The sequence below is a fragment of the Zingiber officinale genome, chromosome 8A (genome assembly GCF_018446385.1).
Source record: "Zingiber officinale cultivar Zhangliang chromosome 8A, Zo_v1.1, whole genome shotgun sequence".
NCBI lineage: Eukaryota > Viridiplantae > Streptophyta > Magnoliopsida > Zingiberales > Zingiberaceae > Zingiber > Zingiber officinale.
The window spans coordinates 66,182,859-66,254,947 of record NC_056000.1 but is presented as its reverse complement, the minus strand read 5'-3'; the positions used below and the strand labels follow the sequence as shown (position 1 = coordinate 66,254,947).

General features: G+C 39.2%; 1 pseudogene; it reads right to left on the bottom strand.

Annotated features, from left to right (window-relative positions):
• Positions 1-39,929: 39,929 nt before the first annotated feature.
• On the bottom strand, positions 39,930-66,075 carry LOC122010931 (annotated as a pseudogene).
• Between the last annotated feature and the right edge of the window lie 6,014 nt (positions 66,076-72,089).

The window sequence follows — 72,089 nt, the reverse complement described above, 5'->3', positions numbered from 1 at the left end:
TCCCTCTTTTTCAGTTTCTTTTTATCACTTCAAGTTTATCGTAGCTTTGCTTTTATTCAATTGCATATAATGTTTTGGAATTTTGTTTGTTTGTTGCAGGGCACTCTCTATTGAAACAAACTACAGAAACACAAGTTTGTTTATCAGTATTGTAGATCGTTCATATTATATTTGATTCCATCACTATTTAGTACCAGAATATATCAATGTCTTGGTTACTTCAGGATGGCTAATTCCAATTTTCATCAAGTATTTCTCAATGAGTCAGCATTGCAATCTCAGCTAATAATGGTATGCAAATTCTGTCGTCATTGGTTCTTTATTCATGTCTGTCGTCATTGCAATCTCATCAAGTATTGAACAAATGGAAAATTTATTCCAAAGTAAGGAGGATGAAAGAAATAAATTAACTTAATTGGCTAAAGTGAAATCAAAGTCAGTTGCTTGTTTTACCTGAACCTATTTTTCTTTGGCACTATCACACTAGTGAAGACAACTGATTTACGAAATTGATTTTTTTGGAATCTTTACTTGAGTTCACTAAGGAAACAAATTTTAAAATCCATTAATGTTATAGAGAACGTAAATAAATATATGCTAATTTATGTTTCCAAAATTGAACCTAATTATTTTTTTGTTACTTTTTTAGCTCATATCAGATTCCTTATGATCATAGGCGCAAAAGAGGAGTGTGAAAGTTCACTCATGAGCAAACTCTCTTTATTGACTCTTACTTCCCTATTTATTATCATCATCTTCATTGTGCCCTTGATGATGCTGAAGATAGAAGAAAGCATTGACCACTTGATGCAGAAGATTTGAAGATTTTATTATTATTTTTGATAAATTTTATTTTTTTAGTATTTAAGATATTTTTTTATATTTTAGGTATTTTTGATAATTTTTACTTTTTATATTTTTAGATATTGAGTATGTTAAAAATTTTAGGATTCTAAGTTTTTTTTTTCTCATTTTTAAAGATTCCTTTCCTTTTTTTACAAGTTAAGAATTTGAGTTTATATGTTGGGTTATTTACTTTCTTTGTGTCTTAGAGTTGAAGTCTATATAAAGTGTTTAGTTGTTTGAAGAATAATCCTCGATTATTAAATATTTTTTTTTTCAAAAATTAAAGGGCAACGATTATCCCTTCTTGTCTTCTCCTCCAATCTTCCTTCTCATCAGCTTGTAGGAAGTTAAGTGTTAGATCCAATGGTAGATCATTATGCTTGTACCGGGCAGGTTTTGACTTAGAAAACCTCGCACTATGATCGTAACGCCTAAGATGAGATTAAGAATTTACAGAAGCAAGTCATAGATTTTAACTATAAACCACACATCTATAAAACAATTATATCAACATTCACAAACAATATCAACAAACAAACTACACATCCACATTCCATAATATCATAAAATAATGTCCCCTTGTCCCCAGGGCGTAGCACAGATGGGGAGTGCATGGTTCTGTGGCTGAAAGGTCCAGGGGTCGATCCCCGGGGTGTCATTGCCTGGGGTTAACGTCTCCGCCATGCACTTTCCACCTGTGTACCTGCATTTACCTCCCTCCATATCCATGGGACCGGCTCTAGGGGGGCCGCTGATGTGGCGGTTCCACATTTTTATAAAACAATGTCCCCTTGTCCACGGGGTGTGGTGCAGATGGCTAGCATAGTGGTATTTTGTCTATAATCGGGGTAAGAGTTCACCGCTTGCCTAAGTCCCCGTCGAACGTTTGACTATTGTTTTCTGGATTTACCTCCTTTATGATGGCTATGGGATCGGCTAATAGGGGGCCGCTAACGTGGCGGTTCTATATTTTTTTTATAAAACAATGTCCCCTCGAGACAGACAGTTGGTTAGTGCATGATGTATTACCACCATGAGGTCTGAGGGTCAATTTTTGGCTAGTAGTTAGGTTCCTATCCTCCCTCATGCACTAGTCATTGCTCGGGCTAGTAGCCACTTATAATTTACCTCTCTTCAGAAAACCTAGGGACGAGTTGTAAGGGACACCTGCGATGAGTGTTATCATCTTTTTGCCACCATAAAACAAACAATATTTAACATAATAGGATAAATGTTTTTTATATAAAATATGAAATCGTACATGGTTCATATATAACTAAAATCCATTACATCAATACTTACCAAATATCAAAAAACATACAACATCAACACATCTCATCAGTAGTTATACTATAGTAAGGATAATACATGGTTCAAACAACACTACATATGTAAGTTAAAACTATTTATCAAAAAATGCAAAAACAATTGGACACTATTTCAATAACATTCTTTAAAAGAATACATACTTAAATATATAATACAGTATTAAATCCAGTCCTGAGGTGCTGATTTGTTATGTACATTGTTCTTAAAAAAAGATTTAAATTAATTAGAGATGCATATATATATATATATCCAGTCCTGAGGTGCTGATTTGTTATGTACATTGTTCATGAAAAAAGATTTAAATTAATTATATATATATATATATATATATATATATATATATATATATATATAAAAGGATTTGTTATCTTGCGCGACGCCACAGTACGCGACTGTGCGCGCCGCGCAGGATAACAACTGATTTTTATTTTTTTAAATTTTTTTTAATTTATAAATTAAAATAAAAATAAAAAAAAATATTTTTTTAAAAGTTTATTTCTAGGGTTCAGGCTTTGGTTATAGTGTTAAAGCTATTTTTTTTTTTAGATTTTACCTCTGGGGTTTAGGCTTTCCAATTAGATTATAGTGTTTGGATTTAAAAAAAATTAAAATAAAATTAATTTAAGCATTTATTGAGTATTGTAATATGTTAAGGGGATATATTAAGGTATTAAAAATTTATATAAGGAAATGTTAAATTTTTTAATTGATTTTTTTTAATTTAAAATATTAAAAAAATTAAAAAAAAAAAGAAAACTGACCGATCTCCTGGGCGCGCACAGTCGCGCACTGTGCGAGCGCGCAGGAGATCAAAACTATATATATATATATATATATATATATATATATATATATATATATATATATATATATATATATATATATAAAAGGATAAATTTAACAAAACAAATTTTTAGCATGAGTGATAAAAAAATTAAGTTGAAGGTCAAATCACCTCTAAAAAGTTGTTGTTATTGTGAGCTACTTATCAGAAGCGTTCAAGTCTTGAATCTCTTGAGAGTCAAAATGATGAGGCGTTTGAAATCTAGAAGGAATCATTATTAGAAAGCAATCTATGGATTCCTACATTTGCTGCTCTAGTATGCCCTTGAATCGCTCTTCCATTGCCTGCTGACTACTCACCCGAGACTCCTCTAATATCTTGACCCGATTCTAAACCATTTGGTTTTCTCACTCTAACACTTCTACTCGAGAAGATGAAGAATCGGGATGACCATTGACCTTAGGAGTCATAGCATGATCATATGTAACTTTTGTTTGGGAGACAAGACCATAGAGATAGTTATTTTTCCTTTGACCAACAATGTCATAGTATATTTCATCTAGTACCTCATCTGATGGAGTCTGTAACTCCTCTACCTCTATAGCAAGCTAAGACACTTAAGCAACTCGATCAATCATTTCATCCTATGTAATTTTTTTTTATTAATTTCTACTATATAACTAATAAAGATAGTAATTGTTAAAACTGAGTGGTAATTAAATTTATAAACTTACGTCTATGGCCTTAGATCGAGTATCGATAAAAGTGTCATCTTTTTTATGAGTATTGTGAAATACCTCCCAATTAGTTGGACGTCTCCATAAATATCAGCCTACATATGTAATTTTTTAATAAAATTAAATAAGTTCATTAATAATAATGTGTATTATAATATAACTTTATAATAAACTTACCAAGTCAATTGCATGCTCTACAATAAACATTGATCTAGCTGTATGTTTCATGGATGCGATGGTTGGTCCAACCATCTCACTATTTTTGTTGTTTCGAGCGATCAAGAATTATGCCACCAATTTTCTACAGCTCAAATGGTCGTCCATGCACCCTAAATCTCCACTGGTACATGGGAGGGCCTTGTTCCATTTCTTCTTCACTTGTATAACAAGTCTTTGTATAGTTTGACACACTAAATATTTCAAGTTTTTTAAATTGTGCCTCCAGTCCTAGCTCCCATATATAATGTTTCTGCAACAATATCAAGAAAATTAGTATAAAAAGATATTATATTATACAGTATCAATAATATTCAAATTAGTTACCAAAATTTTTTCATAATAGAAGTCTTTAGTATTTTGGTCCTCATGCCTTTATGTAGTACCAAAAATGTACTAACACTCCCTAGATTTCTTCCTGATATAAGAAGCTACACTATGACCATCGGGAAGAAAACTGCATGAAAAATAATTCTATTATTCAACACAATTATCATATAAATTTGAATTACTAATAACAATAATACTTATCAATTCCTAACAATCCTCAAAACAATCTAGCCATGAGATACTATTGTAGTATATGACATGACTATATCCGAAAAATAATATTATAACATATACACATGCCAATAATATTCAAATCAGAACAATAATATATTAAATAATAGAATTAAAGGATTTACATGTAAAAAATAATCGCCTCAGAATAATTGAATTATCAATAATAATCCTTAAGTTTTAGCTGAATTATATAACGTCATAATATATATATTCATACCAATTGAATCATTAACATTAATCTTTTGTAAGTTTTTATTGCTGGACTCTAGTATATCAAACTCCTCATTATTGGACATCTCTTCATTATCTATTTTCTCTCAAGTGATATTGACATCTACAAGTAATTGAGATATGAATTGAATTTATGTATCAACTGACTGTATCTTCACTTCCTCATTTTGAAATGCATCTTGGTTTTGGGCCAAGATGGAATTCAGTATTTCTATGGTCGAATGAGGATTCATTCAACAAACTATTAACCATTCGTTAGATCTTCTTCTCTTCATCGGATAATCAAGATAGAAAACTTGACCAGCTTGTACTGCAAAAATGAAGGGTTCAAACTTATTAAATCTTTTATTTTCATTAACCTCCATCAAATTATAGTTGGAATGTATTTTAGTCTCTGTTTTTAGAGTCGGATCATACCAAGAACATCTGAATAACATACATTTTTTTAATGGATAATGCATGATATTTAATCTCAATGATTTTATCAAGTTACTATCATAATCAAATATACTATTATCTGCAGACCCTTTTATGCAAACACTTGAATTATAAGTAAGGTTGTGTGAATCACGTTGTATCATGTGAAATTTGAAGTCATTAACATAGAAATCCAAGTAAACTCGTCTGTTATGAAGAGATCTTGATGCGAGATCTATTATCCTTTGATCTTGCATATTTGAGAGTCTACAATCATCCACCTAGACAAGTAGTTATAATATAATAGATTTGAGACCAGAATGCAAATTTTGTCTCAAACTTTTGCTCTATCACACTTGCCCTATTGATGGATTCAGTTTTTGTAGTTGTTGTTCCTACAAGATGTCAAGGAAGACATACTTTAGACATATGATATAACAATCAAACATAATGAGGTATATGTTGGATCGATCACACGTGAGAAGGGGGGGGGGGGGGGGGGGGGGGTGAATCACGTAGTTTTCAAAATTTTTCTTTTCGATTTTAAAAATAGAGTAGACTACACAGTGGAAAATTAAAATGAAAACCACACCAGAATACGCGAGCGGTTTACTTGGTTCGGAGCCTTCGACAACTCCTACCTGATCATGTAGTTCTAATCCATAAAATAATTCATCTAATTTTAACTTTGACAAATTTCTTGAAATCTTATAGGCATTCACAATGGATGACCACAGTGCATTTCGAGGAAACACATTTAGAGCATACCTTATTAGATCGCAGTGTTCCATCTGGTGGCCGATGGTGTAAAGTCCATTGAGGATATCCTTTATCCTCGCATGCAGCTGACTAGCGGTCTCACCTTCCTACATTTTGATATTAAATAATTTATTTAAAAATAAATCTCTTTTTGATACCTTTGCATCGTTGGTACCCTCGTGCAATTCTATGAGCTTATCCCACAGTCTCACATTCCTGCATTTTGACATTAAATAATTTATTTAAAAATAAATCTCTTTTTGTTACCTTTGTATAATTGGTACCCTCGTGCAGTTCTATGAGCTTATCCCACAGTCTCACTTTCCTGCATTTTGACATTAAATAATTTATTTAAAAATAAATCTCTTTTTGTTACCTTTGCATCGTTGGTACCCTCGTGCAGTTCTATGAGCCTATCCCACAGTTCCTTTGTGTTTTCGTGTGGGCCGACATGGTTCAACTATTCTTTTGTCAGTCCGCATTGAATTGTGTTGAGAGCCTTGAAGTCGATCCAAGCTTTTTTCTTCATTTCCAGATTCCTATGTTTCGAGTCCATTGGAATTCTAGCATTGTTGATGGGAGCTTTGTAGCCTCTGGTGATGCTAAACCACTAGTTAAAGTCGGTCTTCAGGTACACCTCCATCTGCTTCTTCCAGTATGGGAAGTCATCATCGTTGAATAGGGGAGGAATCGTTGAATAGGGGAGGACGAACGGTGTTGTACCCTTTAAGTTGTGCCATTTCACAACTGTATAAAAAAAAAATCTAAAATGAGATACCAAAACTTGGTCTTGGATTAGTAGTGTTTGAGATATATTTAAAAATGTAGAAAATTTTTTAGAGGTGTTGCACCAATCTCAAATTAAAACCGAGCGAAAAAGAATTATCTGAACAGGTAAAGTTTTACCAATTCAAATAGAATGCGAAAATCAAAGAAATCTAGAAATTGTTGGTGCAATATCCCTCAGGTCAAGGTTGACCTGGGTAACCAAGCTGAGTCTTGGTTTGGGTTTAGATGTTTGACAATAAGATATTGATTGAAGAAGAGTCAAGTAGGTCAAGGTTGACTGGATACTTGACTGGGAAGTCCTAACTGGGATGTTAGGCAAAATGAAAGTCCTAGTGAGTGAAGCTAGGCAGATGGAAATCCTGGTGAGTGAAGCCAGGTGAAAGTCCTAGTGAGTGAAGCTAGGTGAAAGCCCTGGTGAGTGAAGCCAGGCAAGGGAAAATCCAGATGGATCAAGGATGATCGGACATCTGGTGCTGGGAAGTCCAAGTAGGTCAAAGGATTGACTGGATACTTGGCATGAAAGAAAAGTCCAAGTAGGTCAAAGGGATTGACCGGATACTTGGCACAGAGAAAAGTCCAAGTGGGTCAAAGGGATTGACCGGACACTTGGTAAGGGAGTCCTAGCAGGTCAAGGGAGTGACTAGATGCTAGGCATGACATACCAACAGGTCAAGGTTGACCGGATGTTGGTTTGGGAGGGTTAGGCCTTGGTTTTTGCCATAAACCAAGGGCTGGATCGATCTGTGGATCGATCCAGCCTGGATCGATCGGTGGATCGATCCGACTGCGCGAGCAGAGAGCTTCCGGATCGATCCGTGGATCGATTCAGAGGTCCCAATCGATCGCTGGATCGATTGGGACGCAGTCCGCGATAAGCGCCGGATCGATCCGTGGATCGATCCAGCGCTTCGCGTAGCAGAGCCCCGATCGATCCATGGATCGATCCAAAGCCTCCCGATCGATTGGGAATATTCGAATCGATCGGGATCCGACCGTTGGCGTCGCTTCAGCTGATCTTCACCGATTCATTCCAGATTCAACACAGCTCCTCCCCAGCACTCTCTAAGCTCCTCACCGCCAGTTCTTGAAGGTTCTTGGAGGTTCATCCAAGTCAAGAGGCGAGTTGTAACGAGAAGAAGAAGAAGCTAGGGTTTTACCGCATTTCTTGTAAGCTTTTGCTTATTCTTTACTACCCTTTCTTCTTCTTGTACGAGAGTCTTGTAGGGCTTCTCCGCCCTAGTTACCGAAAAGGAGTGTTTTCATAGTGGAGGGTGCGTCGTGTGTGGATCCTGGATTAGTCATCTCCGCTGGAGGTGGATACCAAGTAAACTCCTAGTGTTAGCGTGTTTGTGTTTGTTTATGTATTTTCCGCGCATTCTTGAAGAAACAAGCAACACCGAGCAACGAGCACGCGACGAGCTATTCACCCCTCTAGCTACTTTTGGTCCTAACAAGTGGTATCAGAGCGGCCGCTCTTCACCGGAATCATCGCCAAGGGTCAAGCATATCAAGAAAAGCTAGAGGTGAAGAAGTTGGAGCAAATTCTTCAAGTTCAAGACTCTATCAAGCTCAACTTCAAGATGCAATTCCAAGATGGGCTTGGATTTGACACAAGGGTGGCTCCACCATACACTTCTACGAGTTTCGATTCTTGGAAATCAAGAATCGAAAATTTTCTTATGATGGAGATAGAGCAATGGTTTGCTCTAATGGAAGGCTTCAAGGCTCCAAGCAATTCAAAGGGCAAAGTTCTAAAGAAAAGCAAATGGAGCCCGGAGCAAGTCCAAAGGTGCGAGGCAAATGACAAAGTGACCAAGCTTTTGGTCAATTTATTGCCAAGCACCATCCTTTGCAAAATTGGAGAGTTTGAAGATGCAAAGGAGCTATGGAGCAAATTGGCCAAGCTTCATGAAGAGATCCCCTCCACTGTACAAGATCATGAAGAATCCAGAGAGGGTGACTCTTTAGAGCAAGACCAAGAGGAGGACTCCGAGGTTGAGAGATGCTCAACCTCCGAAGAAGAGGAAATCCAAGAAGCTTCATCCTCAAGGGAATGCAACGAAGGGAACAAGGAGGGAGCATACTCCTTGTTTCATGTTCAAGATGATGAAGCCTCCACCTCTAGGATTGAGGGGGAGCAATCCTTGGTGACGCCGGATCAAGAAGAAGGAGAAGCTTCTACATCCGGGTCAAGTGAAGAAGAAGAAGATGGTGTCACCTCCGAAATTCAAGAAATAGCAAATGGAGGAGCAAGTGCCATCCCTACATAAGAAGGTATAAATGTTTCAATTAAAAATAAAAATCATATAATATGTTTTGAGTGTAGGGAAAGTGGGCACTACAAGAGCAAGTGTCCCAACTTGGCCAAGAAGAAGGGCCAAGTGGCACAAAAGGGCAAGGAGAAGCCCAAGGAGACCACCCCCGGGACAAAGAAGAGCAAGGAGCACATTGTGTGCTTCTTGTGTCAACAAAAGGGGCATTACCGAAGTCAATGCCCCAAGGGGAAGAAGATGGTCAAGGCTCAAGGAGGCACTAGTCAAGGGGGAGCCTCCAAGGTAAAAAGGAAGGTAACTTTCATTGAGCCTATTCCCTTGCAAAATGGTAAAAAGCATGCTAGGTCAAATTTTTATCATTTTAATGCGATTTACCATAAGAATAGGAAGCATGAGGGCTTTAAGGAAAAGCATGTGACCCTACATGCCAAAACTACTATCCCTAAGGCTAGGAATGTAGGTAAAAACCTACGCGATAACTCTAAGGATGTAAGATACAAGCCCAAGAATAAAAATGCTCATGGATCAAATGAAAAACCAAAAACTAAGGACCTAGTGATAGAAAATCAAGTCTTGAGATCAAGGCTTGATAAAATGGAAAAGACCCTAAAAAGGATGGAAAATATCCTATTAGGGCAAAATGAGCATAACCTAGGTTTAGGGGTACAAAAGCCATCCAATGGCCATAGAGGTTTGGGATACAAACCAAAGGCTAAGAAGGATGTGCCCTCTTACCATAGAGTTCCATATAGTTATGGAACAAACCCTAGGTCTAGTGGTCAAGCCAAAAATGCTAGGGAAGTCATCCCTAAGAGTATTTTTGCAATAAATGTGACTAAGACTTCTAAGAAGTCTAAGAAAGTCACAAACAAGGTCACAAGGGAGGTTATCCCTAGAGTTGACCTAGAAAATGTGACCAAGGCTTCTAAGAAGCCCAACAAGGTCACTAGGAAGGTATCTAGGGAAGTTATCCCTAGTGAGTACCTAGAGCATCCAAGGAGCACCAATAGGTGTTGGGTTCCTAGGAGCATCTTCTCTATCCCATAGATGGGTTAGAGAGTGTCAACTCCGATTAGAAGGGTAGTTAACCCAACTTTGAGGAAATTGACACTCAAGGAGCATTTTCAGGGTTTTTGTTAACCTTTGAAAATGAAATGGAATTATTATTTACTCCTTGAAAGAGTAAAATGTGCCAAATTGGAGAAGTATTGATTTTATTTTAAAGTGGCACAAATTTGAGAAAACACAAGAACTACCAAGTTGGGATTTTGGTATGTTCTTAGGAAATTAAAGGCAAACTAAGCCTTAATTTAAAAGTGCTACTCTTGTGGAAAAATGGAATATGCCAACATTTGAGGACATATTTATTTTCAATTGGCATACATTAAATCAAGGAAATTAGAAATGCCAAATTTAGGCTTTGGCATTCTCTTGTAGCATTTTAGGGCAATCTAGGTTTAAGGTGTAAGTTTAGCTAAGATTTTAAGGATACTTAGATAGCTAATCTAGGTATATTTTATTTATGCTAAACCTTGCCATGATTGTTTGCTCATAATATGCCATGACATCATATTTTATCTTATTTGTATTTTGCATTCATGACTTATCATGAAAAATACAAAAATACCATGTCATGCCATACATACATCATGTAGTTATAGGAATCTTTCTTTTGAAAGCTATTTTCTTTTGATGTATGCCATAACATAATCATGCATTAAGTTTAATTCCTTGTAATTAAGGACAAATGGCATTTAACGACACTTATTAACAAGTGACATCCTGGGTGGATGTCTAATATCTCTAAAATGCCTAGATAAATATGCATGATCCCTAGATTAGGGCAAAACCAAAATCTACATCTCACAAAGACTATAAGGTGACTTGTATGTGTTTTAGTGCATATTATATACAAGTGAGATGTTAGGATGATGAACAAAACTCAAGATGTTGATTCAGTGCATTCTTTTGAGTTTTAGGTTCATCAAAACACATAGTTATGTGTTTTCCCATCATTGGGAAAGCTAATGTACAAGTCATGTGCATTAAGCCCAAGGAATGTGATGGGATATTGGTTTTGAAAATGGTTTTAAAATGTTTTTGGAAAACCTTGGTGAAGGCTATCTTTTGATAGTAATCACCATTGAATAGTTAGACACAAACTTGAAGAAAAACACTAAAGTTTTTGCAAGTTTTCAAGTTTGTGTCAATCTTTGAAAATATGATGTATTTTCATAGAAAGCTATTTTTCCATGATTGAGTATGCCCTAAATAATGTCTACACGAAATTTCATGATTTTTGGATTTTTGTAGAATTTTCTAGGGGTTTCTGAAGTTGACTGAAATGGAATTTCAGCAACTATCAGAGCTCCGATCGATCCATGGATCGATTGGAGTTCCATGAATCGATCCATGGATCGATTCAAACGGCAATTCCCGCGAGCAGAAGCTCGCTGGATCGATCAGCCGATCGATCCAGGGAGTCTGAATCGATCCGTGGATCGATTCAGAAAGGTTCAATCGATTGGAACCCAACTCCAATCGATCCAAGTTGCTGATTTTGGCTGGGAAGGCCTGATTTCAGCATCTTTGAACCTCTTTGAGTCTAGGTAACCATTCCAAACCCCTTAAATACATTTGTATACATACAAAGGGTGTTTTCATGTTGAAAACAAGGATGGATTGGTTAACGAAGACTAAGTAGAAGTTTAGGTTGAGGTTGTTTCAAATTTTGAATATTTGAACCTCAAAACTTCTAAATTTGGGTTTCCTAATGTTTTAGGGATTCCAAGTCATTGTTGGTGCAATGACAGAAGTTACCACCATGTCTTTAGGGGGAGGGACTCTTTAAAGACATGAAAATTATTTTTCATGAACCTTGGAAGGTGGTTAACCTTCTGTTGTGAACTTGCTCAAGGTTGAGCATTTAAACTTGAAATGGGGAGAAATGGGGAGTGGATATCCTCATTATTTCAAGTGGACACTCAAGTGGTAGATAATGCTCAGGGTTGGGTAGTTGTCTACATTGAGGGAGAAGTTAAGGATAAATGAAGGGTGTGAGACCTTCATTATCGTGTTGATCACAACGAGTGATGTTGTGAACAACGATGAGCAACTTTTCAGGGGGAGAGTCTTCAACAAATGGACTTGTTGAAGTGTGCCCAGAATTGGAGCATGGGTTGATGTGTGTCCAACGATGGGTTGATGTGTGCCAATAGGGGGAGAATGTATGGTTAAGCTCAGTCCTTCATTACCTATGGGAAGGTCATAGGGGGAGAATGAAAGGACTCATGAAAGGGAGTAAGTTAGGCTTTCATTACCTAGAGGGAGTTTGCCCTCTTAGGGGGAGAATGAAGAGCTTAATTTATGCTTTCATTACCTAGTGGCATGAAGAAGGAGGCTATGGGATTAGCCTAACTTACATATGGGATTGTAAGTGTTATTGTGGTATTGTCAAACATCAAAAAGGGGGAGATTGTTGGTGCAATATCCCTCAGGTCAAGGTTGACCTGGGTAACCAAGCTGAGTCTTGGTTTGAGTTTAGATGTTTGACAATAAGATATTGATTGAAGAAGAGTCAAGTAGGTCAAGGTTGACTGGATACTTGACTGGGAAGTCCTAACTGGGATGTTAGGTAAAATGAAAGTCCTAGTGAGTGAAGCTAGGCAGATGGAAATCCTGGTGAGTGAAGCCAGGTGAAAGTCCTAGTGAGTGAAGCTAGGTGAAAGCCCTGGTGAGTGAAGCCAGGCAAGGGAAAATCCAGATGGATCAAGGATGATTGGACATCTGGTGCTGGGAAGTCCAAGTAGGTCAAAGGATTGACTGGATACTTGGCATGAAAGAAAAGTCCAAGTAGGTCAAAGGGATTGACCGGATACTTGGCACAGAGAAAAGTCCAAGTGGGTCAAAGGGATTGACCGGACACTTGGTAAGGGAGTCCTAGCAGGTCAAGGGAGTGACTAGATGCTAGGCATGACATACCAACAGGTCAAGGTTGACCGGATGTTGATTTGGGAGGTTTAGGACTTGGTTTTGGACAAAAACCAAGTCGGATCGATCGCTGATCGATTCATCCGCTTCGGATCGCGAGAGATCCTCATGTCAAATAGAGAGCTTCTAGATCGATCCGTGGATCAATTCAGAGGTCCCAATCGATCGCTGGATCGATTGGGGACGCTGCCGCCGCGCGATAAGCGCCGGATCGATCCGTGGATCGATCCAGCGCTTTCGGAAACGCGCTCTGGATCGATCCATGGATCGATCCAAAGCCTCCCCGATCGATTGGGAATATTCGAATCGATCGGGATCCGACCGTTGGCGTCGTTTATAGCTGCAGGCGTTCGATGGCTGCAGTAGATCTTCACCGATTCATTCCAGATTCAACACAGCTCCTCCCCAGCACTCTCTAAGCTCCTCACCGCCAGTTCTTGAAGGTTCTTGGAGGTTCATCCAAGTCAAGAGGCGAGTTGCAACGAGAAGAAGAAGAAGCTAGGGTTTTTACTGCATTTCTTGTAAGCTTTTGCTTATTCTTTACTACCCTTTCTTCTTTTTGTACTGAGAGTCTTGTAGGGCTTCTCCGCCCTCGGTAGTTACCGAAAAGGAGTGTTTTCATAGTGGAGGGTGCGTGCGTGGTGTGGATCCTTGGATTAGTCATCTCCGTTGGAGGTGGATACCAAGTAAACTCCTAGTGTTAGCGTGTTTGTGTTTGTTTATGTATTTTCCGCTGCGCATTCTTGAAGAAACAAGCAACACCGAGCAACGAGCACGCGACGAGCTATTCACCCCCCCTTCTAGCTACTTTTGGTCCTAACAGAAATGATTCCCCTGACTTGATTGGTGGTTGCACCAATTCAGAGCAGAACCTGCTTTGATACCACTTGTTGGATCGATCGCACGTGAGAGGGGGGGGGGTGAATCATGTGGTTTTGAAAATTTTTCTTTTTGATTTTAAAAACAGAGTAGAGTACGCAGTGGAAAATTAAAATGAAAACCACACCAGAAGACACAAGTGGTTTACTTGGTTCGGAGCCTTCGGTGACTCCTACTCCAAGATCCAGGTCCTGTGGATCTATCGACAGATAATCCACTAAAGGCCTCTTCCAGTACCTCCAGAAGAGGAAATCAAGTACAAAGAAAGTTAGAACAAGTGCAACACACCACACTTGTCCTTTTGTAGTAATCAAGTACACAAGTAAAAAGTTACCGACACTTTAGAAATAGAAGTAGGACCACTCGTGTGTAGGTGTCAGATTGCCAACCACGATCGAAAGTTCTCGGAACAGTTGTCGGGCACAACAGCTTCACAGTAGAGTCGTAGTAGAATCTTGGAGCAGTCGGAGGTCCAATCGGATGCGTAGTAGCTCGTATAGATCTTGTTTTTAATGCCTTTTCGAGACATCCTTATAAAAGGCATAGAAAGTGCCTTCCATAGCCATGGAAGGTGCCTCCAATGAGGCAAGTTCGATCCCAAATATCCCGACACTTATCCATGACTTCGACCAAAATTTATCCTATAGAAGACACCTTCCATAGCCATAGAAGGCGTCTTCTATGAACAGTATGAAGACGCCTTCCATCAAACTTGAAGGTGCCATCGGACACTGTTCATCCGAAAGTAATTTTGCTCCTTTGTCCTGCACAACTACGTTAGTTCAATAAATAAAATAATAACATGCAAGACAAATGTTAGCACAATAATAATGAACAGTATGAATTAGTTTCTGTCCTCCCAGGACCAGGAACTAGTCAAAGTCTCAGCTCAGGGATCCCAAATGGACTTAAACTGAACTAACGACTACTGCCCTTCTAATCGGGACGTGTGCTCACTTGGTCACTCTCCTCTAGTGACTTACCTTAACTTACCAGTTTGCCAGACATCTAATTAGTCCGTCGACCTATCTAGACTTCATGCTAGCTATCCAGTCGACCCGTTGACCTAGCTGGAATTTCTGCTAGATATTCGGTTAGCCCGTCGACCTATCTAGTCTTCGTATTCGCTGTCTGGTCGGCCCGTCGACTTAGCTAAATTTCTTGCCAGATATCTGGTCGACCCGTCGACCTATCTGGACTTTATACTACACAATTAATCATGTGGTTAGATCACAACCAAACCTAACTTAAGTTAATTGTCATTCATCAAAACCTGAGTTAGAACCATCAGTGCAAACTACACCAATAATCTCTCCCTTTTTGATGCAATGATAACCTATGTAAAGTTAGTAAAAAAAATGCAAGCATAAATATACAAATGATATGATTTAAGATATTCGGATTTTGATTTGTTTCAACTTAACCCCTTAACCCTCTCCCTTTGGCATTCATAAAAAAAACATGACTAGATATTCAAGCAAAAAATGTGCTCAATAAAGTAAACAAAGAAAAAATTTTTTACAATAAAATAATTCTTAGGATTATTTGAGGGAGGAAAATTGTTAAAATATATTCAATGATAGTTTTGAAATCACTTAGCATTTCAAAATGATAAAGAAAACAACTCATTAAAAATCTCAAAGGACAAGAATAAGTTTTGAAAAAAATCTTTTCAAAGACTTTTTAAAAGTGTTTTCAAGATATCTTGGAAATCAGATTAAATTTTTTTTAAAGACATCTTTCAAAATAAATTTTAAAAATGCTGTATATTACCATTTTCACAAGGCTAATAGAATTGAAAATACTTTAAGATCTACTAACTTTAGAAACTTTAAACTTTTCTTAAAAAAATTTTAAATGCTAAGTGCTCCAACAAAAATTTTAAAAGATTTAAAGCTAAAGTTCTCCAAACAAAAGTTAAAATACTACGTGCTGACTTGAAACAGTTTTTAAAATAATTTTTCAAAACATGTGATACTCTTTTTCAAAAATGGGTTTTTTAAAAAATAAAAGGAATGTTTTCAAAATTTATTGACTTATTAATCCTCCCCCTGAACCTGAACTTATTTCAAAATAATCTAGTCAACTATAAATTGTCCTTAACTGTCTAACTACCTAACTATCGGAAGATAGTAATGTTCACTTGGTTAGTTAGGTTAGGTCTTTGTATCCAGTTAGTGTTTGACTAATCTAGATTCTTAACCTGATTGCTATAAATGTTGGTTGGTCCTAGGAATATCGTACCGGTTCCCCTGTACAAAAATTTTGTACAATTCTTGAACCTTTCCTAACAACCTATTGTGTTCTTTAGAAATTAAATTCGGAATCGCAAATGGAACTTAACATTATTGATTCAAAATTTAACTTATCTGTTCTTAGAGGTTTAGACTTGGATCGCAAACGATACTTAACATTATAAATCCAAATCCACCTATGTTACAAATTCAATTAAATATTTATTTTGGAAATCAGCTCCCAGGTCAAACATGGTGAGGCACTTGGCCTTCTTGGGCATGGGAACATCCACCACTGCCTCGACAAAGCCTCTTAACGAAATTCAATATTTAATTTCCTTATATAACTCTAAGTTTAACCAAAAAGAACAATCGAATCACAAAATCGAAAAATAAAAGAAACACAACTTTGACAAAATCCTAATATCTAGAATCTCTAGCCTCTTGCGTTTGGTATTTCAAATCTATACAAAGAAAACTAGTATGATGTGGAAAAGAATTATTAGTTATACCTTTCTTTGTATGTAACAACCTCTTGATCTTCTACCGTATTCCTCTTCTTATCTCGAACGTTGTGTGGGCGACGATCTACCGAGACAAGAATCCACCAACCCTCCTTCCTTCTTCCAAGTTTCGGCCAAGCTAATTTCTCCAATAGATAGCAAGTCTCGACCGCCACCACCAAACTCCAAGGGATGCTAGAAACAAAGCCTCCTTTTTCTTCTTCTTTTCCAAGCAAAATCCAGCCACCTTCCAAGCTCCACGAGATGATGAGGTTCGGCCAAGGAGAAGAAAGAAAAAGGAAAAGAGAGAATAAGAGGGTCGACCACACCTAGGAAGAGAGGAGAGAAATAGAATAGAGTTCTCTCTCATAAAGGCACCCCCTCCCTTTCTTTTATAATCTTTGGTCTTGGCAAATAAGGAAAGTTTAATAAAAATTTCCTTATTTTCTTTGCCATGGAAAGGAAAAATTAAAAAAATAATTTCCTTTTCTCTTATTAAAGTGGTCGGCCACCTCTAATTCTCCAAGCAAGGAAAGTTTTAATCACAAGAATTAAAACTTCCTAATTTGTTTCCGGAAATTCTTAAAATAAAAATTTCTCTATTAATTTTCCCTTCATGGTTGGTTATAAAAGGAATCTTTTATAAATTAAAATCTCTCTTATTAAAACATGTGGATGATTTCCAAAAAGGAAAGTTATCTTTAAAATTAAAATCTTTCTCTCAATCTACAAATAAGGAAAGATATCAAATCTTTTCTTAATCTTTTGTAGAAACTATAAAAGGAAAGATTTAAATGTTAAAACTCTCTTTTAAAATCATGAACATGATTTCATAAAAGGAAAGTTTTATCAAAAATTAAAATCTTCCTTTCAATCTACAAATAAGGAAAGATATCAAATCTTTTCTTAATCTTTTGTAGAAACTATAAAAGGAAAGATTTAATTTTATAACTCTCTTTCAAAATCATGAGGATGGTTTCATAAAAGGAAAGTTTTATTAAAAATTAAAATCTTCCTTTTAATTGTAAATAAGGAAAAATATCAAACCCTTCACTTAATCTTTTGTAGAAAACTCTAAAAGGAAAGATTTAAATTTTAAACTCTCTTTTAAAATCATGGCTTCCACATAAGAAAGATTAAAAAAATAAAATCCTTTTTAATTTAATGTGGCCGGCCACACCAAGCTTGGATTCAAGCTAGGGCCGACCACACAACTTGACTCATCCTATTTGCTTGGCCGGCCCAAGCTTGGGCTCAAAGCTTGCTTGGCCGACCACCTTAGGATGGGTATAAAGGTGGGTATAGGTGGATATAATATTTTATAAATAAGAGGCTACGATAGGGACCGAGAGGAGGAATTAGATTTGGTCTCCCGATGAAATTAAGCTTCCCGTGTTCGCCCCGAACACCCAACTTAATTTCATCAATAATAATTCATTCCACTAAAGAATTATTATGGAACTACCGCACCAATCCCAAATTATATTTTGGACTCCTTCTTATTATGAGTGTGTTAATCTCCCTGTGTTTAAGATGTCGGATGTCCATTAATTAATTGAGTTACTGACGATTCACTTTAATTAATATCTTAGTCCAAGAGTAGTACCACTCAACCTTATTGTCGTGTCGGACTAAGTCCACCTACAGGGTTTAACATGACAATCCTTATGAGCTCCTCTTGGGGACATTATCAACCTATATTACTAGGACACAGTTTTCTTCTATAATCAACAATACACACTATAAGTAATATCATTTCTCAACTTATCGGGCCTAATGATTTATCGAGCTAAATCTCACCCTTTGATAAGTCAAAGAAATAAATACTAAATATATGTGCTTGTTATTATATTAGGATTAAGAGCACACACTTCCATAATAACTAAGGTCTTGTTCTTTTATTAGGTCAGTATAAAAAGAACTTACCTTTAATGGTCCTGCTCAATACACTTAGAGTGTACTAGTGTAATTTATCAGTCAAGATAAACTAATACCTAATTACATTACGACTATTTCAATGGTTTGTTCATTTCCATCTCAGTCTTGAGCTACTGTTTATGATTTATAAGGAATTGATAACATTATCGTTTGTGTGTGACACCACACATCATGTTATCTATAATATAAATTAATTGAACAACTATACTTAGCATAAATGTAGATAATTGACCAATGTGATTATTTATTTCTAAATGAATGTTTTATACAAAAAGCTAGGCTTTTAGTATACACTCTAACAATATATTTGATATTTAACACCTAGACTTATGTTGATACACTGATATAAGTATATTAAGTCCAGACAATATGCCTATGCATCTCACCCATTTCTAAGTTTGACAATACACAAACAAGGTAACCCTAATATGTTGGTGTGATGCTCAAGTCCTAGATCTATAAGAACATGCTTCTATAGATTTGATTTTGACTACGACTAAAATTAATTTTATGAATTCTAAAAATAAGAGAATTTTGAGAAAAATGTAAGTAAGGAATTTTACCCTAGAATTTGGAAATTTAAAAAATAATTTTTGAAAATGATGGTCCTAGTCTATGAAACACATTTTTAGTTGTCGACGTAAATTATTAAATTCACTTTCAGGGAGAGGCTTGGTAAATATGTTAGCTAAGTTTAACTTGGACTCAATGTAAGTGAGTTTAATGTTGCCCTTAGCTACATGATCCCTGATAAAGTGGTGCCTAATTTCGATATATTTGGTTCTTGAATGATGCACTGATTTTTTGTTAGATTAATTGAACTAATATTGTCAATTATTACTTTTGTATTTGTTAAATTTAAGTTAAAATCTTGTAGAGTGTGCATCATCCATAATAGTTGTGTAACACATTCTCCTATTGCTATATATTCCGCCTCAGTAGTAGATAAGGCAACACAGTGTTGCTTTCTACTAAACCAGCCGACAAGTGATGGACCAAGTAATTGACATCCACCACTTGTACTTTTACGGTCTAGTTTATAGCCAGCATAGTCTGACTCAGAGTAACCTATGAGTTTAAAATTGGGTACTCTACGATACCAAATTCCTACATTTGAAGTTCCTTTTAAATATCTAAAAATTCTTTTTATGTTAGTTAAGTGAGATTCTTTAGCACAGGTTTGATATCTAGCACATATACTAACTGTAAATAAAATGTCAGGTCGAGTTGCAGTTAAGTATAGAAGACTACCTATGGTGCTTCTATAGTATTTTAGGTCAACGGTCAACTGGTTTTCCATTTGGGTCATTATCTAAGGTTGTGTTAGTTGTCATTGGAGTTTTTATTTCTTTAGTGTTTTCATTCCAAATTTTTTAAGTAATTCCTTAATATATTTTTGTTGGTGGACATATTTTCCTTCATTAGTTTGTTTAATTTGTAAACCTAAAAAGTAAGTTAGTTTACCTACTAAGCTCATTTCAAATTCTTGTTCCATTAAGATTATAAATTCTTGTAAAAATTCTGAATTAGCTAAACTAAAGATTATGTCATCTATATATACTTGGGCTATAAAGATATCTTGGTTGATTGATTTTACAAATAAAGTTGGATCAATTTATCCTTGGTTAAATCCTTTGAAAATTAAGTAAGAGGTCAACCTTTCATACCAGACCCTAGGTGTTTGTTTAAGACCATACAATGCTTTCTTAAGTTTAAAGACATGGTCAAGATGGTCTAGACTCTCAAACTCAAGTGGTTGACCTACATAAACTTCTTCTTTTATTAGCCCATTTAAAAAGATGGATTTTACATCCATTTGATAAAGCTTAAATCCTTTATGGGTTGCATAGCTAAGTAGCATTCTGATAGATTCAAATCTAGCTACTGGGGCATATGTTTCATCATAGTCTAGTCCTTCTACTTGATTAAACCCCTTAGCCACTAGTCTAGCCTTGCTTCTAATAATTTCTCCACTTTCATTTAGTTTATTTCTAAATACCCATTTTGTTTCTATTACCTTTTTATTGTTAGGTGGTGGTACTAAGTTCCATACTTCGTTTCTTTTAAATTGGGCTAGTTCTTCTTGCATAGCTATGACCCAATTTGGGTCAAGTAAGGATTCTTCTATCATTTTGGGTTCAATTTTTGAGATCAAAGATATTCGACTTAAATTTCTAAAGGATGATCTAGTCTGAACTCTTAGGTTTGGATCATCAATTATTTGGTCAATTGGATGGTTTGTGTTAACACTTATAGTTCTAGTGGGTTCATTTACTTGAGGTCGATCTTCTTCTTTGTGACTTAGGTTTTCACTAGCTCTCCCTTGACTATTGCTACCTTGAACAAAATCAATTATTTGAATCTGGGTTTGTTCTGAGTTTTGGTTAGTCTCTTCAAATTTTACATTTGAAGTTTCTTTAATTCTTAGTGTGACTTTGTTATATACTTTGTAACCTCTACTGTTTAATGAGTAACCTATAAATATTTCATTTTCTACTTTTGAGGTAAATTTTCCTAAGTGTTCTCTTTTGTTTAGTATGTAGGATGGACATCCAAATACTTTAAAGTATTTAATATTAGGTTGTTTATTATAATAGAGTTCAAATGAGGTTTTATTATAAATTTTATTTATTGTGGTTCTATTTTGTACAAAGCATGTTGTGCTAATAGCTTCTGTCCAAAAATATTTTGATAATTTATATTCATTTAACATTGTTCTAAAGGCTTCAAGTAGAGTTCTATTTTTTTCTACTATTCTATTTTGTTGGGGTGTCCTAGGGCAAGAACATTCGTGATGATATCCATTTTCAAGGCAGAATTAATTAAAGTTGTGTTTTTTAAATTCATTTCCATTATCACTTCTGATTCTTTTAATTTTTCTGTCCTTTTCATTTTCAATTTGTTTGCAAAAATTACTAAATACTTCAAATGTTTCATCCTTACTTTTTAAGAATTTTACTCAGGTGAATCTAGAATAATAATCTATTATTACTAGGCAGTAAAGACTCCCATTTATTGATTTGATTCCATGGGAGTTAAATAGGTCCAAGTGCAATAGTTTTAGTATAAAATTTGTTTGAAGTTGATTAGTTGATTTATGAGTTAACTTTGTTTGTTTTCCGTGTTGATAGATATTACAAATTGTTAAGTCTAAGTTGGATAATTTTAGTAAGCCTCTAACTAATCCATTTAATTTACCTAGATTTCTAAAGTTAGTGTGTGATGTTCTTCTATGCTATAGCTGGTTTCTTTTTTTTGTATCAAGTGACACTTAAGTAAATTACATAGATATTGTCCTTTCTAAACTCTTTTAGTTTTATGGTAGGGTTATCTATGTACTTAATTAAACATTCAGAAGATAAAAACCTAACCTTATATCCATAATCACACAATTGACTAATGCTAAGAAGATTGTATTTGAGATTTTCAACAAGTGATACTTTCTTAATAATAAAATCAATTTGAGTTCAATATTACCTACCCCAATTACCTTGAGTTTGCCGTTGTTTCTAAAGGTAACTGTTTCTAAACTTTTGTATGTTAATTGAGTGAATTTAGTGTGATCCCCAGACATATGGTTGGAATAACAATTGTCCAATATCCACTTGGTTTCCTACAGCATTGATCCAGTGGTAAGGTGGGGCTCGCTCAGCAAAAGGGTCAATGACATAGTGGAGGTCAAAGTCAAGCTGGTCAACACCCCTAGTATTATCGTCCGGTCGGGCAACCCCCTTTCCCGACCGGGAGGAAGAATCGCTGAGCCTACATGAAGCAGATGTTAGTACAGCTCGGTCATGCATCGAGCTTCCGGTGCTCAAACAGACAAGGTATGCGCCGAGCGGCCAGCCCGCTCGGACTCATATCAGCAAAACGGTAATGATAGAGCAGACTACATTCAGACACATCCCCTCCATCTAGCATAACAGTAGAGCTCAGACAGTGGGATGTTGGCTGATCGTCCACTCCGCTCGGCCGAAGGGCGAGACCACCTGAATGGCCAAGGGCTGGCCGAGTGGCCATCCTGCTCGACCCACTAACAGATAAAAGGAAGATCAACCAATATTCTCGTGGGAACTAGCGCCACCGACAGACGACATGGTTGGTGGCATGGACAGGCAGAGGATCGTACGGTGGAAACTTCCACTGTCTTGTCAGAGATATGCTCGGGTCGTTAAGGTATGACGTCAGAGATACTTTCCTGACATGTATTTTCAAGGTATGCTTTGAAGAGCGTGTGCACCTCGAGATGCGTGCACACACTCCCTGGGAGTCCTATATAAGGACCCCAAGGTTTGATAGAGGTATCCATTGTAACGACTCAATTTTCCCTATTTCAAGTTCTAAAAGTCCATAAAAATATTTGAAAATACTTTTAAAATATTCTAGAGATTTTTAGAAATTTTTAGAGTATTTTTACGTAATTTTTGGAGGTCGTTTAGTATGTTTACAAAAAGAAAGAAGTTTTGACAAAAAACCGTTGAAGGTGAGACTCGAACCCATGACCTCGGGTCGAACCCGACCTAACCGGGCGCAGCCAACCAGCTGAGCTACGCGAGTTTTGTTAACCAAATAAGTAGAGATAGATATTTAAGGTATAGTTAGTAATAGGAAACCCTAGTTTTAAAATGACCTAATTCCTTTTCTCCCGAGCCGAAACTCCCTTCTCCTCACATGCACGCGCGGCGCGGCGGGTTCTGCTCTCGGGCGAAGAAGCGACAAAGCTACGGTTCTCTCCCTCCGGCGGCCGGCGAGGGCTTTTTTCCGGACGGTCCTCACCCGTACGGGGTCATCTCGACGAAGGGAGCTCGGGAACTCAAAGGAGCCGCCGAGATCGTCAAGCTTCACCTGAAACCTTGGAATCCCCTTCCTTCTCGATTTGAATCCAAGAACACGCTGTAAGTACTACTCACCTGTGGTAGGAGTTGCTCTGAGCTTCGATTTTCTTCCTTGCTTCCGGATTTCACAGTGCCGAGTAGAAATACATGTTAGGGTTTTCTTCCTTGCTTCCGGATTTGGTTGTGCCGAATTTATTGTGCTAGGGATATAGTTTCTCTTGTTTGGATCATGTGTGCAGAAATTTTGGGATTAAGGGGAATTTCCGAGATTTGTTTTCTTCATGTTATTTCTGCCGTAGCATTCTATAGCATGCTTAGAGAATTCTATATGAGATTCGCTTACTTCTTTTTAATGTGGCAGTAGCTTACTTTAAGAATTGATTGCTAGAGGTTTAGGGATAACTCCCAAGAGTTCGGTTGAAGTTTTGGAGCTGTTCTTGCTTAATTCATGTAGAACGAATTTTTGACCGAATTTGGAAGTTGGTAACCCATTTTCTTTGAGGCGTTTTGTTGGTTGCAACAGAATTCGGATTGGATGCTTCATCTTGATTGCTAATCCTCTCCAGATTGTGCTAGCTTAAATTAGATAATTTGTAGCAGAATCAATAGCCTATATGTAGCATTCTAATTTTAGTTTAGAGAATTCTTAGGCACATGAGCAGATTTTTCTTTATAAAGTCTATTGTACAGATTTCATGTGTGGATGTCATTTACCCTTTTGGCTGTATGTAAGCATTCCAGTATGTAGTTCCTTAACAGTAGCTTTTATTTGCTATTATTGTGCGTGTACAACCTTTCAATGCCATTATTTGAACACCTGTAGCTTCTGTTAGTTATCATGTGCACGAGTACAGTCTTCATTTCTATTAGTTGAACATAGGTAGCTTTCATTGCTATTAGTTGGACATGTACAACTCTCATTGTTATTAGTGATCACCAGTAGCATTCATTGTTATTAAATGAGCATGTACAACTTTTATTTATTAGTTGAGCATGACTAGTCCTCTTTGCTATTAGATTATCATGAGCAGAATTTTAGTACAGAATTTTATGTGTTCTATTAAATCCTTTTAGGAATTTAGTAGAAGTTAGAAGTAAAGGAAAAGACCAAGGTCTAGTTAAAAAAGATAACAAGTAATTTAAAGTAAGAGGCTAGTACCCGACTTCCGAGGTTGTCGTTAAACAAATCCAGGTGACAAATTCCGAGGTCTTGGCCCTGGTAAGACCGAGATCTTTATCCTCATAGGGCTGGAGGCTCGCTACCCCAGTCACTATTAGAGAGCGCGCAAAAGATGGTACTAAGCCTGGGCCCAAAGAAAAGAAAAAGAAAGAAAGAGTAAAAGAAGAAAAGAAGAAGAAAGTAAAAGGGAAATTAAAAGATTAATTTCTGGTATAAAGATATAAGAAAATGAAACAAGTATTATGCTTAGAATCAATAGAAGTTAGTTTCTTTAATTCTGAGCCTACATTAGTAGTTTCATTATTTTCCTATCAGTTAGTGAGCATGTTTAGTATTCAGTTTTATTTCTGTATACCATGAGTACATGCAGCTTTGCTTTTAGCATTTCAGTTTTAGTATTGTTGCATTCTTTTTATGCACTTCGAGTTTTTGTGAGATAGATTAGTACTTACTAAGCATTTCGCTTATAGTTTTATTTTTCCTCCTACTGCAGATAAAGGAAAAGCTAAGATATGAAAGGGAGGCGACAGGGTGGTGGTGGTGATGAAGGCGTGTGATGACTGGACTATGGAGAGATCCAGAGTTTGCTAGCAAATCTTCAGGACCTATCTGTTTAGAGTTTATGTTTTAGTTCTCTTCTTAAATACTATTATGAAGTTTTGTGAGATTGTGGTTGAGTTTGGTTCGTATTTGTAGCTTATCATGTCCTACTCTTGGAGTTATGTTTAGTTCTTATTGCTAGACTAGTTTTCGTTGATTATAGTGTGATTTTATTGTTGCGTGGTTGTGAAAAATGTGTTCCAGCCGCTTGTGGCTGCGTATATATTATTTGTATTATGGATTTGGTCACCGGTATAGTGGAGACTCTGTCGAAATTTTTCGGTAGGAATTCCTCTGGGTCGTGATAAATCTAACTGATGTTAATAATAGCGTTAGTGACATTAGTAAGTAGAGTAGTAGTTAGGTAACGGTCGCCCTTAGAGAGTAGTAGTATGAAGGGGGGTTGTTACATGCATAATCTCCACTGTAGCATTGTTATTCTGCTACTCTCATTCCTCGTCTTCGTTTCCTTGCTTCCACTTCTCCGGAGACTTACTTGAGCGTCGGAGGGCCAATGCCGGGGAACCCCTCCCTAACTCGACACTGATGTTTTGTAGTTGCAGGTCTACATCATTCGAAGTCTACGCCTAGTCAACACGAGCGCCACATCCCCAACCTCCACCACCTTGACTCTCGGACAAGATCAAATTTGGCGTCGTCTGTGGGAACGCACCTGCATCCGAGACGAGAAGATGGATGACGCTGGACGACTTCACACCGTGACGCTCACTGAAGAGGAGCTCGACGCACTAATACAACCGCGAGCGGCCAAGATAGTTGAGCAACAGTAGCAAAAGACACTAGCCGACCGACTTGCGCAACAAGTAATGTCGGCCTCTGGAGGTCGAGCGGCTGATGACGACCGACCGGAGCAGTATTCTATTTGGGGACAAAATAGACTGCCGACCCGCACGCATGGAGAAGCTCCACCCGCACCTATTCCATTCCATCGGGCTCTGTTCCAAATTCCCTCGGAGGTTTCGCAAGCAAATCAAGAGAGGGGATCTTCTTCAGGTGAAGCACCCACTCGGGACGCAAGGAAAGGCAAGACACCCCAAGCTGATACGTCTCCTGAGCAGATCAACTGCCAATTCTCCGAAGTGATACTTCAAGACCCTTTGCCGAGGCACTACGCTCCCTTGACAATCGGAGAATACAACGGATCGACCGATCCGAATGATCATTTCGGAAAATTCGACAATGCTGCTACACTTCACCAATACACAGATGGGGTGAAGTGCCGAGTCTTTCTCACAACGCTGTTCGACTCGACTCAGCGATGGTTCAGAAGGCTGCCGGATGGATCAATACAAAGCTTCAAGGATTTTCGAACGACCTTCCTCCATTATTTTGCAAGTAGCCTGCGCTACCAAAAGACAAGCATCAGTCTATTCTCTTTAAAGCAAGTGCCGAGAGAAACCCTCCGAGCATACATCCAACGCTTCAACCAGGTAGCTATGGATATCCCCTCGGTCTCATATGAGATCATGATGAATGCCTTCACCCAGAGGCTCGTAGAGGGAGACTTCTTCCGGTCACTCATCAGGAAGCTGCCCCGCGACTATGATTATATGTTCAAGAAGGCTAACGAATATATAAACGTGGAGGAGGCCCAGGCAGCCAGAAGGAAGGAGGCGCCATCCGAGCCCATGATGCCAATCGAACGACGATCGTCGAGCAGCCATGAACTGCCAAGGGGGCCGAGAGCTGAAGGCCAACTGCACTAAGAAACAAGGGCACAGGTTATACAACATGTGGCTTTTGATTAGCCGAAAATAGAGAAGGGCAAGGTATGGACGCCTATGTTTTGTTCCTTCCACTAGTCAACATCACACAACATTCGTGACTGCCGTGGGTTTACCCCGATCACCCGACTGGCGCCAAGGGGTTATCGTCGCCGATCGCCTTCACCCGACCGGCGACACGGGCATCAAACCGCTATGCGACAAGAAGATGCTAGGCAGTCACCCAAGCGGCAACACCACCATCAACAGAGGAGCAATGACCATCCTCGAACCTCACACGAGCGACACAAGCCCAGTGCTCGGGAGGAGGAAAACAGAAGCAATGCCGCTCAAGGAGAGATAAACATCATCGTCGATGGACCAACCAGTGGAGACTCCAATCAAGTCAGAAAGTCATACGCTCGGCGCTTAGAAATTCACACCGTTTGTAGTCAGGAGAAGGCGAGCGGGCCCGAAATCAGGTTCAGATCCCGGGACCTTGAACGGGTGGAAGTCCCTCACGATGACACCCTCATCTTCCGACCGGTAATCGCCAACTTTACAATTCATCGGATTTTTATTGACACAGGGAGCTCGGTGAATATAATTTTCAAGAAGGCTTTCGATCAACTCTAGATCGACCGAAGCGAGCTACTGCCGATGACGACCCCATTATATGGGTTCACCGGTAACGAAGTTATGCCGATCGGCCAAGCCAAGTTGGCCATATCACTCGGAGAGGAGCCACTCAAAAGGACCAGGGCCACCAATTTCATTGTGGTGGATGCTCCCTCAACTTACAATGTCATTCTGGGCTGATCGACCCTCAACGAATTCTGAGCAGTAGTCTCAACATACTGCCAGAAGATCAAGTTCCCGGTAGAAGACCGGGTAAGAGAAGTCAAAGGCGAGACTAGCTGGTTGCTCGACGCTGTTATGTCGAGATGGTGAAAATCGAATCCAAGTCTGCTCGGAAGACTCCCCGACTAGAGGTAAGCGCCATCATTGAAAAGCCTCCTACTCTAGTCTATGAAGAAAAGGAGGAAGTATAGATCCACCCCTGTCGAGCAGAGGCAACAACTTTCATTGCGTCCGACCTGGGAGCCGAACAGAAGGCGGAGCTGGTCGCCTGCCTCCAACAAAACCACGATGTATTCGCGTGGTCGACACACGAGCTCCCCGAGTTCTCCCCGAACGTCGCACAACATGAGCTCCATGTCCGACCAGACGCTCGGCTAGTGAAGCAGAGAAAGAGGGACTTCAGCGCTGAGCAAAATCTGATCATCCGAGCAGAAATAGAGAAGCTCTTGGAAGCCGACCACATACGTGATGTGAAATTCCCAAGTTGACTCGCGAATGTAGTGTTGGTCTCAAAGCTAAGCAACAAGTGGCGAGTCTGTATCGACTTCAGGGACCTCAACAAGGCATGCCCAAAGGACTTCTACCCATTGCCCCGGATCGATCAGATGGTAGACTCCACTGCCGGGTGCGAGCTAATGTGCATGCTTGACTTGTATCAAGGGTACGACCAAGTGCCGCTCGCCCGAGAAGATCAAGAGAAGGTCAGTTTCATCATGGCCGATGGAACCTATTGCTACAATGTCATGCCGTTCGGGCTAAAGAACGCTGGCGCTACGTATTAGAGGTTGATGAACAAGGTGTTCCGGCGGCAGATTGACCGCAACATGGAGGTATATGTCGATGACATATTAATTAAATCTCTCCGAGCGGCTGACCTATGTGAAGATATCAAGAAGACCTGCTAGACACTCAAGATGTACGAAATCAAGCTGAATCCAAGCAAGTTCTTGTTCGACGCAAAGAACAGGCGATTCCTGGGTTACATAGTCACCGAACGGGGTATCAAGGCGAATCCTATCAAAGTGAAAGCACTACAAGATATGCCAACGTTAAGGAATCTCAAGGAAGCCCAACGTCTCACCAGGCGGATAACAACACTGTCTCGCTTCATCTCCAAGTCAGCCGACCGGAGCTTGCCATTCTTCAAGATATTACGCCGAGCCACCAAATTTCAATGGGACAAAGAATGCGACCGGACGTTTGAAGAATTAATGGAGTACCTCAATTCATTACCTATATTGGCTAAGCCAACTGTCGGCAAGCCACTCATAATTTATTTATCCTCAACTGAGTATGTGATCGGCTCGACACTAGTTAGGCCGAACGGCGAGGAGCAACCGGTGTACTTCCTGAGTCATATATCGAAAGATGTTGAATCCCGCTACACCGGTCTCGAGAAACTGGCCCTTGCATCAACTGGCCCTTGCATTGGTGCATGCCGCTCGGAGGCTTTGCCCCTACTTCCTCACGTATTCTATAATCATGATGACTAACAGTCCCTTAGGGAGGGTCCTTCTCAATCCAGAAGCATCCGGGAGGCTAATCAAATGAACAACGTGTTGGTTAGTCCTAGGAAAATCGTACCGATTCCACTGTACAAAATTTTTTTGTACAAGTGTCGAACCTTTCCTTAAATAACCTATTGTGTTCATTAGAAGTTAAATTAGGAATCGCAGACGGAACTTAACATCATTGATTCCAAATTTAACTTATATGTTCTTAATGGTTTAGATTTGAATCGCAAGCGGAACTTAACACTATTGATTCAAATCTACCTAAGTTATTAATTCCATAAATATTAATTTTCAAAATTGGCTTCCAGGACTGCATGGCGAGGCACATGACCTTCTTGGATATGGGAGCAACCACCACCGCCTAGGCAAAGCCTTTTAAGGAAAGCTAATATTTATTTCCTTAAAATAACTCTAGGTTAACCAAAAAGAACAATCGAATCACAAATTCGAAAAAGAACAAAAACACAAACTCGAAAAAAAACTATTTCGAAAACTCTAGAATCATATGTCTCTTGTGTTTGGTATTTCCATAAATAACTATACAAAGAAAACTAGTATGATAAGGAAAACAATTACTAGTTATACCTTTCTTTGTAAGCAAAATAACCTCTTGATCTTCTACCGTATTCCTCTTCTTATCTCGGACGTTGTGTGGACAACGATCTTCCGAGACGAGAACCACCAAGCTCCTTCTTCTCCAAGCTAGATTCGGCCACCACATAAACTCCAAGAGATATGAGGTTCGACCACCACCATCAAGCTCCAAGGGATGCTAGAAACAAAAACTCCTTTCTCTCCTTCTTCTCCTAGCTAGAACCGGCCACCATCAAGAGCTCCAAGAGGGGTTGCCGCCGGCCACAAGAAGAAGAGAAGAGGGAGAAGCTAGGGCCGGCCACCAAGGAGGAAAAGAGAGGAAGAATAGAATAGAGTCGTTCACCCATGAAGGGACCTCTACCCCCTCTTTTATAATCCTTGGTCTTGGCAAATAAGTAAATTTTAATAAAAACTTCCTTAATTCTTTTGCCATGAAAAAGAAAAATTATTTTAATTAAAAACAATTTTCTTCTTTTAATAATAATGGCCGGCCACCACAAGCTATAAACAAGGAGAGTTTTAATTAATTAAAACTTCCTAATTTGTCTCCAGAAATTTATAAAAATTTCTCCAATAATTTTAATCCCTTCATGATTGGTTAGTAAAAAGGAAATTATATAAATTAAAATCTTTCTTTTAAATATGTGGATAAAAAGAAAGTTATCTCTAAAAATTAAAATCTCTTTTAATCTACAAATAAGAAAAGATATCAAATCTTTTCTTAATCTTTTGTAGAAACTTATAAAAGAGAATATTTAATTTTTAAACTTTCTTTTAAATCATGAACATGGTTAAAAGGAAAGTTTTCTCAAAAATAAAAATCTATCTTTCAATCTACAAATAAGGAAAGATTTCAAATCTTTTCTTAATCTTTTGTAGAAAGCTATAAAAGGAAAGATTTAAATTTTAAACTCTCTTTTAAAAACTTGATATCCACATAAGAAATAATTTTAATTAAAAATAAATTCCCTTTTAATATGGTCGGCCAATCAAGCTTGGACTCCAAGCTATGGCCAGCCAATTAACTTGGCTCAACCTTTGGGTCTTGGTCGACCCTAGCTTGGGTTCCAAGCTAGTTTGGCTGGCCACCAAAGAGTGGGTAAGAAGGTGGGTATTTGGTGGGTATAAATCTCTATATACAAGAGGCTACGATAGGGACCGAGAGGAGGAATTGGTTTTGGTATCCTGATGAAATTAAGCATCCCGTGTTCGCCCCGAACACATAACTTAATTTCATCAATAATAATTCATTCCACTGAAGAACTATTATTGAACTACCGCACCAATCTCAAATTACATTTTGGGCTCCTTCTTATTATGAGTGTGTTAGTCTCCCTGTGTTTAAGATAATGAATGCCCACTAATTAAATGAGTTACTAACAACTCACTTAATTAATATCTTAGTCCAAGAGTAGTACCACTCAACCTTATCGTCATCTCGGACTAAGTCCACCTGCAGGGTTTAACATGACAATCCTTATGAGCTCCTCTTGGGGTCATTCTCAACCTAGATTACTAGGACACAGATTCCTTCTATAATCAACAACACACACTATAAGTGATATCATTTCCCAACTTATCGGGCTTATTGATTTATCGAACTAAATCTCACCCATTGATAAATTAAAGAAATAAATATCAAATATATGTGCTTGTTATTGTATTAGGATTAAGAGCACACACTTCCATAATAACTGAAGTCTTTGTTTCTTTATAAAGTCAGTATAAAAGAAACGACCTCTAATGGTCCTACTCAATACACTCTAAGTGTACTAGTGTAATTATATAGTTAAGATAAACTAATACCTAATTACACTACGACCTTCCAATGGTTTGTTCCTTTCCATCTTGGTCGTGAGCTACTGTTTATAATTTATAAGGTACTGATAACATGATCCTCTGTGTGTGACACCACACACCATGTTATCTACAATATAAATTAATTGAACAACTACATTTATCATAAATGTAGACATTTGACCAATGTGATTCTTATTTCTAAATAAATGTTTATACCAAAAGCTAGGCTTTTAGTATACATCCTAACAATCTCCCACTTATACTAAAAGACTAAGCTGCCATTTCTGCTGCCATACATCTGATTCCCAACCCTTCAACATGGCCATCAAAATCTCTTGCCTTAAGGATCTTAGTGAAAGGATCTATAGGTCATCACCTGATGTAATCTAAGTAGCAACAACTTCTCCTCGTTATATGATTTCTCGTATTGGGTAGTACTTGCGCTCTATTGTGTTTACTTGCCTTATGGACTTATGGTTTCTTCGAGTTTGCTACTGCACCAAATTATTTTGGACAAACCAGAAATCATATCTAAGTCTATCTTGAAGTATCTGAGCCATACAACTTTTATGACTACCTCAGAGGCCGCTATATACTCAGCTTCTATGGTGGAGTCCGAAAAAGCACCTATGCTTATCACTCTTCTATAGTTATGACTTCACCTCCTAAAGTAAACACAAAACCCCGAGGTCGACTTACTATTGTCCCTATTTGATTGGAAGTCAAAATCCGTGCAACCCACAGGGACCAAATTAACTGCCTTGTAAGCTAGCATATAATCTCAAGTGCCTCTAAGGTACTTCAATATATGCTTTACCAAAGTCCATTGTCCTTATTCAGGGTTACTTTGATATCTGCTAACTATGCCCTTGGCAAAACAGATTTCTGATCTCGTGCATAGCATACATTAGGTCTTTCGACAGCCGAAGCATAAGGAACTGCCTTTATTTACTTTATCTCCTTTGATGTCTTCGGAGACATCTCTTTAGATAAAGCTACTCCATGCTGAAAAGGTAAGAAACCTTTCTTGGAGTTTTGCATGCTAAAAACGAGCACGGATTGTATGAAGCTCGGGAAAGACACAACATTCTTTTCTTGTGATCCCTTATGTCTTTGATCCCAAGAATGTGTGCACATTCTCCTAATTTCTTCATATAGAATTGTTTGGACAACCATACCCTTACTTCTGACAACACTTTGATATTGTTTCCAACTACCAAAAATGTCATCTACGTATAGTACAAGAAATACCATCACGTTTCCATCACACTTCTTGTATACACAAAACTCATTCTGTTATAAAATAAATCCATAGGTCTAGATTACTTTATTAAACCGGGTGTACCAAGATCTTGGAGCTTTACTTCAGTCCATAGACTGATTGAGCTTACACACAAGATGCTCTTTGCTCTTTGCAATGAACTTTTCTGGTTGCTTTATATAGATGTTTTCTTCAAGACTTCCGTTAAGGAAAACTATCTTGACATCCTCTCGCTAAATCTCATAATCCATATGAGCAACAATAGATAAAGGAATCCGGATAGACTTTAAGCATGACTACCGGTAAAAGGTTTCCCTTTTTCAATAAGCCTTGCTTTGAAAGTATACACCTTCTTGTCTGTCCTTCCTTTTCTATTGTAGACCTAATGACTTTTATACCATTTGGTGATTTCTCAAGTTCCCAGACTTTATTAGAATACATATATTCTAATTCTTTATTCATTGCTCTTTGCCAAGATGCTGCATCTTTATCTTGGAGCGCTTCGTCGTATGTCCGGGGATCAGGTTCATGTCCACTAGGGATCAAATCCAAAGACTCTCCCAAAGCATGAATCTTTTAGGTTGCCTAACAACCCTCCCACTACAACGAGACACTTTCTGTAATTGTGTATCATTTGTGATACGTGTTGCAGTTTCTTGTGATATTTCATCTTGTACAGTTGGTACTAGGTTAGACGTGTCCTTTAATTTCCTTAAGAACAATTTTAACTCATGGGCTTGTGGTTCATAGTATAGTCTAAAATCTGGCATTGGTACCAATAATGAACTTCTGATTTTAAGGACTATAAACCTCTTCTCATTTTTCTAGGATGACTCTCAAACAAGTGAACTCATGTCCAACTTGTCAATGTCTCTCACGTGCTAGACCACCCAAATCCGAATATGCTTCAGATTAGGCTTACGCCCATTCTGCAATTCTATGGGAGTAGAGAGTTCTGACTTTAGAAGGTGCTATGTTCACTTCCGTTTCCAGTGTATATCCTTAAAACAGATTTGGTAATTTTCTGAATAACTCATCATCAATCTAATTATTCCATAAGAGCCTTCTACCTTCTTTCTACTACACCATTTTGCTGGGTGTACCAGGTGCAGTTAGTTGAGATTGAATCCCGACTTCTGATAAGTGACTCCTAAATTCTCACAAGAGGTACTCACCACTACGATCTTACCATAGTGACTTGATACTTTTACTTTGACGTTTCTCCGTATCAGCCTTGTACTCTTTGAACTAATCAAAGCACTTAGACTTACAGTGTATCAAGTAAATCTATCTGTGTCTCGAATAGTTGTCTATAAAATAGATGAAATATTCGAAACTACCTCTTGTCTGGATAGTCATAGGACCACACAAATCAGAATGAACCAATTCCAATGTATCTTTGGCTCCATACCCCTTATACTTAAAAGCTTCTCGGTTATTTTTCCTTCCAAGTAAGACTCGTAGGTTGGAAAGATTTCCACTACCAATGAACCCAAAAGTTCATCAGCTACCAATGAATCCTACTCAAGTTAAAATAACCTAGCCTTAGATGCCAAAGATATAATTGGTTCATTTCCGAAGGTTGCTTTCTCTTAAAGTTAGAAGATGTGTTATTTATTTCCATTTATTGCATTGTGGGAGTTATTGGATTTATAAATTGTCAACCAACGTACCAGAACAGATATCTTTCCTATTTTCTTGATAACAAGTTTGTTATCAAAATAGATAGAATATCTATTCTTTGATAGTTTAGAAACCGAAATCAAATTCTTTCTAAACTTGGTACGTAAAGATAATTTCTTAAAATCCATATTTTATTCCTATCAGAGGATAAGCATCTCCCACTGCAACAGCTACCACTTTTGCAGCAGTGCTCATGTAGACGGTGACTTCCCCTTCATATAGTTACTGGGTTTCCTGGAACCTCTGCAATAAATTGTAGACATGATTAGTGGCTCCCGTATCTACACACCAGGTACCGACAGATAACACCACTAATCATGTATTAACTAATGAATGAAATACACCTATTTTGTTCTTAGTTCTAAGAGGACAGTCTACCTTAATGTCCAAGTCCTATTTCCAATCAATACAATTGGGACTACTAAGTCTCTTCTATAGTATAACAACTAGGGGATTGACAAACATTTTAAATCCTAAGAATAACAAAAATATTTGGTCAAGACCAACACCTTAAAATCTCCATGAATTTTGTATGCCACGATAGTGTGGACGTATACAAAATCAAAGAGGAGATTTTATCCATTAATTTTATTATCTTGTCATCCTAACTTTATGACAAATAAAATTAATAGTTGGTCTATCAAATATTTGGTCAAAAACTTTGAATTTGAAATAATATTGATTCCTCAAAACAATATCATTTAAATTCACCAACACCTCAAACACCGTGAATTTTGCATGCCACGATAGTGTGGACGTATACAAATTCAAACATTTGTAAGAGGAGGGTTTTACCCATTAATTATCTTGTCAATATGTCTTTATGACAAATAAAATTACCTCAAACACCGTGAATTTTGTATGCCACGATAGTGTGGACGTATACAAAATCAAACATTTGTTAGAGGGGTTTTCCCCATTTTATTTCCTTGTCAAACTGACAAATAAAATTACCTCATACATCATGAATTTTGTATGCCACGATAGTGTGGACGTATACAAAATCTCAACATTTGTAAGAGGGGGTTTTAATTTTATTTTCTTGTCAACTTATCCTTTTGACAAATTAATAGTTGGTTTTCCTTTGGTCACACAAATAATAGCAGTGACTCCGATGGGGAGGATACTATTAGACGTGCCTAAGTGTATACCATTACTTGTCACTAAGTCCATTAATAAGATTATGCCCCTTCCGATGGGGAAGATCATACACTCTTAATTAATTTCCTATAGTCATCCAAAATGGAAGTTTGATCTAGTGATCCGCAAACAAGCTCATCCGATATGGAGGAAGGCACTCAGAGCCAACGCGCAAGTTTGTTGCATCACTTACAAACCAGTAATGGAGATCGTGGAATTTATATACTAATCCCTCTCCCACTTAGTTATTTAAGGTGAGGAATTTTAACCTAATCTAGCATTCATCACATGCACACACACATCACAGTAAATAAAGCAATAAATATGGAAATTAATTTTCCAACTATTATGGATTCTTCCCTCACTGTCCTTCGTGTGCTTCAACCCTAGCTGCTGCCATTTTTAGCCACCGCCATCAGGTCGAGTCATCGCATCAATCTTGCTTCTTATTCCGCTGCGCCTCTGGTGCTCCAAAAGTACTACGCCTCGCAAGCATCCGATCCACGACAAATATAGAAATTTACATACATCGATCCAATATTCTATAAAGGAATGTACATGTATTCTAGATCGAACAAAAATGTAAAAACCTAATAACTATTACAGCTCCTGCTGTATTTAATTACATACAATCATGCACACACAAAAATAATGCCCTTGACATGTCCAAGGGTCCAATCACACACAACATCTATAAGTCATAATAGTTGGAGCCTGCAACCACAAAGTTAGCACATCCTACTATTATCCTGCCTAAATTATGTATGACATGTGCATAACCTATTTGAAAACCAAACACACAGAGACAAACCCTAGCTCTGATACCAATTGTTGGTTAGTTATAGAAAAATCGTACCAATTCCACTGTACAAAATTTTTTTGTACAAGTGTCGAACCTTTCCTTAAATAACCTATTGTGTTCTTTAGAAGTTAAATTAGGAATCGCAGACGGAACTTAACATCATTGATTCCGAATTTAACTTATCTGTTCTTAATGGTTTAGATTTGAATCGCAAGCGGAACTTAACACTATTGATTCAAATCTACCTAAGTTATTAATTCCATAAATATTAATTTCCAAAATTGGCTTCCAGGACTGCATGGCGAGGCACATGACCTTCTTGGATATGGGAGCAACCACCACCGCCTAGGCAAAGCCTTTTAAGGAAAGCTAATATTTATTTCCTTAAATAACTCTAGGTTAACCAAAAAGAACAATCGAATCACAAATTCGAAAAAGAAGAAAACACAAACTCGAAAAAAAAACTATTTCGAAAACTCTAGAATCATATGTCTCTTGTGTTTGGTATTTCCATAAATAACTGTACAAAGAAAACTAGTATGATGCAGAAAATAATTACTAGTTATACCTTTCTTTGTAAGCAAAATAACCTCTTGATCTTCTACCGTATTCCTCTTCTTATCTCGGATGTTGTGTGAGCAACGATCTTCCGAGACGAGAACCACCAAGCTCCTTCTTCTCCAAGCTAGATTCGACCACCACATAAACTCCAAGAGATATGAGGTTCGACCACCACCATCAAGCTCCAAGGGATGCTAGAAACAAAAACTCCTTTCACTCCTTCTTCTCCTAGCTAGAACCGGCCACCATCAAGAGCTCCAAGAGGGGTTGCTGCCGACCACAAGAAGAAGAGAAGAGGGAGAAGCTAGGGCCGGCCACCAAGGAGGAAAAGAGAGGAAGAATAGAATAGAGTCGTTTACCCATGAAGACACCTCTACCCTCTCTTTTATAATCCTTGGTCTTGGAAAATAAGAAAATTTTAATAAAAACTTCCTTAATTCTTTTGCCATGAAAAAGAAAAATTATTTTAATTAAAAACAATTTTCTTCTTTTAATAATAATGGTCGGCCACCACAAGCTATAAACAAGGAGAGTTTTAATTAATTAAAACTTCCTAATTTGTCTCCAGAAATTTATAAAATTTCTCCAATAATTTTAATTCCTTCATGATTGGTTAGTAAAAAGGAAATTTTATAAATTAAAATCTTTCTTTTAAACATGTGGATAAAAAGAAAGTTATCTCTAAAAATTAAAATCTCTTTTAATCTATAAATAAGGAAAGATATCAATTCTTTTCTTAATCTTTTGTAGAAACTTATAAAAGAGAATATTTAATTTTTAAACTTTCTTTTAAATCATGAACATGGTTAAAAAGGAAAGTTTTCTCAAAAATAAAAATCTACCTTTCAATCTACAAATAAGGAAAGATTTCAAATCTTTTCTTAATCTTTTGTAAAAAGCTATAAAAGGACAGATTTAAATTTTAAACTCTCTTTTAAAAACATGATATCTACATAAGAAATAATTTTAATTAAAAATAAATTCCCTTTTAATATGGTCGGCCAATCAAGCTTGGGCTCCAAGCTATGGCCGACCAATTAACTTGGCTCAACCTTTGGGTCTTGGCCAGCCCTAGCTTGGGTTTCAAGCTAGCTTGGCTGGCCACTAAAGAGTGGGTAAGAAGGTGGGTATGCGGTGGGTATAAATCTCTATATACAAGAGGCTACGATAGGGACCGAGAGGAGGAATTGGTTTTGGTCTCCCGATAAAATTAAGCATCCCGTGTTTGCCCCGAACACATAACTTAATTTCATCAATAATAATTCATTCCACTGAAGAACTATTATTGAACTACCGCACCAATCCTAAACTACATTTTGGGCTCCTTCTTATTATGAGTGTGTTAGTCTCCCTGTGTTTAAGATAATGAATGCCCACTAATTAAATGAGTTACTAACAACTCACTTAATTAATATCTTAGTCCAAGAGTAGTACCACTCAACCTTATCGTCATCTCGGACTAAGTCCACCTGCAGGGTTTAACATGACAATCCTTATGAGCTCCTCTTGGGGTCATTTTCAACCTAGATTACTAGGACACAGATTCCTTCTATAATCAACAACACACACTATAAGTGATATCATTTCCCAACTTATCGGGCTTATTGATTTATCGAACTAAATCTCACCCATTGATAAATTAAAGAAATAAATATCAAATATATGTGCTTGTTATTATATTAGGATTAAGAGCACACACTTCCATAATAACTGAGGTCTTTATTTCTTTATAAAGTCAGTATAAAAGAAACGACCTCTAATGGTCCTACTCAATACACTCTAAGTGTACTAGTGTAATTATATAGTTAAGATAAACTAATACCTAATTACACTATGACCTTCCAATGGTTTGTTCCTTTCCATCTTGGTCGTGAGCTACTGTTTATAATTTATAAGGTACTAATAACATGATCCTCTGTGTGTGACACCACACACCATGTTATCTATAATATAAATTAATTGAACAACTACATTTATCATAAATGTAGACATTTGACCAATGTGATTCTTATTTCTAGATAAATGTTTATACCAAAAGCTAGGCTTTTAGTATACATCCTAACACAACGGAGCTTAGCGAGTTCGATATCTAGTACCAGCCCCGAACGACCATCAAAGCGCAATCCTTAGCGGATTTCGTCACTGAGGCACAGGATCCTGAACCAGAAGCTGTTTGGAGAATATATGTAGATGGTTCGGCCACTTGGCAAGGAAGCGGGATTGGAATGCTACTCATCTCCCCCCGAGAGGAGCGGATGTGATTGTCCGTTCGGCTAGACTACCATGCAACCAACAATGAAGCTGAATATGAAGCACTTATAGCTGGCCTACAAGCTGTCCGACACGTCGGAGCTGTCAAGGTCCTCATCCACTCGGACTCACAATTGGCTGCTCAGCAGCTAGCCGGGACATTCGAGATAAGCAACGCGTGACTCAGGCTCTACGCTGAGGCTTTCAAAAAGCTGAAGGCCAACTTTTAGTAGGTTGTAATACAGAAGGTCCCCCGAGCGGAGAACCAAGCTGCAGACAAATTGGACAAACTGGCCAGCTCGCTATCTCCGATCGTCATATCGCAGTCGATTAAGCAGGTGGCTCTAGTGACCCACATTGACTGGATGGAGGGACTTACCTTCCCGGATGACTGGAGGATGGCGTTGATGGAGTTTCTGCGATCGGGAACTACACCATCCGATCGGGAGGAGGCCCGCTTATTAAGAAAGAGGGTTGGACGGTTTACCCTGATCGGAGACCAGCTCTACAAGAAGGCTTTCTCGAGGCCCCTACTTAAGTGCGTTGGGTCGGAGGATGCTTACTACATACTGTAGGAGGTACACCAAGAGTCCTGTGGGGGACACCCGGGTGGCTGCTCATTGGCAAGGAAGATTCTACTTGCCGGATACTTCTGGCCGACCCTCCAGGAGGACGCCGCTCGGACGATCGCCACCTGCTTGTCCCGTCAGAAATATCACAACTTCTCGCACCGACCGACCGAGGAGATGAAGGCGTCCACAGTGGCTTGTCCGTTCAACCAGTGGTGCATGGACATCGTGGGACCCTTCCCCATGGCGACAGGTCAGAGGAAGTTCCTGCTCGTCGTAGTGGACTATTTCTCCAAATGGGTTGAAGTTGAGCTGCTGGCGAGGATGACCTAGCAGATGGTCATGAAGTTCATTTGGCAGCACATCATTTGTCGATTCGGGATCCAACGCCAGCTCTTCTCCGATAATGAGAGACAGTTCATGGGTCAGAGACTCAGGGAGTCGTGCGAAGGGTACGACATTTAACAAGCCTTCACTTTGGTAGCCTACCTTTAAAGCAATGGGCAAGCGGAGGTCGCCAACCGTGAAATACTTTGGATCCTACGCATTCGGCTCGACCACGTCGGAGGTACCTGGGTAGATGAACTCCCCTGCATGCTATGGGTGATCCGCACGACTCCCAAGGAAGGGACCGGGGCAATGATATGCATAGATTATATACACTTTTATGCATACTTTGACGCACATCTACTTGTACTTCATGTATATAATGTATGTTTATTGCACCCTATTTCATTAGAATGTCATACTTCCATTATATTTTGTTTGGAGATCTACTCTTTACTTATTTTGATTGATAGGACACGATTTGGAGTAAAAACGGAGCTTGAATGAAGTTTAAAACTACCAGAGTGTTTGGGCCATGTAGAACTCACATGGGCATGCGAAAACTTAGTTTTTCCATGTTCTAGCCATGTGGAATTAACACGACCGTGTGGGGGGGGGGGGGTGTGTGGAGGCCGTGTGAATGTCACACGGCCGTGTGAAGGCCGTGTGGAATTTTCAACACTGCAGACTAAAACTAAAATGGCCATAACTTTGTGCTCGGTTGGAGTTATGGGCTGTACTTTATATCAAAATGTAGATAACTTCAAGATCTACAACTCTTATGAAGACTTAAACCAGAGGAAACCCCATCTTGGTAGTCTCAAAATATGTTGCAATGAAACATGGCTATGTAAAGCCATGACAAGGGCCATGCAAGGGGTGTGCGAGATCCACACAGCCATGTAGCACTTCCAGAGAGCAAGTAGAGGCAGGTCGTGTGAGCCACACGGTCGTGCAAGATTTCCAGAGACCAAGAAATGTCAGGTTGTGTGAGCCACATGGCTGTGTCACATTTCTAGAGAAGAAGCAGAACATGGCCGTGTGAGCCACATGGCCGTGTGAGCCACACGACCATGTCACCCCAGTAGTGTATCCAGTACACAGTCGTGTAGATCTACACGGCCATGTAATATTTCAAGAGGCCAAGATTGGCACGACCGTGTGAGCCACATGGCCGTGTAAGCCATCCAGAGAGGGAGCATGGCATGACCGTGTGAAGGCCACACGACCGTGTGACCTTGGATAAGAGTAGACACCTCTAGGCCATGTGAGATCCACATGGCCGTGTCACGGGCCGTGTGGTGGTCATGTCTTGCTCTATAAAAGGGGTTGTTCTCCCCTTTTCACTAATCTTTGGCTTGGGGCTCTTCCCCATTGCTTGGGGAAGGGTTCTCCCCTTTGGGGAGGCCCTAGATCTCCTTCATCTTCGCCAATCCGTCCACCTCCGGAGCAAGGTTTGTAAGTAAGAAGACCGGTAGATCATAGATAAGCATTCCTCTCTTTTCTATCTCTTGTTTTGGAGTGTGTAATGCTTAATTTCTTGTCTCTTATTTGTAAATCCTTTGCTATGGAGTAGATCTCTAGATCTAGGATGTAGGAAGTAGCTGTGATGTAATTGTGAATGTATGAATTATGTATTCAGACATTTTCCTATGCAATGAAGTGCTTATATCATCGTCTATGTGTGTTGTGCCTTGTGTGCATTTGACGAGATGTGTATGAGGTCAATTCATGTAGATGTAGGGTTTAGATCACCATGTAGAGGAAGAGCCCTGGAATGTAAGATCATGGGACCTTGTGATAGAAGAAATCTCTTACTTTCTATGCCGTTTCTTTGAAACGGGGATCGACTCTCTATTAGGAAAACTAATTAGAGTTTAGAGGGTTCTCCCAAATTATTGTTAGGAAGTGATTTGTGCAATCTAGGAACGTAGGACTGTGGGCCCTTATGACAGAAGGATGATCCCTATAATCGGACTTCCTAAATTACCTCTTCTACTTAATTGCATTAATCTACAGTTATGAAGTGATCTGTGTAATTTAGGAACGTAGGACCGTGGGCCCTTGTGACATAAGGATGTTCCCTATAATCGGACTTCCTAACTTACCTCTTCTACTTAATGGCGGTAGAACTTGGGTAAACTCTTCGGTACGATCTTCGCGGGATAGTACCAGACTTTAGTTAGAACTCCTATATGAGTGTAAGCATGGAGTTAGGGAGATGAACAATGCATAGAGACATTAACTAGCATCACAGCGAAACCAAAATCCTAGTATCTATTCATACCCAAATCCAACTCTCCCTCTTTCTCTAGCATCATAGTTTCTCTCTTTCCTTCACTCTCTTTCTCAATTAATCTTTGATTGTCTAAATAATTCACCGTGCGAAGTTAACTAGTGTTTAATCAAAAGTCCATGTGGATTCAATATCTTTTATATTACTGACAACGTAACCATGCACTTGCGGTGACGTAACAGGCAACGCCCTTCCACCTGGTATATGGCAGTAAAGCGATCGTCCCCGTTGAAGTCGGGGTTGAATCCGACTGGATACAACACTACAGCGAAGACAATGCCGAGTAGAGGCTTCTGGAGCTAGACTTGGTGGATGAGGCACATGCCAAAGCAGCCGTTCGGCTGATGGCCTACCACTAGAGGATGAAGTAGAACTACAATCGAAGGGTGATCCCAAGGTCGTTCCAGGTCGATGACTTGGTATGAAAGAAATTGAAGCCGATTGGCAACGTCACCAAGATGGAAGCTCCGTGGGCTGGACCCTTCAAGGTCATGGAAAAGCTTCGCTCGGGTGCCTACTACTTAGAGGACAAGGACGGGCGGCGACTAGAACGTCCATGGAGCGTGAACCATCTCTAGCCTTACCGAGCCGGATGAGAGGTGCGCCGATGTAATCAATGTATTTTTTGTCCCCGTGCCCTTTGAACACAGGATTGAAGTTAAAAGCATGGATTTCAAAAACTAGTGCCGAACGACAAATCGAACCGTTGAGGGGCGACATTAAACCCCCATCTTCACCGAACCGTCGAGTGGCGACGTTAAACCCCTGTCTTCACTGAACCGTCGAGCGGCGACGTTAAACCCCTATCTTCACTGAATCGTCGAGCGATGACATTAAATCCCTGTTTTCATCGAACTATCGAGCGGCGACGTTAAACCCCTTCACCGAACCATAGAGCAGCGACGTTAAACCACTGTCTTCACCGAACCGTCGAGCGGCGACGTTAAACCCCTATCTTCACCGAACTGTCGAGCGGCGACATTAAACCCCTATCTTCACTGAACTGTCGAGCGGCGATGTTAAACCCTTATCTACACCGAACCGTCGAGCGGTGACATTAAACCCATGTCGTCACTAAACCGTCGAGCGACGACGTTAATGTTGGTTGGTCCTAGGAAGATCGTACCAATTCCCCTGTACAAAAATTTTGTACAAGTCCTGAACCTTTCCTAACAACCTATTGTGTTATTTAGAAATTAAATTCGGAATCGCAAACAAAACTTAACATTATTGATTCCAAATTTAACTTATCTGTTCTTAGAGGTTTAGACTTGGATCGCAAACGATACTTAACATTATAGATCCAATTCTACCTATGTTACAAATTCAATTAAATATTAATTTCGGAAATCGGCTCCCAGGTCAAATATGGCGAGGCACTTGGCCTTCTTGGGTATCAGAACATCCACCACTGCCTCGACAAAGCCTCTTAACGAAATTCAATATTTAATTTCCTTATATAACTCTAGGTTTAATAAAAAAGAACAATCGAATCACAAGATCGAAAAATAAAGAAATACAAACTCGAAACAAATCCGAATATCTAGAATCTCTAGCCTCTTGTGTTTGGTATTTCAAATCTATACAAAGAAAACTAGTATGATGCGGAAAAGAATTACTAGTTATACCTTTCTTTGTAAGCAACAACCTCTTGGTCTTCTATCATATTCCTCTTCTTATCTTGGACGCCGTATGGGCGACGATCTACCGAGATGAGAACCACCCAAGCCCTTCTTCTTCCTTCCTCCAAGTTCCGACCAAGCAAATTTCTCCAAGAGATAGCAAGTCTCGACCACCACCACCAAGCTCCAAGGGATGCTAGAAACAAAGCCTCATTTTCTTCCTTCTTCTCCTAGCAAGATCCGACCACCTTCCAAGCTCCAAGAGATGATGAGGTTCGGCCAAGGAGAAGAAAGAAAAAGGAAAAAGGAGAATAATAGGGCCGACTACACCAAGGAAGAGAGGAGAGGAATAGAAGAGAGTTCTTCTTGTGAATGCACCCCCTCCCTCTCTTTTATAATCCTTGGTCTTGGTAAATAAGGAAAGTTTTAATAAAAACTTCCTTATTTTCTTTGCCATGAAAAGGAAAATTTAATTGATAAAAAACAATTTCCTTTTCTTTTATTAAAGTTGCTGGCCACCTCTAATTCTCCAAGCAAGGAAAGCTTTAATCACAAGAATTAAAACTTCCTAATTTGTTTCTGGAAATTTTTAAAATAAAAATTTCTATTAATTTTCCCTTCATAGTTGGCCATAAAAGGAATCTTTTATAAATTAAAATCTCTCTTATTAAAACATGTGGATGATTTCAAAAAAGGAAAGTTATCTTTACAATTAAAATCTTTCTCTCAATCTACAAATAAGGAAAGATATCAAATATTTTCTTAATCTTTTGTAGAAACTATAAAAGGAAAGATTTAAATCATGAACATGGTTTTATAAAAGGAAAGTTTTATCAAAAATTAAAATCTTACTTTCAATCTACAAAAAAGGAAAGTTATCAAATTTTTTCTCAATCTTTTGTAGAAACTATAAAAGGAAAGATTTAATTTTATAACTCTCTTTTAAAATCATGAGGATGGTTTCATAAAAGGAAAGTTTTATCAAAAATTAAAATATTCCTTTTAACTACAAATTGTTGGGACCAAAATGTAGCTAGAGGGGGGGGGGGGGGGGGGAATAGCTCATCGCATGCTCATGGTCGGCGTTGCTTGTTTCTTCAACGATGTGCAGTGGAAATACAAAGAAACAAAATACAACAACGCTAACAAATGGATTTTACTTGGTATCCACCTCACAAGAGGTGACTAATCCAAGGATCCACACACTCACGCACCCTCCACTATGAATAACACTCCTTTATGGTAACTACTAAAGGTGGAGAAGCCCTACAAGATTCTCAATACAAGAAGAAAGAAAAGGGCAGTAAAGAACAAGCAAAAGCTTACAAGAAGTGCAGTAAAAGCCCTAACCCTAACTTCTCTTCTTCGCCTCTTGACTTTAACAAAACTTCCAAGAATCTTTAAGATCTGGCATGGAGAGCTCTGTGGAGAAGCTGTGAAGTCGTCTGTGAAGATCGGGAGGAATGACCGAGCGTTCTACTGAAGGAATCGAACGCCTGCAGCTAAATACGACGCTAACGGTCGAATCCCGATCGATTGGATTGCTCTCAATCGATCGAGGAGGCTTTGGATCGATCGGCTGATCGATCCAGAGCGCCTCTGTGCTCTAGAAAAATGCCTGGATCGATTAGCTGATCGATCCAGGGTTTATCGCGCAAAGTCACGCCTCCCAATTGATCGGCTGATCGATTGGGGGCTCTGGATCGATCGATCGATCGATCCAGAGGTGTTCTGTTCGCGCGATGCTTCTCCCTAATCGATCCACTGATCGATTGGAAGGAGCTTTATCGCGGGGACTCACCCGATCGATCGGCCGATCGATTGGGCATGATCCAATCGATCGGTTGATCGATCCAGATCTTGGTTTTCGCCCAAACCAAATCCAAAGCCCCCTAAACCAACATCCGGTCAATTATGACTTGTTGGTACATAAAACCTAGCATTTGGTCACCCTTGACCAGCTAGGATTCTCTCACCAAGTGTCTGGTCAATCCCTTTGACCCACTTGGACTTTTCTTCTCTTGCCAAGTATCTGGTCAATCCCTTTGACCTACTTGGACTTTCACCAGATGTCTGGTCAACCTTGACCCATCTGGATTCCCTTGCCTGGCTTCACTCACCAGGACTTTCACCTAGCTTCACTCACTAGGACTTTCCAACTGCCTGGCTTCACTCACCAGGACTTTCCAACTGCCTGGCTTCACTCACCAGGACTTTCACCTAGCTTCACTCACTAGGATTTTCACCTGGCTTCACTCACCAGGATTTTCTTCTGTCTGGTTTCACTCACCAGGACTTTTCTTCTGCCTAGCTTCACTCACTAGGACTTTCTTCTGTCTGGCTTCACTCACCAGGACTTTTCAGTCAAGTATCTGGTCAACCTTGACCTACTTAACTTTCCTTCACATCTCAACTGGTCAACCTTGACCAAGCGGGAATTGTATCAACAATCTCCCCAAATGAACAACTGCACCTGCATTGTCCATATCATCTAAATCCAATATATTGTCAAACATCGAAACCCAAACCAAGACTCAAGCTTGGTCAACCAGGTCAACCTTGACCTAAAGGATATTGCACCAACAATCTCCCCCTTTTTGATGTTTGACAATACCACATGTTAAGTTAGGAAATTAGTCTAATCCCATAGCCTCAACTCCCTTCATGCCAATATTTGAATGATGGTTCCCTTCATTCTTCTCCTTTTCTAGAGGGCAAACTCCCCCTTTAGGTACTGAAGGCCTAACTTAACCATGCATTCTCCCCCTATTGGCACACATCATAAACATGCCCCAATCTTTGGGCATACATCAACCACAACCTCTCCCCCTGAAGAGTTGCTTATCGTTGTTCACAACTTCACTCGTTGTGATCAACACGATAATGAAGATTCCATACCCTTCATTATCATCAATGCTCACCCTTGAGCATTAACCACTTGAATAACCCAAATGAAGGTCCCATACCCTTCATTTTTATCAAATGCTCATCCATGAGCAAACTCCACTTAAACAATGAGGATATCCACTTCCCATTAAGTTCAATACCCAACCTTGAGCATTTTCTCTGAAAGAAGGTTAACCACCTTCCAAGATATATGAAAAATAAATTTTCATGTCCTTAAAGAGTAACTCCCCCTAAAGACATGGTCGTACCTTCTGTCATTGCACCAACAATGACTTGGAATCTCTAAACCTTTAGGAAACCCAAATTTAGAAGTTTAGAGGTTCAAATGTTCAAAATTTGAAGCAAACCCCAACCTAAACTTCAATTTAGTCTCCCCCAACCAATCCATCCTTGTTTTCAACATGAAAACACCCTTTTTATGTATACAAATGTATTTCGAGGGGTTAGGAATGGTTCCCTAGACTAAACTTGGTTTGGAATGCTGAAATCAGGCTTTCCCAGCCAAAATCAGCATCCTCAATCGATTGGAGTTGGGTCCCAATCGATTGAACTGCCTTGAATCGATCCACTGATCGATTTAGCCAGTCTGGATCGATCGACTGATCGATCCAGCAAGCTTATGCTCGCAAGATTTGCCTTCTCAATCGATCGCCCGATCGATTGAGGCACTCCAATCGATCGGGTGATCGATTGGAGTTCTGATAGTTGCTGAAATTCCATTTCAGTCAACTTCAGAAACCCCTAGAAAATTCTACAAAAATCCAAAAATCATAAAAATCATTGTAGACATTATTTAGGTTATATATTATCATGGAAAAATAATTTTATAAGAAAATACTTCATATTTTCCAAGATTGACACAAACTAGATAGCTTGCAAAAACTTTAGTGTTTTCTTCTAGTTTGTGCTCAACTATTCAATGATGATCACTATCAAAAGATAGTCTTCATCAAGGTTTTCCAAAAGCATTTTAAAATAATTTTTAAAACCAATATCCCACCATGTTCCTTGGGCTTAATGCACATAACTTGTACATTAGCTTTCCCAATAATGGGAAAACATATAACTATGTGTTTTGATGAACTTAAAACTCAAAAGAATGTACTAAATCAACATCTTGAGTTTTGTTCATCATCCTAACATCTCACTTGTATCTAATGTGCACTAAAACACATACAAGTCACCTTATGGGTCTTTGTGAGATGTAAAGTTTGGTTTTGCCCTAATCTAGGGATCATGCATATCTATCTAGGTATTTTTGAATAATAGACATCCACCAAGGATGTTACTTGTTAAATAATGCCATTAGTCCTTAATAAACACGGAATTAAAAATTAATGCATGAAATGATGTTATGGCATACATCAAAAGGAAATATTTTTCTATAGCTATATGATGTATGGATGACATGACATGGTATTTTTGTGTTTTTCATAATAATGCATGAGTGCAAACACAATTAAATAAATATGATGTCATGACATTTGATGGGCAAGCAAAGCATGACAATGTTTAGCATAAATAAAATATACCTAGATTATCTATCTAAGTATCCTTATTCACATAGCTAATCCTAAAACTTAAACCCTAGATTGCCCAATTTTCCCAAGAGAATGTCAAAAACCAAATTTGACATTTCGTTTGCTTTTCCTAATTTGTGCCAATTTAAATTAAGCATATTCCTCAAATTTTGGCACAATTTACTCTTTTAAAGAGTAATCAATTGAGTTAAGGCTTAACTTTGCCTTTAACTTTTTAAGAACATATCAAAATCCCAACTTGGTAGTTCTTATGATTTTCTCAAATTGTGTCATTTAAAAATTCGTCCAATTTCTCAAAATATGACACATTTTACTCTTTCCAAGAGTAAACCTTTTATCCTTTTCATTTTCAAAGGTTAATAATAACCTTGAAAATGCTCCTTGAGTGTCAACTTCATCATGATTAGGTTAACTACCCTTCCACTTAGAGTTGACACTCTCTAACCCATCTATGGGGTAGAGAAGATGCTCCTAGGAACCCAAAACCTATTGGTGCTCCTTGGATGCTCTAGGTACTCACTAGGGACAACTTCCCTAGATACCTTCCTAGTGACCTTGTTTGGCTTCTTAGAAGCCTTGGTCACTTTTTCTAGGTCAACTCTAGGGATTACTTCCCTTGTGACCTTGTTAGTGACTTTCTTAGACTTCTTAGAAGTTGTTTGTTGCAAAAATACTCTTAGGAATAACTTTCCTAGTATTTTTGGCTTGCCCACTAGGCCTAGGGTTGGTTCCATAGCTATATGGAACCCTATGGTAAGAAATTATATCCTTCTTGGTTTTAGGTTTGTATCCCAGACCCTTATGACCATTGGATGACGTTGATACTGTTGGTTGCTACTCGGAAAACCTAGAGGTTCCACTGTACAAAAATTTTGTACAAAGGTCTGAACCTTTTCCTAGCTACCATGTGTTCTTTTAAATTAAATTTTGGATCGCCTGCGGAACTTAACACGTTTGATCCAAAACTTAATCTATTCATTCTTTTAGGTTTTGACTTGGGTCTCCTGCGGAACTTAACACGTTCGACCCAAATCATCTTAAGTTATTAATTCCATTAAATATTAATTTCCATAATTGGTTCCCAGTACTGACGTGGCGAGGCACATGACCTTCTTGGATATGGGAGCAACCACCACCGACTAGACAAAACCTTTTATAGGAAGCTAATATTTAATTTCCTAAAATAACTTTAGGTTAACCGAAAAGAACAATCAAATCATAAGGATAAATAAAACAAAAGAACACAACATCGAAAAACATATTCGAAATACTAGAACGTTAGCCTCTTGTATTTGGTATTATTTCCATAAATAACTAGTATGATGCGGAAAAGGAAAAACTACTAGTTATACCTTCTAAAAAGACCTCTTGATCTTCTATCGTATTCCTCTTCTAACCTCGGACGTTGTGTGGGCAACGATCTTCCGAGATGAGAAACCACCAACTACCTTCTTCTCCTCCTAGCTAGGTTCGGCCACAAAGAAAGAAGCTTCACCAAGGAAGAAAATCAAAACACTAACCAAGCTCCAAGAGATGCTCGCTTCCTCTCCTTCTTCTTCTTCTTCTCCAAGTAGTATCCGGCCACCACAAGAGCTCCAAGGGAAGAGAGGGGTTCGACCACCACAAGAGGAAGAGAGGGAAAGGATGGCCGGCCACACCAAAGAACAAAAGAGGGAGAGAAATAATAGAGGTTGTGTCTCTTGAAGGCACCCTTACCCCTTCTTTTATATTCCTTGGCCTAGGCAAATTAGGAAATTTAATTACAATAAAATTTCCTTAATTTCCTTGACATGATTTAATTGAGAAAAATAAAATAAAATTTCCCCAATTAAATTCAAGTGGCCGGCCACATCATGAAGAACAAATTGGACAAGTTTCAATCAACAATTAAAACTTCCTAATTTGTTTCCGGAAATTTTAAAATTAAAATTTTTCTTCAAAAATCTCTTCATGGTTGATAAAAAGAAATTTCCATAATTTTAATTTTACAACATGTGAATAATTTTTAAAGAGAAAATAAAATATCTCACCAATCTACAAATAAGGAAAGAGATCTAATCTCTTTCTTTAATCTATTGTAGATCTTTTACAAGAGAGATATTTTAATTTTAATTCTCTTTAATAAATTATATCTTCCACATAATAAAAATTAAAATTAAATTTCTTTTTTAATTTAATTTGGCCGGCCCCCACTAGCTTGGGTTCAAGCTAGGGCCGGCCACCCAATCTTATACCTAGGCCGGCCCTAGCTTGGTTCCCAAGCTAGCTTGGCCGACCCCCTATTGGTGGGTATAGAAGGTGGGTATAGTACTCTATAAATAAGAGGTTACGATAGGGACCGAGAGGAGGAATTGGTTTTGGTCTCCCGATAAAATTAAGCATCCCGTGTTCGCCCCGAACACACAACTTAATTTTATCAATAATAATTCATTCCACTAGAGAACTATTATTGAACTACCGCACCAATCCCAAATTACATTTTTGGGCTCCTTCTTATTATGAGTGTGTTAGTCTCCCTGTGTTTAAGATATCGAATGCCCACTAATTAAGTGAATTACTGACAACTCATTTAATTAATATCTTAGTCCAAGAATAGTACCACTCAACTTTATCGTCATGTCGGACTAAGTCCACCTGCAGGGTTTAACATGAGAATCCTTATGAGCTCCTCTTGAGGACATTATCAACCTAGTATCTCTAGGACACAGTTTCCTTCTATAATCAACAACACACACTATAAGTGATACCATTTCCCAATTTATCGGGCTTATTGATTCATCGAACTAAATCTCACCCATTGATAAATTAAAGAAATAAATATCAAATATATGTGCTTGTTATTATATTAGGATTAAGAGCACACACTTTCATAATAACCGAGGTCTTTGTTTCTTTATAAAGTCAGTATAAAAGAAACGACCTCAAATGGTCCTACTCAATACACTCTGAGTATACTAGTGTAATTATACAGTCAAGATAAACTGATACCTAATTACACTACGACCTTCTAATGGTTTGTTCCTTTCCATTTTGGTCGCGAGCTACTGTTTATAATTTATAAGGTACTGATAACATTATCTTCTGCATGTGACACCACATACTATGTTATCTACAATATAAATTAATTGAACAACTACAACTAAATGTAGACAATTTGACCAAATATGATTCTTTATTCATAATGAATGTTTACAAAGCTTAGGCTTTCAGTATACACTCCAACAGATACTTCTAGACCTAGGTTTTGACTCTTGGACCCTTATGTCATATTTGTGATTTTTCTAAGAGTCCTCTCTAATTTGTCAAGTCTTGACCTCAAGACTTGATTTTCCTTCCATAATTCTTCAACCTTAGGTTTTTCACTAAAACCTTGATTTTTCTTCTTCTTAGGCAAATACCTAGAATCTTTAGGGTTCTTGCCTAAATTCCTATCTACCTTTCTAAACCTAGGTTGAGAAGTTTTAGCATGATAAGCTACATTATTTTCCTTAACTTTATCATGCCTCCTATTTCCATGGTAAATAGCATTGAAATGATACAAATTAGAACTATCATGTTTTTTACCATTATTTAAGGGGATAGGTTCAATGAATGATATCTTCCTTTTTACCTTAGAGGCGCCCCCTTGAGTTGAGATTCCTCCTTGAGCCTTGACCGCCTTCTTCCCCTTGGGACATTGACTCCGATAATGTCTCTTTTGATTGCAAGAGAAGCACACAATGTACTCCTTGCTCTTCTTGGTTCCGGGAGCGGTCTCCTTGGGCTTCTCCTTACCCTTTTGTGCCACTTGGCCCTTCTTCTTGGCCAATTTAGGGCATTTACTTTTGTAATGCCCTTTTTCCCTACACTCAAAGAAAATGATATGATTTTTGTTATTTTTTATTGAAATTGTTATACATTTGCTTGTAGGGGTGGTATCTTCTCCTTTTGGTCCAGAGGTAGAAGCTTGCTCTTGATCCGAACTTGATACTCCTCCAATAGATTTATCTTGACTTGTGGAGGTGGAAGCTTCTTCATCCTCTTCTTCTCTTGACCCGGATGTGGAGACTTCTCCTTTTTCTTGATCCGGTGCCATTGAAAATTTCTCCCCCTCAATCTTAGAGGTGGAGGCTTCATCATCTTGTACATGGGACAAGGAGTATGCTCCCTCCTTGTTCCCTTCATTGCATTCCTTTGAAGATGAGGCTTCTTGGACTTCCTCTTCTTCGGAAGTTGAGCATCTCTCAACTTCAGAATTCTCCTCCTCTTGGTCTTGCTCCAATGAGTCACCCTCTTTGGATTTTTCTTGGATTGGTACAGTGGAGGGGATTTCATGAATTGTTGCCAATTTGCTCCAAAGCTCCTTGGCATCTTTGAATTCTTCGACTTTGCATAGAATTGTGCTAGGCAATAAATTTACCAATAATTTGGTTACCTTGTCATTTGCTTCACACCTTTGGAATTGCTCCGGGCTCCATTTGCTCCTCTTGAGCACTTTGCCCTTTGAATTTGTTGGAGCTTCGAAGTCTTCCATAAGACCAAACCATTGCTCTATCTCCACCATTAAGAAGTTTTCGATCCTTGATTTCCAAAGATCGAAGCTTGTAGATGTGTACGGTGGAGCCACCCTTATGTCAAATCCAAGTCCATCTTGGAATTGCATCTTGAAGTTGAGCTTCTTGAATTCTTTGACTTTGATACTTTTGCTCCAACTTCTTCACCCTCTAGCTCTTCTTGTTATGTTTGCCCCTTCCGGCGATGATTCTGGTGAAGAGCGGCCTCGCTCTGATACCACTTGTTGGGACCAAAATGTAGCTAGAGGGGAGGGGGGGTGAATAGCTCGTCGCGTGCTCGTGGTCGGCGTTGCTTGTTTCTTCAAAGATGTGCAACGAAAATACAAAGAAACAAAATACAACAACGCTAACAAATAGATTTTACTTGGTATCCATCTCACAAGAGGTGACTAATCCAAGGATCCACACACTCACGCACCCTCCACTATGAATAACACTCCTTTATGATAACTACCAAAGGCGGAGAAGTCCTACAAGACTCTCAATACAAGAAGAAAGAAAAGGGCAGTAAAGAACAAGCAAAAGCTTACAAGAAGTGCAGTAAAAGCTCTAACCCTAACTTCTCTTCTTCGCCTCTTGACTTGGACAAAACTTCCAAGAATCTTCAAGATTTGGCGTGGAGAGCTCTGTGGAGAAGCTGTGAAGTCGCTTGTGAAGATCGAGAGGAATGATCGAGCGTTCTACTGAAGGAATCGAACGCCTGCAGCTAAATACGACGCTAACGGTCGAATCCCGATCGATTCACTACAACAAAACCTTCATAGACATCGGTTTTCCACCGGTGTCTATTTCATTTTCGACCGATGTCTATGAAGCCGATGTTAAAAGTCTGCCATTTTAGACATCGGGTTAAAACCGGTGTAGTATCACTTAACGACACCGGCCTTCGAATCGGTTATTAACCGGTGTAGTATCACTTAACGACACCGTTTCATCAACGGTGTAAAACCGATGTAATATTGTATGTTAATAACACCAGTTTTGGTAGCGGTAAATGACCGATGTAATATTAGTTAATAACACCGGTTTTGCAGCGATGGAAAACCGATGTAATATGTATATTTTTTCACAAATTTGATTTCCGAAACAATGAAAAACCGACAATAACAAAAAAAAATACACAAATATTCACAAATTATACAAATATTCTTCATTCAATAATATCCATAAAATACACAAATATTAACAAATTATATAAATAATCTTCTTACAACAATATCCATAAAATACCCAAACATTCTTTTTACATCAAAAACTAGCTAATAGATATCAAAATCAAGGTAGAACATTCTTTTAACACATCAAGGTAGAACCACACTTCAAATGTAATCTAGCATGCATTCAGCCCACTCGAACCGCACTTCATCAATTTCAACTCTGGAGTACTTGAGATTTGTAAACTGTAAAAACACATAAATCCACCATATGTCAAATAACTAAAACAAATGTGTACATGTATCAAATAAAATAGAATACTGAGTTTTTAAAGGATGTTGTGGAAGATAACGAATATAACATAGAATCTAAAACTTTCATATATGACACTTAGTATATGCTGCTTAGAATATAACATAGATAATTTGCTCCTTCTAATTCAAGTGTACAGATTGATAAGAACCGACAGCATCATACAACAACTTACTAGGCATGATAACGGTTGAACAAAGAAATATGACTACACAACAAATCCAGTGAAGGAAGCATAGAAGAACAAATCTACCTCTGATGAAGAGATATACTATTTATTGTACTACCTCTGATGCCATCTTGGTATCCTGAATATCCTGCACTAAGCCCCCTATTTTCTATGATTTCTGCTACCAACCAGAAGAAATGCGGCAGCTGCCTCCTTAGTTCAGCACCCAAAACAGCAAGTTAGAGCTTCCTTTTGGGTCCATTCAATCCTCTAGTAAGTAGAAACTATTTTCCCTTTGGTTTATGATGAATTTGGAGTGTCTTGACCTAAGATATAATCCTCTTGTAGCCCTCTATATTAAAGGCCAGCATACATGGAAAATTCAGCATGTTCTTATGAAGTCAAAAAGACTAGTTTAAATCATCATGCACTATACCAATCATTCACAAAAAGTTTGACAACAGAAAATATCATAACATGAGGTATATCTCCCATGTGACATGATATGCTAATCACTACTGCATGCACAACTGGGCTATAAAGAAACATGGTTAAGAGTGATGCAACTAGGTAAATACTGAAATGAACAAAAAAATAACAGCAAATTGGAGAACTGCATCATCATCCAAAAAGGAAATCTAAAAACGAATATATATATATATATATATATATATATATATATATATATATATATATATATATTTACAAAGCAAGAATCATGTAAAAACTATAGTTATTTAAAACTGAAATAAATCAGCCAAGCAAAGACAAATTTCATGGCAAGCAAATAATTATCTCATCACTGCTAGAACACAAATATATTAAAAATAATTCACTACCCCATGAAAACCCTATTAAACTGACCTAAACAAACTAAGATAAATACAGTTAAATGAACTAGCTAAACATAGTAGGGTATTTGCATTTAGCAACTACAATTAGGATGCTTGTATGCTAATTACTTTGTGTGAATTCCTACTATATCAACCACAGTAAATTTATCTAATACCATTAAAGAATTTTGTTTGTATGCTAATTACTTTGTGTGAATTCCTACTATATCAACCACAGTAAATTCATCTAATACCATTCAAGAATTTTGTCATTTACCGTCAAAGAAATCATCTAATATCAAATTATCAATTAATGGTGATAATGAACTTTAATTTTTCTTGTATTCCAATACACTACTGTACTTCCAGCAGAATCAAATTGCTTATTTCCAGATGAATAGGCGCAAACATAAAAATTAGTAAAATTAAAAGTAAAAAATGGACTTACCTTAGCTGCTTCATCGCCAATATTATTTCCTGATAGGTTTAGAGTTTTAAGCATGGTATTCGTCTGAAGAACACCATAAAGTGCCTTTAGGCCAACTGCTATAATCCCATTGCCAGAAAAATCAACTTCCTCTGCTGCCTGAGACTTGGAAAAAAACTAATGAGATGCTAAACGACACAAAAATTTGGCTACTTGTTAACAAGAGGCGAGCAAAAAAGGAAAAGCAATCTAGTGCAAGAATGCAGAACATATCAACTTTTAGAATATCACAATGATCCATAATGATTAACATACAAATTGAAAAACTTAATCTTAAGCAGTATGAATGTGAAGATGAAAATAAAATGAGAGGACGTAACCACACAATCACTAAAATGGGCTTAATATTATGTGTAATAAACAATGAAAAAAAAAAGAACCTAAATTTCACTCAACATGACTGGTTGCTAGACTATCCATGCAAAATTTCCTTAAAGAAAACATAAGTATTTGTGATTAAATGAGTGTCAAGAGGGTAGATGTGTCCACAAAATTATTACTCGTGGAAGGCTGTCCCATGGTAATTCAACAAGCGGTTCACAAATTTAAAAAAAAAGTTCCATGCAATAAGTAAAGTTCAGGAAGGATAAGTTTCACTACTATCGAGCCCCGGGACCAACAGAGTTTAGATGTCTGGTAGAAGTGTTGTATGCAAAATCAAGAACATCATTCTAAAATTTATAATTACAATAGTATCAGATATATAGCCTTTGATTAGGCTAACAGCTGTTCTTTAATAATGACATGTATCAGATTCAGAATTATGTGATTGAACTTTAGAATTAGCTAGCATTTGCACATTAGTGGCCTCAACACATTTTGCATGCATTACAGATTTCCTTCCATAATATATTTTATTATTTACTCAAAACCAAATTCATTGATGGGGGAGCATTGCTAGAAGAAATTTAAAATGATTGTCATTGTAAAGATAAATAAGAAATCATGATTTCAGAATGATATAATTTATACACATACGTAAGGCCAGTGCCATCTATGTCAAACTCCAAATGGATGCAGGACTGGTCCGAAGCTGAAGTATGAAGCTCTCGTCTCACAGCCACATTAGCCCTTGAAGATACAAAAGTTGTGTTAGATATGCTTTTCACGGACTGGAAAATCCTAACCAGTACTGTTTTTAAATTGTCTTTGTAAAGAGCATCTCTACCTGCATGGATGTTGTATGTCATGAATAGCATGGCCATTTGCAAAACTCAAACTTTTGTCCAGATATGGAACTTCTTCAGGCTTGACAAATACAACCCAGTATTCAGGAATGGCAGCTGTATAAGGAGTAGATGCACCTGTCTCATTTTCATCCTGAAGCAACTTATCCAACTCCGGCCAAAGAAGCTCCCTCCTGAAAGTACAGTTGATATTTCATATTCCACAAAGGAGTAATGAGATAGTGATGGGCAAAAGAGAAAAAAGAACAGAAAACTGAAAAATAACTGTAGCCAACATTGGAATTTGGATGGCATGCATAAAAGTTTGCCGATACTACATACCATGCAGAGAAGTCATCCTCAATACACTGATCATCATCTCCCAACCCCATTTGGACAATGTGCTTGGCGCCTATGCAGAGGAAAAAAAGATAGAAGAATATGCAAGTAAGAATGATGCTTAAATTCATTAAACACATCTACAAACTTGCACATGACTACTACATTACAGTTGTATTTATGAAACTCACAGATAACATGACTACTCAACTGTTTCTTAGTAACTCCTCAGACCATGTTGACTTTACAAGTTTTTAGAGTAACAATTAGTCTACAAAACAAGTTAAATTCTCTAGGAAAATGAAATGCATGAACTTTGAGATTGCAACTGAAGATAGGATTTAAAATCAGCTTAAGGAGCATATGTGACTTAGTCAAATCACAAACTAAATAAATCGAGTATATACCTTGCTCATGAAGCAGTTCATCGACCACCACAGCAACCGTTGCAAGGACACAATACACAAATATATCAGCCAAGCAATTCCCACAAAAAGAATACTGACAATTTCATCATGCCAAACCTTATTAAAATGTTCATATTATCGATTGCCCAAACCAAACACACCAAATTGAAGATTTTCCAACCAGATTCCTCTCTCTTTCCCCTATAAAAAACTAATAATCAGCAATCGATCAAGGCAAAAGGATTATTGGTAGAATAGATTAACTAAATGTTCATGCTTCCAGAACCTCTGTAAACCATTTGTAGAATCGGGCAGCATTATCAGTAGGCTCACCATCTCCATACCTAAAGAAAACAAAGGGATCAACTCGAACTTTGAGGAAGCTGATTGTTTATACAAACAAAAAATTCCTGGCTTTCAACTTATGTAGCCAAGAAGAACAAAGCCAAGCTCTCCTTTTTCAGGTTCTCCTCGTACTCATCATCCTCAGTAGCATATTCGTCCTATAATTGAGGAAACTAACTATAGATCAGTCAATTAATCAGTAGTATTTCCAATGATCTAAAACAGAAGGAAGATAATCTTACGATATCCATGACTTTAAATATGGCATTAGGGTACCGTGCTTTTGCCTCCTCAGCCTGCGCCTAGAAGGGGGGAAAATATAAGATCATGGGAGAAAAATTCAAAAAATGAACTACTCGGATAAAAACCCTTACCTTCGCGAACCCCTCAGCCGTCCTGGTCTGCGTCCCGAAGAAGACGGTGACCTTCTTCTTCCCTTGGTCCTCCTCTGTATCCATCTGGGTCTTCACCACTAGCGGCTTCGGCGGCTCGGCTGGCTTCCTTCCGCTCGATCGCCGGACGAAGAAGATTGCCACGCAACCGACAAGCACGGCGATGACTATGCTCAGGACGGCGATCAGCAGCCGGTTCTCCACGAACGCATCCCCGGTGCTTGAATCGAGCCCATATCCGTCGGAGAGGGAGGCGACGATGACCGACAAGAGATCAAGGGACGACGCCTTCTCGGAACCTATCTACATCTTGGCGGATCGAGCGGTGAATCGGAAGCACAGATCTCCGATCTCTGTTTCTGTCTGCTTCGAATTGGGAGAATAAAGGAGGTCGAGATTGGGTCGGCGATGGGAGGGGAGGAGAAGATAGAGGCGGAGAAGGTGAGTCGCCCGAAGACAGCTCTCTCTCTCTCTGCCTCCCGTGGACGACATCATATAGGGTTAGGTTAGAGGGAAGAGTTGAAAATTTTAGCTAAGTATTGGTGGGAAAATTATCATAGACATCAGATTTTAAAAACCGATGTTAAAATCGGTGTCTATTAACGAAAAAACGGATGCTCATAGACATCGCCTAAAAAACTGATGTATATGAGCGAAAATCTGCGCTCATAGACACCGATTTTTGGAAAAATCGGTGTAAAATACTCACAGACATCGGTTTTTGCTTAAAATCGTTGTTGTTCCACTGATGTCTATGAGGGTTTTTGTTGTAGTGATTGGATTGTTCCCAATCGATCGGGGAGGCTTTGGATCGATCGGCTGATCGATCCAGAGCGCCTCTGTGCTCTAGAAAAATGCCTGGATCGATTAGCTGATCGATCCAGGGTTTATCGCGCAAAGTCACGCCTCCCAATCGATCGGCTGATCGATTGGGGGCTCTGGATCGATCGATCGATCCAGAGGTGTTCTGTTCGCGCGATGCATCTCCCTAATCGATCCACTGATCGATTGGAAGGAGCTTTATCGCGGGGACTCACCCGATCGATCGGCCGATCGATTGGGCATGATCCAATCGATCGGTTGATCGATCCAGATCTTGGTTTTCGCCCAAACCAAATCCAAATCCCCCTAAACCAACATCCGGTCAATTATGACTTGTTGGTACATAAAACCTAGCATATGGTCACCCTTGACCAGCTAGGATTCTCTCACCAAGTGTCTGGTCAATCCCTTTGACCCACTTGGACTTTTCTCCTCTTGCCAAGTATCCGGTCAATCCCTTTGACCTACTTGGACTTTCACCAGATGTCTGGTCAACCTTGACCCATCTGGATTTTCCTTGCCTGGCTTCACTCACCAGGACTTTCACCTAGCTTCACTCACTAGGACTTTCCAACTGCCTGTCTTCACTCACCAGGACTTTCCAACTACCTGGCTTCACTCACCAAGACTTTCACCTAACTTCACTCACTAGGATTTTCACCTGGCTTCACTCACCAAAATTTTCTTATGCCTAGATTCACTCACCAGGACTTTCCTTCTGCCTAGCTTCACTCACTAGGACTTTCTTCTGCCTGGCTTCACTCACCAGGACTTTCCAGTCAAGTATCCGGTCAACCTTGACCTACTTGACTTTCCTTCACATCTCAACTGGTCAACCTTGACCAAGCGGGAATTGTATCAACAATCTCCCCAAATGAACAACTGCACCTGCATTGTCCATATCATCTAAACCCAATATATTATCAAACATCAAAACCTAAACCAAGACTCAAGCTTGGTCAACCAGGTCAATCTTGACCTAAAGGATATTGCACCAACACAAATAAAGAAAGATATTAAAACTTTCACTTAATCTTTTGTAGAAAACTATAAAAGGAAAGATTTAAATTTTAAACTCTCTTTTAAAACCATGGCTTTCATATAAGAAAGATTAAAAAATAAAATCCTTTTTAATTTAATGTGGTCGGCCACACCAAGCTTGGATTCAAGCTAGGGCCGACCACACAACTTGGCTCATCCTATTTGCTTGGCCGACCCAAGCTTGGGTTCCAAGCTTGCTTGGCCGACCACCTTAGGATGGGTATAAAGGTGGGTATAGGTGGGTATAATACTTTATAAATAAGAGACTATGATAGGGACTGAGATGAGGAATTGGTTTTGGTCTCCCGATGAAATTAAGCTTCCCGTGTTTGCCCCGAACACCCAACTTAATTTCATTAATAATAATTCATTTCACTAAAGAATTATTATTGAACTATCACACCAATCCCAAATTACATTTTGGGCTCTTTCTTATTATGAGCGTGTTAATCTCCCTGTGTTTAAGATGTCGGGTGCCCACTAATTAATTGAGTTACTGACAACTCACTTTAATTAATATCTTAGTCCAAGAGTAGTACCACTCAACCTTATTATCGTGTCGGACTAAGTCCACTTGTAGGGTTTAACATGATAATCCTTGTGAGCTCCTCTTGGGGACATTATCAACCTAGATTACTAGGACACAGTTTTCTTCTATAATCAATAACACACACTATAAGTGATATCATTTCTTAATTTATCAGACCTATTGATTTATCGAGCTAAATCTCACCCTTTGATAAGTCAAAAAAATAAATACTAAATATATGTGCTTATTATTATATTAGGATTAAGAGCATACACTTCCATAATAACTAAGGTCTTATTCTTTTATTAAGCCAGTATAAAAAGAACTTACCTTTAATGGTCCTGCTCAATACACTCAGAGTGTACTAGTGTAATTTATCAGTCAAGATAAATTAATACCTAATTACACTACGACTATTCTATTAGACCCCGTGGGTGTTTTGATTTAATCAACCAAGTTGGTTAGTCCTGTTTTGTGTTTGATCCCTGTGTCTGAGTGTGCAGGAGCTTAGGAGCATAGGAAGTCGAGCGGAAGACGCAGCTAGCGAGAAGGACGACACGGGAAGGGAGCCGACGGGCTCGGTGCGTCAGAAGGATGAGAGAGCTGCGGAAGAGTACACCGGTGGGCAAGAAGAACGTGCGCGGCGTTCGAGGGACGTTAAGCCAGGGAGGAAGGCTGCTCGAGGAAAAGGCCGGAAATTGGGTTCGGGTGAGCCCTATTTCGGTTGGCCTCAATCACCTAATCAATCAGAGCTTAGGAAGGAGAAAGGAAGCCAAAAGGAGCTGAAAAAGCTAGCCAGAGGCGCCTCAGACCAATGCTGAAGGTGCCTCAGCTGCCTCCACCGTCTGAGGTGCCTCAGACAGCTTGGAGGTGCCTCAGACCCAGTCCGAGGTGCCTCCAAGGTTGTTTAAGGCACCTCGGACCCAGGCAAAAGTGTCGTTTGCAACCGGATAGAGTTTTATCCGGTTAAACCTTATGGAGGCGCCTTGAACCCTCTTGGAGGCGCCTTCAACACTCGGGATAGAGTTTCCAAGAGCTATATAAAGGCTCCTGGAGCTAGCAAATAATCATTCGATTCAGTGTTCAACTATGTAAGCAATTCCTAGCAATAGTTCTGAGCCGTTAGTGTGTAAAAGGCTTCTCCACCTTCAGCAAAGGAGATCTTCTACTGCGCTTTTCTTACTGCCTTGGATTAACAACCCTTATGGTTGTAACCAGGTTAAATTCCTGTCTCTTGTTTCTTTATTGCTTTATTACTTTATTTACTATTGCACTATTTGAGTTGAAAGTACGAGGAGGGTATAGTTTTAATTTTTTAGAAGCAATTCACCCCCCTCTTGTTGGCCTCCGCTACACCTACAATTGGTATCAGAGCCAGACCGCCTCAGAAGGACTAACCGCTGACTGAAGCACAACGATCAAGACGATGGCCGGAGCGAATATTCATCCCCTAAAGTTCGACGAAGACTTCGCGACATGGAAACGTCGGATGGAGGTATTATTTAAAACCGACTTCGATATTTTACTAACTATGAAATATGGTTTTGAAGTTCTGAAAGACAAAGAAGAGCATCAGTGGAGCAAGAAGGAGCAGGCCGAGTTTGTTGCCAACGGAAAGGCAGAATTCCACCTGCTGGGCGTGCTACCACCACAAGAGGTAAGTCGAATCGGAAGCTACTCCTCCGCGAAAGACCTCTGGGAAAAATTCCTGGAGCTTCACGAAGGTACCTCAGAAGCTAAGCTAGCAAGGCGCGACATCCTCCGGACCCAGTTAACGAACCTTCAGATGAACAACGGCGAGAAGGTAGTACAACTCCAAGCAAGGATCAAAGAGCTGATCATGCAACTAACCAATCTTGGAGAAGAAGTAACGAACCGAGACTCGATCCGGTACGCGCTCAACGTCTTCCCGAGAACTCCCGAGTGGGCCTCCTTAGTAGATGTGTACTACATCTCTAAGGACTTCAAGGTAAGTACTCTAGAACATTTGTTTTCTACTTTTGAACTTTATGAATCTCGAGTTGTCGAGCCCAATGGAGTAGAGAAGACTAGTCAGAACATTGCCTTAAAGGCAAGAATAAACGGTTCTGACTCCGAAGCATCTGTCGACGAATCCAAAGCGACACTACTGGTAAGACGCTTCAATAAATTTTTTAAATCTAATAAATTTAGATCGCAGACAAAGAGGCATCAGCAAAGAAAAAAGACGGTTCATTTCTACAACTACAACGAAGAAGGGCACATCAAAGATAACTGCCCAGACTTGAAGAAAAAGGGGAAAGAGAAGGAAAAGACACAGTACAAGAAACCAGAATCATCCAAACACAAGAACTTGAAGGCCACTTGGTCAAATTCATCTTCTTCTGAATAAGACATCGAAGCCTTCTCCGGGTTAGCGATGATGGCTAACCATCTTCCCGAAGATGACTTAAGCTCCGAGATGAGCATAGATGAAGGGGGAGGAACATCAGAAGAAGAAAGCTGCAGTGAAGGGGGAGCATCACCAAGTCAGATAAGTAAGGTGCGTAATCTAACCCCTACTCAGTCATTTCTATTTATCAAGTCTCTTTCTAAAGAGTTAGATCAATTAGAAAAAGAAAATGAACATTTGAAATTAGAGAATGCAAAATTGAAAAATGGAATTGAAAAATTGAAATCTGCTGCATGTTTAAATGTTTTTCAAAAATCTGAATTAAAAATTTTTGGTAAATTAAACTGGTATATTAGAAAGCATCAAAGTCAACTTAGGAAAATTCCTAAAACTTATGTACCCCCTAGATTTTTAATTAACCCAGTAGGAAGGAATCTATACTGGATTCCAAAGTCTTTGATAAATTAGAATTATTGAAGATAGAGCTTACAGCGAGTAAATTAAACAATGAATTTCTTTATGAAGCTTTATCTAAGGAAGTGGTTGCTGCTCCAATAACTAAGAAGGCCTAGTGCCTCGCCACGACTTGGAAGCCGAAATATAGAAATAAAATATTTAATCCACTTTCTGGTAAAAGCATTAAAAGTTAAAAATTAAATAATGCTTTGAAAGTTTTTCAAATTTTTTCTTGAAAACTCTAAAAAAAATTATTTTTTAAATTATTATGGAAAAATTCTAAAAATTTAGGTTACTTAGAATTTTTTTTAATTTCTAAAAAAAATTCATTTTTACTTAGAATTTTTACTTAGAAATTCCTTCTGAAAATTCTAAAAATTCATTTTTAACTTAGAAATTTTTTCTGGAAAATTCAAAAAAAAATCATTTTTACTTAGAAATTCTTTCTGTTTTAAACTTATAAATATTTTTTTAAAAATTCAATTTACTTGAAATTTTCAAACAATTCAGTTTACCCCGTTTTTGCTGTGATCAAAGGGGGAGAAATAGGTACAAGTTTAGGGGGAGTTAGGAATATTTAAGAATTTCAAAATTCTTTTAGTATTGTAATTTTTTTTTACAATTTTTATGCTTAAACTGTTAGTTAGTAATTTCTTTAAAATTACTATTTGTTTTTAAACCCTAACTTGAACTTGGGTTGATGCACATCAAAAAGGGGGAGATTGTTGGACCGCGTGGGTGTTTTGATGTGATCAACCAAGTTGGTTAGGTCCTGCATTGTATTTGATCCCTATGTCTGAGTGTGCAGGAGCTTAGGAGCACATGAAGTCGAGCGGAAGACGCAGCTAACGAGAAGGACGGCACGGGAAGGGAGCCGACGGGCTCGGTGCGTCCGAAGGACGAGAGAGCTGCGGAAGAGTACACCGGTGGGTGAGAAGAACGTGTGCGGCGTTCGATGGACGTTAAGCCGGGGCGGAAGGCTACTCGAGGAAAATGCCAGAAATTGGATTCGGGTGAGCCCTATTTCAGTTGGCCGCAATCACCCAATCATTCGGAGCTTCGGAAGGAGAAAGGAACCTAAAAGGAGCTGAAGAAGCTAGCCAGAGGCGCCTCAGACCAATGCTGAAGGCGCCTCAGCTGCCTCCACCGTCTGAGGCACCTCAGACAGCTTGGAGGCGCCTCAGACCCAGTCTAAGGCGCCTCCAAGGTTGTTTAAGGCACCTCGGACCCAGCCAAAAGTGTCGTTTGCAACCGGATAGAGTTTTATCCGGTCAAACCTTATTGAGGCGCCTTGAACCCTCTTGGAGGCGCCTCAACACTCGGGATAGAGTTTCCAGGAGCTATATAAAGGCTTCTGGTGCTAGGAAATAATCATTCGATTCAGTGTTCAACTTTGTAAGCAATTCCTAGCAATAGTTCTGAGTCGTTAGTGTGTAAAAGGCTTCTCCGCCTTCAGCAAAGGAGATCTTCTACTGCGCTTTTTTTACTGCCCTGTATTAACAACCCTCTTAATTGTAATAGGTTAAATTCCTGTCTCTTGTTTCTTTATTGCTTTATTACTTTATTTACTATTGCACTATTTGAGTTGAAAGTATGAGGAGGGTATAATTTTAATTTTTCAGAAGCAATTCACCCCCTCCTCTTGCCGGCCTCCGCTGCACCTACATATTCCAATGGTTTGTTCCTTTCCATCTCAGTTGTGAGCTACTGTTTATGATTTATAAGGAATTGATAACATTATCTTCTATGCGTGACACCACACACCATGTTATCTACAATATAAATTAATTGAACAACCACACTTAGCATAAATGTAGAAAATTGACCAATGTGATTCTTTATTTCTAAATGAATGTTTTATACAAAAAGATAGGCTTTTAGTATACACTCTAACAGTTAAACCCCTGTCTCTATCAGCGGTCCAGCGACAACCCTAAACCCAGGACTTCATCAAATCGTCGAATGGCGATGATCGAGCACTAGTCCTCATGAATGGTCGAGCAGCGACCTTAAACCCGAGGGGTACAACCCGAGCCTGAATATGCTGTCCGCTCGGGATGATACATGCAAAAACTACGCTAATGGCGAAGAAAGCAAGACAGAGCGGCAGTTATGCTGACCAGAGGGATCAAAGGCGGGCATACGGGTAAGGAAAAATTTGCAGAAAAAAGATCTTTCATTAAGAAGAAGTGGCACAACCGAGCGGCTGGCGTACAAACATACTTCAAAAATTTTTTCCTTCAAACTCTCCGCCTCACTCAAGATAATCGAAGACGTCATCCGACATGGAGTCATTGAGCTGGCTGCGATTGATGACACCGTCAGTCAGGGCCTTGGGAAGGTGGTCGTTCACCTTGAGCTGACCGATCGTCCCGTCCATAGCCAATTCAAAGGCCTGGACAATCCGACGGATGACCTTGTCAGTGAATTGATCCGAGCAGAGGTACTCCCATTTCATCACCGTAAATCGGCTCGGCTCGTCTTGCCGATAGATCGTCAGGGCGGAACGGGAGGCCTCTAGCGCATCTTCGACATCCTGGAGCTTCTTATTCAAGGACTCCTCTCCAGCCACTTGGCAGGCCCACTCAGCGATCAAATAGTCCTCAGCTTCTTTGAGCTTTTGGTTGAGCTGCCGAGCCTCCTGGTTCTTCAGCTCTAGGTTGGCGATAGCTCGCTGTTTCCTTGTGGTGGCTAGCTTGAGCTTCCTGTCGTAGGTCTTCAATTGCGTCTCGATCTGGCCCAGCCGGGTAGCCTGATCGACCGACTTCTGTTGCTCAGCCAAAGGGAGTTGTTGGGTCTTCTCCAGATCGGCCTGCAGCTGGGCAACTGATGGCCCCTGGAAGGAAGAGGTGCCACCAGAAATCTTGAGCTTCTTCAGTTCTTCCTCCACAAGCGTGAGCTGCTGGCACATGGCCACGCTATCCACCCAGTTCTGCAAGGGAATAGAAAAATATTAACACCGATCGGAGGAAAATTATGAAATGATGAAATACGTACCCAACTGGACATCTGTAGATGGCTGTTCCCGAGCGCTCCTGGCGACATCGTTGTCGCTCGGGCTTCCTCCCAAACGTCGACAAGTGGCCCGCGAATTATAATCTTGTGTTCGAGGACAGTCGGAAGTCCTCCGTCGAAAGGTTGATAGTTGCCGTCACCGATCGCCGATATCTCGGGTCTGACGAAGAGGAGACTGCCGAACCAGAGCGAGCAATAGTCGACGCGGGGTCAATCCTAGACACCCGAGGCCTTCGTAGGGTCTGGGGCGGCGGCAAAAAGAAGACCGGGAGGGCAGCGACTACCTTTGATGGCGGTTCGACCAGAGGTGGTGTTTGATCGGACGAGGTGGCTTCCATTGTTGGGACAACCACAGGAGACGAAGTGCCCTCGGTGGTACCCACGATCGAGGTGGCAGATCGTGAGGCATTTTCCGTATGGCGCCTCTTGCGCCTGATGAGTGGCAACCCCTCATCGGAAGACTCGATACCCTCGGTCTGAGTGGTGGGTTGCGCTTCGAGAGTTGGGGGCGGCTCAGCAACTTCTTCAATGATGGCTGTCTGAATGGCGGTGGGAGTCTCCCCGCTCTTGGCTGGCATAGCTTCGCAGGAACTGATCAGTGCCAGGCTGAGGCTCGCCATTTCCTTGACAACACCACTTCAATCTCAGCATCCTTCAGCTTCGTCAGGCCGGCCACACGCGCTCGTAGCATGATTTTGGTTGCAAAAGAAAAAAGCAAATCAGTTAGACTCAAAAAGCAAGGGGCCAAGAAATTTCATACCTAAGCTACTCGGGAGCCTTGTGTGGATCGGACTCAGCCCAAAGATGTACATAACATCCTCCAGCAATAGCTTATGGATCTCGTACTTCTGACAGGCCAGCATGTTTGCTGCATGAAGATAATCGGATCGGCTCTTGTACTTCTTCAGGTCCGGCTGAGGTGGTAGCCCGACCTGCCATTGGGTCTGGAAGCTTGGCCACTCGGGAAGTCTCATGAAGAAGAAGTTCTCCTTCCAGTGTTTGTTGGAAGTGGGCATCTTATCAAAAAATACCAGACTGATTCGAGACTGAAAGAGATAAGTCCCCAGCTCAGACTGCTTGGGGTAGTAGAAATAATGAAAGACTTGAGGGGTCAAAAGGATGTCATGCAACTGGAACAGAACAACAACGCCGCATAATAAACGAAAGGAATTTGGGACAAGTTGCGAAAGAGGAACGCGGAAATAATTACAAACCTCGATGATAAAGGGGTGAATGGGAAATCGCAGGTCGACCACAAACTGATCTCTAAACAAGCAGATGGTGTCGGTGGGTGGGTAATTTGGCCGATCGGACGAAGAAGCCAAAATGACCTCATAATTATAAGGAATTCCAAAGGCATTCCTAAGGGTTTCAGTGTCACCTACATTGAACCTGGTCTCTATAGTGGAATACCAGAGCCCAAGCGAGGGGTCAGACGACTGTGAAGAACTGGCCATTGTCGGAAAACAAGAAAACAGGTTCGACGAGAAGAAAGGCAAAGACAGAACACATTGAATAACGGGAAACAACTGAGTGACAAAAAGATTGAAGAATAGAAAGGTACGGGAGAGCTTACAGGAGGAGAAAATGTCGCCGAAAATAGGAGCGGAGCGTCGCCGGAGCACCGACTGCACAAGAACTCGCCGACAACCTTCGCAGAAAATGCAAGAGGAAGAAGCCGTCACCGCGGCTTTATAAAGCTTGAGCTCGGCCGACCGGGCCCGTCTGATCAAGGTCACGAAAGACGGAGCGCAGATCCAACCGTTGAATTCAAACCGTCAAACGTCACATCAACGTCTGTTACTTCGGGCATGTGGTGACGACAGTAGTGACACGTGGCCCACATCTATAGGGCAGCATTTAATGAATGTCATTAACAGGCATGGGCGCGTGCTCGGCTTTAATGAAGATGATTTGCATAAATTTCGAGGGGATCCGGATGATGTCAGCGTTGACCGCTCTTAGCTAAGGATACAAATTGAATTTCTTGTAGTGCAAATATGTGGAGCGCCGATCAACCTCAAGGAGCATTCCCAAATCCGTCCGATACCCTTCGACAAGCAGAGTGGAGTCTAGACCAGCATCCCGGCTGATCGGCCAATCCGACTCAGACTACTCGTCCAGTCAGTCGGACTTACAACCTCCTTCGACTAGACTTGAGGGGGAGACATATGATCCAGTGGTAAGGTGGGGCCCGCTCATCAGAAGGGTCAATGACATGGTGGAGGTCAAAGTCAAGCTGGTCAACGCCCCTGGTATTATCGTCCGATCGGGCAACCCCCTTTCCCGACCGAGAGGAAGAATCGTCAAGCCTACATAAAGCAGATGTTAGTACAGCTCAGTCATGCACCGAGCTTCCGACACTCAAACAGATAAGGTATGCACCGAGCGGCTAGCTCGCTCGGACTCACATCGGTAAAACAATAACGATAAAGAAGACTACTTTCAGACACAACCCCTCCGTCGGGCATAACAGCAGAGCTCGGACAGTGGGATATTGGCCGATCGTCCACTTTGCTCGTCGAAGGGCTAGACCACCTGAACGACCAAGGGCTGGCCGAGCGGCCATCCCGCTCGACCCACTAACAGATAAAAGGAGGATCAGCCGATATCCTTGTGGGAACTAGCGTCACTAACAGACGACATGGTTGGCGGCATGGACAAGCAGAGGATCGTATGGCGGAAGCTTCCACTGTCTTGTCAGAGATATGCTTAGGTCGTTAAGGTATAATGTCAGGGACACTTTCCTAACACGTCTTTTCAAGGTATGCTTTGAGGAGTGTGTGTGTCTCGAGATACATGCACGCGCTCCTCGGGAGTCCTATATAAGGACCCCCAAGGTTCGACGGAGGTATGCATAATCTCCACTGTAGCACTATTATTCTGCTACTGTCATTCCTCATCTTCGTTTCCTTGTTTCTACTTCACCAGAGACTTACTTGAGCATTGGAGGGTCAACGCCGGAGAACCCCTCCCTGGCCCGACATTGACGTTTTGTGGTTGCAGGTCTACGTCATTCGGAGTCTACACCTAGTCAACGCAAGCGCCACATCCCCAACCTCCACCGCCTCGACTCTCGGACAGGATCAAGCATGTAGGAATTAAAACCAATTTAGATTAACCTTGATTCGAAATTCTTTTAAAAAATTAATTCAAGTTTTAAATTTTAATTTTAAACCCTTAGTTTTGATTTTAATTTTAAATTTAATTTATAGTTTTAATTTTAATTTTAATTTTAATTTTTAATTTTGAATCTAATTTTAATTTTAAATTTTAAGTTTAATTTTTATTTTAAAATCCTTAGTCATCTCACCCAATGTACGTTTTCAATCAGAGAATCTTATAATTTTGTGAGATGAGTTAAGTTTCATTTCAAGGTTTAGTTTAACTTTGTGTTAGATTCAGGTTTAGCTTTGAGTTCAACAAACGGACATTCTTTGGATAAACTTCTAGGCTATGGCGAGTCACTTGGACATCATTAGAGTAACCATACTGTCGAGATTTTTCAAATAGTTCTATCCATTGAACTTAGTACAAAACCTTGATCTAACTAGTTAAGATCCGTAAGAGGTAGCTTTTGTTAGTTCCACTAAGCCAAATGCACCAGGTCGAAGTCATATCTTCCTAGACATTCATAGAAAGAGTTTCTCTAACCTACTATCATCTAAAACTTCACCAGTACCATTGGTCAAGTTAAATTTTTGTTCCTTTTTAAACTAGCCCTAATTACTCATCTGGATAAGTTATTTTTGGAGGTGCCAACTAATTTGGAGTTTCCCCATGAACTATTGAATATTTTAAATTTTAGGTTTATGTCGATTTGTTTTATAGTTGTAGTGTACTTAGTTATAGTTTTTGTTTATATTGTATTTATTTAAGTTAGGTTTGGTTGATTTAAGTTTTTTATTTGTATTCATTTTAGAAGGTTTAATTTTAGATTTTAAGGGAGAAATATTTTATTTAGTTTGATTTATGTAATAAACTTTACCTTGTGGTATATAGTATTGATTCAGTCTTACTTGCGTGGTTAAGCATGCTTTTGGAACCCAGGACTTAATTTGATTTTTTATTTTGGTTAACTAAAAATATAAAGGATTTGTTGGTTGAGCTTGACATGAATCGGAGTCCGGACTTGTTGTACACAGCTCTTTGTGATTCAAATATCATATCAAGGTACTTAGGTCTAGTTGTGAATTTTTTAAGTAATTCTTTTAGTTTAACTATTTTATTTTTTAGTTTGAAATTATCCTCCTCAAGTTTTGAACTTGAGTTGGGATTTCAGTTTGAATTGTTTTAGTTGTTGAGTTTAGTTGTTCATTAATTGATTTATTTTCTTTACTTAGATTGCTTATTTGATTTTCATAAGTAGTTAATTTCATATTTAAGCATGCAATGATTTTAAAGAACTTTTTATTTAAACTAAAATATACCTCATCGGAACCTTTGGAAATGAGTGTGGACTCGTGGCTCGACTCGGGTTCAGACCCATCTTCCAATTCACTTTCTGATTCTGATTTGTACGCCATTAGTGCGAGGTAGTTAGAGTGCTTTGGTTCTTCGTTGTCTGAATCTTCCCTTGACGATTCATCCCACATTGCTTTAAGAGCCTTCTTCTTTTTCAGATTCGGGCAATCGGTCTTGTAGTGCCCCTTCTCATTGCATCCAAAGTAGGTCACATTCTTGTTGTTAGAGTTGGAGGTGGAGTTGATCTTCTGCAAGTCCTTGTTGATGAAATTCTTTTTTCTCCTGGTAAACATTTCTCTTACCAGGTTCACTAGGTGTTCTTCATCATCTGAGTCTGTAACAACCATCCTTCTTACTACTACTATTCTCTAAGAGTTACCGTTACTTAACTACTAATTCTACTTAACCGGTATGATTAAAAACCACATGAAAACCCTACCGAAAAATTTCAACAGAGTCTCCCTTGTACCGGTGACCTTAAACTGATATACAAACACTATATACACAGCCACAGGCGGCTGGAACAGATAACAAACTCTCACGCAATTATATAAGTGTCAAAACCAAAAGAAAACTATACCAGAAATCATCACACAAGATTACAATTCATCTACTATGTCCTAACAACATCAAAATAACATATACCATCCCAAATACTAAAATGCGGAAACTTAATA